This window comes from Suncus etruscus, chromosome X (assembly GCF_024139225.1).
Source record: "Suncus etruscus isolate mSunEtr1 chromosome X, mSunEtr1.pri.cur, whole genome shotgun sequence".
NCBI classification, from domain to species: domain Eukaryota; kingdom Metazoa; phylum Chordata; class Mammalia; order Eulipotyphla; family Soricidae; genus Suncus; species Suncus etruscus.
This window is the reverse complement of record NC_064868.1, coordinates 90209767-90281855: the sequence shown is the minus strand read 5'-3', so window position 1 is coordinate 90281855 and position 72089 is coordinate 90209767. Positions and strand designations below refer to the sequence as shown.

The following is a 72089-nucleotide window of genomic DNA, read 5'->3' as shown; positions in this document are numbered from 1 at the left end:
GAAGTCTTTGATAAACTCAACAGAAACAACATAAGAATCATTGGAGTTCCAGAGGCCCAGGTAGGAGATTCCCCAGGAAGAATCAACTGTCAAAGACATCATCAAAGAGATACTCCCAGAGTTAAAGACTACATGCAATCAAATCCTACATGCCCGAAGAGTACCAGATAAAAGAGACCCAAAGAAAAACACCTCAAGACACATCCTCGTTATAATGACAAATCCCACAGAGATAGAATACTGAAAGCAGCAAGATCAAAAAGGGAAATTACATTCAAAGGAGTATCCTTAAGACTTACAGAAGACGTGTCACAAGAAACTCTCAAGGCCAGAAGACAGTGGTGGGATATAGTCACAAGACTGAATGAAATGAATGCCTCACCGAGAATACTGCACCCAGCACAACTCATGTTCAGGTTTGAAGGAAGGATACATAGCTTCATGGATAAACAACAGCTCATAAATTCACAGATGAAAAACCAGCCTAAAAGGAAAAACTGAAAGGTCTACTTTAAGATAAGGGAGACCAGCAAACACAGCAAACTTATCTACAAAGATGACATTAAATCCTGACAATTATCTCCTTTAATGTCAATGGACTAAATTCACCAACTAAAAGACACAGAGTGGCAAAATGGGTCAAAAATATGAATCCAAACTTCTGCTGCCTACAAGACACACCTGAATAATCAGAACAAACATAGACTCAAAATCAAAGGCTGGAGGAAAATCATCCAAGCAAACCACACCCTTAAAAAGCTGGGATGGCCATATTAATATCTGATGACACCAACTTTATACTCAGAAAAGTGGTAAGGGACAAAGATGGACACTATGTACTAATCAAGGGATATGTGCAACAGGAAGAAATCAGACTTTTAAACATATATGCACCCAATGAGAGACCTGCAAATTATCTAATACAATTATTGACAAATCTCATGGAAGACATCAATAATAACACAATAATTGTGGGAGACCTCAACATGGCCCTATCAACACTTGATAGGTCAACCAGACTGAAACCCAACAAAAACATACTAGCCCTGAAAAGAGAAATGGAAGAAAAAGGACTAGTAGACATATATAGGGCATTGAACCCCGAAAAAACCTGGATACACATTCTTCTCCAATGTACATCGGTCACTCTCCAGGATAGACCACTTGCTGACACATAAAACATACCTTCATAAAATCAAGAGGATAGAAATCTTGCAGGCTACCTTTGCTGACTACAAGGCTCCGGAATTAGATGTGAAAAACAAAGAGACACAGAAGAAAAACTTTAACAATTGGAAATTAAACAGCCTGCTACTACTTTTCTGGAAACAAATGATAATGAAGACACAAACTGCCAGAATCTATGGGACACAGCAAAAGTGGTCCTGAGAGGAAAATTTATAGCTCTACAAGCACACATCAGGAAGGAAGAAGGAGCATACCTGAATAACTTAATGGTGCAGCTCACAAAACTAGAAAATGACCAACAAAAGGAACCAAAAATAGGGAGACAGAAGAAAATAACAAAGCTGAAAGTAGAAAGCAATGAATTGGAAACTCAAAAAACAACCCAAAAGATCAACGAAAGCAGAAGTTGATGCTTTGAAAAAATAAACAAGATTGATAGACCTTTGGCAAAATTCACAAAGAGATAGAGAGAGAAACCTGATAACCCGTATTGGAAATGAAAAGGAGGAGATCACAACAGATATTTCAGAGATCAAAAGGGTAATCTGAGACTACTTTGAGAAACTTTATGCTACTAAACATGAGAACCAAGAAGAAATGGATAAATTCTTAGACACTTATAACCTTCCACAGTTAATTAAGGAGCATGTAGCATATCTAAACACCCCCATCACTACTGAGGAAATTGAAACTGTAATCAAACATCTGCCTAAAAAGAAAAGCCAAGGCCCAGATGAATTTACTAATGAATTCTTTCAAACTTTTCAAGAGGAGCTACTACCAATCCTAGCCAGGCTCTTCCATGAAATTGAAAAAACGGGAACACTCCCAAACAGCTTTTATGAAGCCAACATCACCTTGATATCAAAACCAGACAGAGTTGCTGCCAAAAAGAAAATTACAGACCAATATCCGTGATGAACACAGATGCAAAGATCTTCAACAAAATCCTGGCATACAGGATCCATGCATCATCATGAAGATCATACAGTATTACCAAGTAGGTTTCACCCCAGGAATGCAAGGATGGTTTAACATCCATAAATGTATCAACATAATACAAAACATCAAAAGCAAGAAAAATAAAAATCACATGATCATGTCAATAGACACAGAGAAAGCATTTGATAAGGTCCAACACACATTCTTGATCAAAACTCTCAGCAAGATGGGAATAAAACCATCTACCACAAGCCAATGGCAAATATTATCCTCAATGGAGAAAAACTAAAAGCCTTTCCTCTAAATTCTGGTACAAGGCAAGGCTGTCTGCTCTCACCACTCCTCATCAACATAGTACTGGAAGTACTTGCTATAGAGATCAGGCAAGAAAAAGATATTAAGGAATCCAGATAGGAAAGAAGACAAGCTCTCACTGTTTGCAGATGACATGATACTATACTTAGAAAACCCTAAAGACTCTATCAAAAAGCTTCTAAAAACAATAGATTCATAGAGCAATGTTACAGGCTACAAAATTAACTCACAAAAATTTTATACACCAATAATGATAGGGAAGAGAAGGACGTTAAGAAGGCAATCCCATTCACATTAGTGCCACAGAAACTCAAATATCTTGGAGTCAACTTGACCACAGATGTGAAGGACCTATACAAAGAAAACTGTAAAGCCCTGCTCCAAGAAATAAGAGAGGACACATGGAAATGGAAACACATACCCTGCTCATGGATTGGCAGGACTAAAATCATTAAAATGGCAATACTCCCCAAAGCATTATACAGATTTAATGCTATCCCTCTAAAGACACCCATGACATTCTTCAAAGAAGTGGATCAAGCACTTATGAAGTTCATCTGGAACAATAAACACCCTCGAATAGCTAAAGCACTCCTAGGGAAAAGGAATATGGGAGGCATTACTTTCCCCCAACTTTAAACTGTACTGTAAAGCAATAGTTATCAAAACAGCATGGTATTGGAATAAAAACAGATCCTCAGATCAGTGGAATAGGCTTGAGTTCTCAGAGAACGTTCCCTAGATATACAATCACCTAATTTTTGACAAAGGAGCAAGAAATCCTAAATGGAGCAGGGAAAACCTCTTCAACAAGTGGTGCTAGCAGAACTGGTTAGCCACTTGCAAAAAAGCGAGCCTAGACCCCAGTTAACATCATGTACGAAGGTAAAATTCAAATGGATCAAAGACCTTGATATCAGACCTGATACCAAGGTATATAAAACAACATATAGGTAAAACACTCCATGACACTGAGACTAAAGACATCTTCAAGGAGGAACTGCACTTTCCAAACAAGTGAAAGCAGAGATAAACAGATGGGAATATATTAAGCTGAGAAGCTTCTGCATCTCAAAAGAAATAGTGCCCAGGATACAAGAGCCACCCACTGAGTGGGAAGAAACTATTCACCCAATACCCATCAGATAAGGGGCTAATCTCCAAAATGTACAGGACACTGACAGAACTTTACAAGAAAAAAATCTAATCCCATTAAAAAATGGGGAGAAGTAATGAAAAGACACTTTGACAAAGAAGAAATACAAATGGCCAAAAGGCATATGAAAAAATGTTCCTCATCACTAATCATCAGGGAGAGATGCAAATCAAAACAATGATGAGATAACATCTCCCACCACAAAGATTGGCACACATCACAAAGAACGAGAACAATCAGTGCTGGCGGGGATGTGGAGAGAAAGGAACTCTTATCTACTGCTGGTGGGAATGCCATCTAGTCCAACCTCTATGGAAAGCGAAATGGAGATTCCTCCCAAAACTGGAAATTGAGCTCCCATTCGACCCAGCTATTCCACTCCTAGGGATATACCCTAGGAACACAAGAATACAATACAAAAACCCCTTCCTCACATCTATATTTATTGCAGCACTATTCACAATAGCCAGGCTCTGGAAATAACCAAGACGCCCTTCAACAGATAAATGGCTAAAGAAACTGTGGTACATATACACAATGGAATATTATGCAGCTTTCAGGAGAGATGAAGTCATGGAATTTTCCTATACATGGATGTACATGGAATCTATCATGCTGAATGAAATAACTCAGAGGGAGAGAGAGACGCAGAATATGGGTTTTAAGAAATATGGATTTTTACTCATCTATGGGTTTTAGAAAAATAAAAGTCATTTTTGCAACAATCCTGTGACAATGAGAGGAAGGCTGGAACTTCCAGCTCACTTCATGAAGCTCACCACAAAGAGTGGTGCGTGCAGTTATAGAAATAACTACACTGAGAACTACCATAACCATGTTAATGTACGAGGGATCTGGAAAGCCTGTCTAGAGTACAGGTGGGGGGGTGGGATGGAGGGAGATTTGGGACATTGGTGGTGGGAATGTTGTACTGGTGAGGGGGTGTTCTTTACATGATGAAACCTAATCACAATCATATTTGTAATCAAGATGCTTAAATAAAGACATCATATAAAAGAGTTAGTCCTATGGGTAACAGCAAGTACAAAGACAGTGCATTGTCTCTGCCATGGAAGTCAGGAGTTGGGGTCATTTTATCAAGCCAGAAACATGCTTGCAAGAAGACGAATATAACAAGACTGGTTTCTAAGATAAACAATAATAATGTCAGCATAGATTCATAAGCACAAGTAACTTTCCTTCTTTAAACATCACAGTCATTTTTGCCTTTCACCTTATGTCTTGCTGGCTCAAAAATTCCCACAGGGACCAGAGTGATAGCATAGTGGGGAGGGTGACTGTATTGCATGCAGCCAACTTAGGTTCCATCACCGGAATCCCATGTGGTCCCTTGAGCCTGCCAGGAGTAATGTCTGAGCACAGAGCCAGAAGTAACCCGAGCGCTACCAGGTGTGGCCCAAAAACAAACAGAAAAAAATCCTTCAGTGTGCCAGAGTGATAGTACAACAGATAGGGAATTTGCCTTGCATGTGATCAAACTTAGTTCAATACCCCGCACTTCACACAGTTGCCCAGGCACCACCAAAAGTGATCTCTGAGCACAGATTTAGGAGTGAGTCCTGAGAAGCACCATAAGTATCACCAAAAGGCAAAATTTCCTACAAGTACTCATAACAAAAATTCTCTCATTGTCTATCTCAGAATTTTAACTTGACTGTAACTAGCACTAATGGGGAATTCTTTTATGAAGTGGATTCCATTCTGCAGGATGAGACTTTGTAGGCATCCTGGCCAATAGAAGGACCAGATCATCTTATTGGCTATAACTGGAAATTGGCAGGATTTAGGATAGACAAGCTTAGGGAGAATAGTACCCAGAGATCAGGCAGCCTACAAGGGTTTTGAAGATAGAATCTCAAAGGAGTATGAGAGGTAGTGACTAGCATTCGGAATGTGAAAAAATATACTGCAGGGCTGTGGCTCCACAAAGCATACAGAATATACCTTTCTAGAATCTGTTCGTAAGCAGTAGGTAGAGACCCAGGCAAGGCAGGCAGCTTCAGTGAGGGCCAGCAGTAACAGAAAAATGCTGAACTTGAAAAAAAATATGAGGTGTCTTAGAGTCTTGGACATAAGTTCTGCAGGCAGATAGGCTAACCCAGACATTTGATACTCGTCACACTAAGATTGCAAGATGTCTGAAAAGGGCAGTAGAATTATAGCCCTAGAAGGTCAAAAATATAGAACTCTAAAACCAAAGAATCTCAGGTTTTCAACAAGAAAATTTAACAGGGAATAAATTAGAGCCTGTGTAGGGAAAACCAAGGGACCAGTCACATTAAGGCAGCATTTAATCTATTTATTAGAACTGAGTCTATTTTTCAGACTGCTTCTTAGCCTTAGGAGAACCTATCGCTAGATAGCCTCAATAATCCTGGGCTCTTTAAATCTCTCTTGATCAAGCACAAGACAGGGATAACTATTCTGCTAAGTGGAATGGACAAATGAAGCTAACCTGATCCCACATAGGGAAAACAGACTGATAGATAATGAAGCCAATAATCAAGCCCTATTGTTGTGGAGTGTACTGTTCTAGCCAGAGAAAATAAACCCTTATGAATAAACTCTTGTACATTGTCACCTACCTCTCTGACTCCGAGATTCTTGGTTATAATTTCTCTTCTACTGGGTATCATAGGGTCAAAGCAGAGAGAGGTCTATTTCATTTTCTAGAATATTCTAGAATGCCAGGGAGAATGTGTGAGTAGAAAGAGTTTAACCTTCAATAGTAAAAAATATTGGGGGGCATGTGAAATCAGAGAAATAGTAAGATTAAGGTTACCTTGCAGGTGGACCACTCTGGTTCAATGCCTGGCACTGCATGTATTAGTTGAAACCAGAACCAGTACTAACTCCTGAACACCACCAAGTAAGATTCAATCCCTCCACCCCAAAATGGGAGAACTAGAGCTCCAAAGGCCCTTTAAGGACCTGTCCAAAATCTCACATGGTTTTATTATCCTGTTCCACACCTTACGTACTATGTAACATCAGGCAATTTGTTGATCCCTAAGTGAATCTCAATTTTTTTCCATCTGTAAATGTAGTTATTTTCTTTTTTCTTGATTTTTTAAAGTAAACATATTTATTTAAGCACCATGATTACAGGTACGTTTGATGGGGCTTAATTTTCCTGAGTGTAAGTCAAGGGTTCTTTCTACTTAAACCCCAAAGATGAGTATTCCAGCACACAGACATATCTGAAGATAGTTTAGTTTAATGATACCTGAATTTTCATCTATGTCTTGTATAATCAAGCTGACTTGTTTCTTTAGATTTCAAAGCACCTTTATAGATATGGATCAAGGTTATAGAGAAGCTTGATTGCTCATCACTTATATTTTAAATTAATTTTTCTTCCAAAGCCTGACTTTGTCATTTTAAAAGTAAAAAGAATCAGCACAATATGTACCCCGCCACAAAGTGTACGATATTTAGTGAATTCCAGTAGTATGTTAATTTCAAATGTTCAATGTTTCTCTGTTGCCATAGTTATAGCATCTGGTTAAATCAGAGCTCACCAGCTGTGGGTAATACGAACACTGATTCTAGCTAACTATGTGCTTTGTTTTTAGTGCAGGAGAAGGAAAATGGGAGCAAAATCATCCATTTATCTTCTACCCCCTCCCACATCCTTTATTCTATATTAGACAAAATTCTAACCCATAACTGGCCATCATATTAATAGAGGTGTGCTCCACAAGGTATTGATCTGATGATGTAGAAGGTTCCTGTTTATGACTTGTGTTCAGGATATGCTAATGTGCTAGGTCGGAACCTTGTCAGCTAGAGAATGAATGTTGATTTCTGGTGCAGCTATACGCTAGTTTATTTTACAAAGACACCATTTGATAATTACTGAACAGGAAAAAGTAGGGGGGTTCAAATGGTGCCATCTCTTTGGGAAACAAAGCTTTTCATTTAATTTTCTTTATTTTGAACTTCTTTAAGGACTTCTATTGACTTCTTTTTCAGGCCACACCTGCCTATGTCAAGGGTTTATTCCTGGATATGTGCTCAGGTATCAATCCTCAAAGGGTTCAGAGAACAAAAGATTAAACATGGATCAACAAAGTGCAAGGCATTTGTCTTATCCATTGAATTCTCTGACCCTGGGAGTTGCAGACCTTTAGGTTTTTTACTTGCTTCTTTGTTTTGTTTTGTTTTTAATTTTTGGATTTTGCTGTTGGTTGCTTTTTAAGTCCCATTTGGCAGTATGCTGTGCATACTCCCTGTTATATACTCAGATCACTTGTGACAGTGCTGGGGATCAAATGTGTGATGGCTGCAAGAATCTAATCAAAGAATCAAAGCAAGAATCATAAATCGTCCTAAATCTCCAAAGCCCTGGTTTTTCAAGAGAAATTTCTGAGTTAAACATACTGAGCACTAATAGGATCTAACTTTTCTATGTAGCCCTCTATCTCCTTCACTCTAGCAACTTGGTCTCCAAACATAATTCTGAACATTTAACAGCCATCATAAATGAACACAGCAGAGCATTTCCAAAATTGTAACAATAAGATCAATAGTATGTATATTATGGCATTAATTTGCAATGATACTTTATCTTGTAGGATTGGAATCTGGACATAATTTCTAAAAAAGGTATTCAGTGGGTTTTCTATAATCATTTCTCTCAAATGCTAATTTTCTTTCTTTTCTTTTTTTTGGTTTTTGGGTCACACCCGGCAGCGCTCAGGGATTACTCTTGGTTCTACACTCAGTAATTGCCCCTGGCAAGCATGGGGAACCATATGGGATGCCAGGATTTGAACTACCATCCTTCTGCATGGAAGACAAATGCCTTACCTCCATGCTATCTTGCTGGCCCTGCTAATCTTCTTTTCAACTTTGTTCTTTTATGGATATGTGCCTCCTAGAAACATTAACTATATCTGAATTTTAAACAGACTTTAAAAATCATTAAGACACATGTACTGAAAATGATCTATTGTTGTTGTAACATGTTAGTAATGGATCCTTTTAGAGTAATTGTGATAGCACACCCTCAAAAGAAGCAAGTTTATTTACTCTGTGATGACCAATGGCTCCAAGGAGTGATTCTTCCTTTAGACTAGAAGAATTTCATCAAGTCAGATTGCTAATGACACACATGGCTCTGATAGCCCATGACAGAACCAAGCTTGGGTCATCTTCTCATGAAGCCAGGCCATCTCCTTTGGTGCATTTTCCACCTGAGAGGGACCTAGATTCATGGGTATCCTTTTGGAAGATTTAGAGACTCTTAGAAGATTGTATAAATATGAAACTTGGAGATTGGCACATGTTTCCAAATTAAAATTACCCCGATTTCCTTCAAAATAGTTCTCATGTCCCCAGACTCTTAGCAACAACTCCTCCTTATCAAAACTTGAAAATTAATATTGCCTGTTCACATGGCAAATGAAATCCATACACTTTGAATATATATTAATATCGATATTTTAATATGATTACATGAAATCATCGTTTCATCACATAGTAATAGGCATTATCAGCCATTATTCCCATTTTCCTTCTGTAATGCCTTAATATCCCATGTTGTTAAAATGTTTACTGCACAAATGCAGAAATGGAAACTATCCTCACTGACATACACAGCAATTCAAAATTCAATATGTCATGAACTGCTCAGTCTTTGGTAACTATTAGAGGAGTGTATTTGAGAAGATCGAGAATCTCAAGAACTTTTTTGTGCATATCCATACTATCCACATTAAAATTCAACGTAAAAAGCATTTTTGGCAAGGATTAGAAAGAAAGTCGCAAATGGTTATTCTTTTTAAAGACTCTTGCTTCTATCTCATGTACTTTTTTTTTTTTTTTTTTTTTGGTTTTTGGGCCACACCCTGTGACGCTCAGGGGGTACTCCTGGCTATGCGCTCAGAAGTTGCTCCTGGCTTCTTGGGGGACCATATGGGACGCCGGGGGATCGAACCGCGGTCCGTCCTAGGCTAGCGCAGGCAAGGCAGGCACCTTACCTCCAGCGCCACCACCCGGCCCCTATCTCATGTACTTTTAAATGTATAATATGCATAAAGAGTTTAAAGCACTGGAATAAGAAAACATGGGCTAGTCTTTAGTTTGCTATTTATTTATTGGCTGGAAACATTAGACAAGTTCTTTATTTCTCCAAACCTCGGTCTTTCTCTACACTAGTCTATCTCTACAGTCCTTCCCTACCCCAGTCTATCTCTACAGTCCTTCCCTACCCCAGACTCTGTACTTTCCTAAATTTTTCTGCAAATCCTGGTGAGAGACATCTCCAGCATTTTTGGAATGTATGTAAATGGTGTCACCACCAGCCCTAACTAACTGATTCAAGGATTAGGTTTATAAGTGCTTTTTATCACTCACCTTTATTACCTCAACTTCAAACGCTGCCATATCTGAATCCTATCATAAATCTCACTGAGCACATAAAGAACAATAAAAAGCCAAGAAAAAGAGAAATGAACACATTTGACTCCATTGAAAGCCTTTTATGACCTCACAGATGATGTGTGGGTGCAAAACAATAGCATTTGATGACCAGCAGAAGGAGCTTTAAATGTTTATTGGACCAGTGAAACATTATATGGAAAGTTATATGGAGCTGCTTTCAAGATGGGAAAGCATCTACCTTAGCAAAACGTTGGACCTGGCCAGTGTGATCCAAAGAAGTTTAAATTAGGATAGGGAAGTTGAAATATTTTTGGGGTCACACCTGGCAGCGCTCAGGGGATACTCCTGGCTCTACGCTCAGAAATCACTCTTGGCAGGTTCAGGGGACCATATGGGATGCCGGGATTCAAACCACCGAGCTTCTGCATGCAAGGCAAATGCTTTACCTCCATGCTATCTCTCAGGCCCCCTGGGAAGTTGAAATATTAATTGACATATTTCATTGTGATTTAAAGAACTTTTGAATAGAATAGCCTAAAGTTGGAGCAATTTGTTTTAAAGAAAACAAGCACTCTGTCACTGAAGGTATTTTCAAAAAAGAACCTGGAATATTACTTGCAGGAATTCAACCAAAGTTACATAGCCAAGTTTTAGTGATTGTTGAAAAATCCTGGGACTTATTTTCCCCTTCACTACATATGGTCATCAGTTAAGACATGCCGTTTCCATGTACCTTTCATTTCTTTTCCCACCCCTATAAATAAAGAAAACATTCTTTCTCACAGGGCACTAACAAAACAATTAGTAATTGGGATTCCAGCCACCAAAGTATGCAGTTAACATAATCGCAAGTGTAAAAGTCAGTGACTTAACTTCCATGCTTAAAACCCTCAGTGCTCATCTACTATTTTATGGGGTTGAGGGGCAGAGAGACACAAATTTGTTAATATGAAATGTGCTTTTATAATCTTGTCTTGACACATATACGTCCCATATCTTTGGCAAAGTGAACTGCCTTAAGATGCCAGTAAACTCCAGGGCACTGTTGTAATGTTGAACTCATTTTCATCTCTACTTAGAATGTTCTTCCTCTCTTCCTCAAATCCAGTTCAGTCCTCAAAGTGTAGCTCAAATGCTTTATGTGTTTGCATCATCTTTCAGTTCCCACTGAGCTGCTCCCTTTTTGGTGTGGTGTGGCCACTTCCTGAATATTTCAGCCCATCTTCTATAATGAACTTAGTGTGTTCTATGTATGCTAGGAAACACAAATGTGGATGGACCCTAAATTAATTCCCTGTGTACTATATTCCATCTTCAATGTGGCAATATTTCGTTTGTAAATTATTTAGCTTCTTCAGTAGTACTTCCCCAATTTTGGTTTCAATTAAATTTCTAGATGCTTATGACAGAAAGGTATTATTATTATTATGACTTTAACTTGGAATTTTAAAGCATTAGTTGTCACAAAAATTAGAGGAGAAAGGTACTTTCACAGAAGTGATTTAACATTGTAGGGTAGGGCAATACAAAATAAAAATAGAAACTTAAACATGCTTTCCTTTTCCAAAATACTAAACTTTACTTCTTCCTCTTCTAGTTATGGATTCATAGCAGGGCAGGGTAGCAGGTTGAAAATAAGTGAGAAGTAGAAAATGATAAAGCCACAGGGTAACAGAGAGTGTTGTTTCCAAATAAATGAATATAAGGCAAAAGAACATGAGAATATGACCAGGACCCAACAGAAAACCTACCTCTGTGCTTCTATGTATGCAGAAACTGCAGGAATATAAAGATGGTGCCTCTCGAGGAGATACTTGGATGAGGGTGGCATTTAAGTCAGTGGATTCCATAAAGCAGATTGCTCTCCCCAATATGAGTGGGCGGTCTAGAATCTATTAAGAGCACAAAAAGAACAGAATGTCAGAAGTTGGTCGAATTCAATTTCTGCCTGACTGCTTGGGTTTGGGATATCCACCTGCTCCCCTATCTTTAGTGCTCTTGGTTCTCAGGTTTGGGAATCTGGAGCGGAATCTACATCATTGTCTTTCTGTATTTCAAGCCTTCCAAGTGCATCCTGGGCCTATCGACTTGCAAATTCCAGCTTGTGGAACTGCATTATTATATCTGTTTCTCTAGAGAAGTCTGACTAATATAGCCTGCTTTGATGAACAGTTTCTTTCTCTTTCTTTCTTTATTTCTTCTTTCTTTCTTTCTTTCTTTCTTTCTTTCTTTCTTTCTTTCTTTCTTTCTTCTTTCTTTCTTTCCTCTTTCTTTTTCTCTTTCTCTCTTTCTTTCTTTCTTTCTTTCTTTTCTTTCTTTCTCTCTTCTTTCTTTCTTTCTTTCTTTCTTTCTTCTCTTTCTTTCTTCTTTCTTTCTTTCTTTCTTTCTTATTTTATTTAAGTGACACGATCATATTTGGGTTACAGTCATAACCAGAATATCCCCCTTCACCAGTGTAACATTACCCCCTCCCCTTCCTATCCCCTGCCTGTATTGGAGACAGGCATTCTACTACAGTTATTTGTTTTTAAGTTCAGTAAGTTGTATTTTTTTCCTTAAAAGAGTAAAAAATATATATACTAAAGGTGTGATAGTGGCAATTGCCATTGCTTGCATAGGTCCAGAAAAATGGGGAAAATGGAAAAAAAATCCTTGACCTGATTACAAAAATGCCTCACCCCAGAAGTTTATTGGCATAAGACAGACTCTGGGTTCCAGGCATACCAGTCCATCCAACTCCAGTGATGAACAGTTTCTTTAGTGCACATAAAAATACGTTCTTGCAAAAGGTCTGATAATTTTTTCTAATAATATTATAATGATGGTCTTTTTAAATGGTGATGGACACTTACACCTGATATGACTCAGTTACATCTTAATAACAGATATCATTTTCTACCTCTTCCTCAATATAAAAAATAATTTTGAGTTTTAGAAAAAAATGCCCTTTGCAAATAAAAGATATTCATATCATGTTAATGCATATTAACTTGTAACTTCAAAAATCATTGCAAACATTTGCTTATTTTATACCTATCTAAAGAATTTATTCCAAAACAAAATCACTCTTTCACTTCCCTTCGATATTTACTGAGTATTTAAGCATAAAGAACCATTCTAGGAGTGATAGGTAAGCAATGAAGAAAAGCAAAATTCTCTAATGGGGCTCAGTACAGATGTTCTAAAGGTATCAAGAATATGTACATGAAATAATGTTTCTTCTGAAGTTAGAGTCTAAAGAAAATCTGTAGTTGCTAATCAAAGAAGACATTGTTTAGGAAAGTTTCTGAATCTGGTTATAATCCTATTGATTTGGAAGGGTTGTGATTCATGTTAATGTTCCAGGAATCCTTCCAAGAATTTTATGTTATTCAGTTCCATTCAATGAGTATGTGAGGTTGGATGTGACTATTGTGTAGTCAGCATAGTTATTAATACTACCAATGACAACAGGGAGCCAGTAAGATGGTCTCTGGTTTTTCTAACAAAGCTGACCAGATAAACAAAAAGAAAAAATAGAGGATATATGATTTGATGATAGTGGATTACTTCCAAAAGTGCTCATCTCATACCTGAAACATAGTACAGGGATTAGACTCTTGCCTTGTATGCAACTAACTCCATTTTGATCTTCAGTACTGCATAGGGTCTTTTGAGCATCACTAGAAGTAACCCCTAAGAATAAAGCCCAAAGCATCACTGGCCCAAGCATCATTGGATCTGGTCCACAACCACAGCAAAGTGTTGATGGCAAGACTTTGAATTACCCATTCCCTTACTCTAGAAAACCAGTAGCTTACTAGATAAGATGAAGAGGTTACACTGGAAATGTTTCTCAAGGGAGTTGATTCTGCCCTCTAGGAGACAGGAAAATGTACACAGTTAAGGTATTATTGGTTATTAGGAACACTGAGGGTTGCTACTAGAATTTAACCAATGAACTTAAAGACTACTGTACTATGAATGCTTAGTATAAGCAATACCTTACAAGAAGTACTGGTCCCACTGTGGATATTGTTTAGTTATTGTCTTTACTGCTGTGATGCTTTTTGGGATTGTTTGATTTCTTTTTTGTATTATTGTTATGTTTTTCTTCCTTTATTTCTTTATTTTCTTAAATTGATATTTATAGCCTCTAGAAAGACTCCTCCCATTTTTGCTTGTTTGATTTTTGTTCCCCCCTTTATTCTTTTTTTCTTTCCTTCAAACAGAACCACATAACTTGAACCATCTTGTTCTGCCTCACAAATTGAGGTGGAAATAGTGGAGGGTACCAAGACTAAACAGTCGTATGAACATTGAGTTGAAATTAAAAATGACCAGACTTGGGGGCCGGAGAGATAGTATGGAGGTAAGGCGTTTGCTTTTCATGTACAAGGTCCGTGGTTCGAATCCTGGCTTCCCATATGGTCCCCCGAGCCTGCCAGGAGCGATTTCTGAGCGTAGAGCCAGTAGTAACTCCTGAGCGCTGCCAAGTGTCACCCCCCAAAAAAATGATCAGACTTAAACACCAAATCTAAAGCCAACAATAACAGAATAGTTACCCAATCTACAACAGGCTAGACACAGAGGGGACCACTTATACTAGCAGCTCAGGGGTCAAAGGAGGGGGATATGTTCCCTGTTGGGAACAGGGGTGGAGGGAGGACAATATTGGTGTTGGGAATGCCCCTTATTCAATGTCACTATGTACCTAAATATTATTGTAAAAGATTTGTAATTCACTTTGGTCAAAATAAAAATTATTTTAAAAAAAAGAAATACTGGTCCCACACAAAATGCCCACAAGGCCTCCAATGAGTAACATTAACTAAATGTATGTCTGGGGCCCCTCTAGCTTGCAATCTCTTTTACTTGAAGGCTCTAATTGATTCCAGACACCAAGAGTCTTGAGCAAAACTACTAACACAATCAGATTGCCTTTTTCACAGAAGAACCCGACATTTCTTTTTTTTTTTTGCTTTTCTATTTTTTTATATTTTATTTAAACACCTTGATTACATACATGATTGTGTTTGGGTTTCAGTCATATAAAGAACACCACCCATCACCAGTGCAACATTCCCATCACCAATGTCCCAAATCTCCCTCCTCCCCACCCAACCCTTTCCTGTACTCTAGACAGGCTTTCTATTTCCCTCATACATTCTCATTATTAGAATAGTTCAAAATGTAGTTATTTCTCTAACTAAACTCATCCCTGTTTGTGGTGAGCTTCATGAGGTTGGCTGTAACTTCCAGCCCTTCTCTCTTTTGTGTCTGAAAATTATTATTGAAAGAATATCTTTCATTTTTCTTAAAACCCATAGATGAGGCCATTCTGCATTTCTCTCTCTCTGACTTATTTCACTCAGCATAATAGATTCCATGTACATCCATGTATAGGAAAATTTCATGACTTCATCTGTCCTGACAGCTGCATAATATTCCATTGTGTATATGTACCACAGTTTCTTTAGCCATTTGTCTGTTGAAGGGCATCTTAGCTGTTTCCAGAGTCTTGCTATGGTAAATAGTGCTGCAATGAATATAGGTGTAAGGAAGGGATTTTTGCATTGTATTTTTGTGTTCCTAAGGTATATTCCTAGGAGTGGTATAGCTGGATCGTATGGGAGCTCGATTTCCAGTTTTTGGAGGAATCTCCATATTGCTTTCCATAAAGGTTGAACTAGACGGCATTCCCACCAGCAGTGGATAAGAGTTCCTTTCTCTCCACATCCCCGCCAACACTGTTTGTTCTTTGTGATGTGTGCCAATCTCTGGTGTGAGGTGGTACCTCATAGTTAAAACCCAACATTTCTTTGTGGGCTACCAGCATCATAGCTTATTAAAATGCAGAATTTCAGTCCTACATTTTCTAATAGAATCTCTGTAGGCAAGGCCTAGTACTGTGAGTTTTAATGCCATTAAAATAAGTATATACAGGCCAAGTGAGATCCAGTCTAGGCTCTTATGCACTGATTAGGAAACAGCTGAATTTCAACTTTACTCTTCTGATTTTGTATGTGAACAGACTCCTAGGGGCCCAAATTATCCAGAAGTAAATATTCTATTTCCAGTCTTCATAAATGCTTTGGCTGAAGTTCTTCCTTCCTTCCTTCCTTCCTTCCTTCCTTCCTTCCTTCCTTCCTTCCTTCCTTCCTTCCTTCCTTCCTTCCTTCCTTCCTTCCTTCCTTCCTTTTTCTTTCTTTTCTTTCTTTCTTTTTCTTCCTTCCTTCCTTCCTTCCTTCCTTCCTTCCTTCCTTCCTTCCTTCCTTCCTTCCTTCCTTCCTTCCTTCCTTCTTTCTTTCTCTCTCTCTCTTTCTCTCTCCCTCCCTCCCTCCCTCCCTCCCTCCCTCCCTCCCTCCCTCCCTCCCTCCCTCCCTCCCTCCCTCCCTCCCTCCCTTCCTTCCTTCCTTCCTTCCTTCCTTCCTTCCTTCCTTCTGTGTGCCACACCTGGATGTCTACAAGGTTTACTCTTGACTCTGTGCTCAGAGATTACTCCTGAGGATCTCAGGAGAACCTATAGCAGTGGTTCTCAAATAGTGGGGCACGCGTTTGATTTCAGCAAACACTGTCATAACAAGCTAAATATCGTGTTTATGTCTCTGGAGCTGAGAGTTGCTGTGTCCTGCTTCAAACCCCGCTTCGAAAATCTATGCATTGCAAAATGTGCTCATTGTATCCATTAATCCAGACATCACCTCTGATTAAAAAATCAGCTCAAATTATTTTATATATTTTTGTTTTGCAGGTTAAAGGTTTTTTTTTTAACAAAGATGCCATTTACAGTCACGCAGGGGGTGCAAAATGTTTTCTTCTTACTAGGGGGGCATGACAGAAAATAATTGAGAAGCACTGACTTATAGAGTCATAGGGAATCAAACCTAGGTCTGCCATGTGCAAGGTAACAATGGCTTTACTTACTATACTTAAATCTCCAGCTCCGAGACTGGAGTTCTTCACCACTCCAGTTTCTTACTTCTCAATTTTCTTAGTTAACTTGTCTTCTATGCCCTGAATCAGCAATTATTAAGTGATACCTGGGCACCTGAATAGACAAAATCCCTGCTATCAAAACTCTTTGTCTGATTTATATGATTTATGATGACATACTTGAATTCCATGTAAAATGCACACAGAATAACCTAGTAACACAAATTAATGTAATATATGGGCAATAACTGCTAAATGATATAAAAATACAAATGATAAAATATTGTCAGGTTTTGTGTTTATATGTTTTATGTAACAATAATGTTACAATAGTAATGTTGACCTAACTTGTTCTTCGGTCAAAAAACCAGGAGTGAAGGTGTTTATCTGAAATAAATGGATGAAGAAACTGTGAGGGTTCAAAGGAAAATGTCTTCACAGCACTGACCAAGACAGCTATGGAACCTCTTGAAGGTTCTCTCTGAAAATGCTGTCACTACCTTGCATTTTCTTCCTATCCTGCAAATGAACAATAGTTAAAATGACAAAGCAGGATTGCTCTGCAGTGGAGTTTTTATGCTAGAAGCCATGAGGCCTGGATCATCCGAGTCAGACAACCATGTGACTAGCGTCAAAAGCTCTGATAATGGTGTGGTCAAGGTCTGTCCTTGAAGCAAATTATCCCTCCATTAAGAAAAACACCCTGAAATAAATGATGTGATAAAGGCAACACATAAATATCTGCTTTCCTTTGACTGAAAAATCATCAATAAACCATGATGGAACATGAGAAGGAACTTCATTTTCTCATCAACAACTACATGGCAGGCACCACCCTTAAAGCAACTCTACATGGTGATGATTATTAGTTCCATTTTAACAAGTAATAAGATAATATTTAGTGGCATAAAATAAAAGAGAGTCCCTTAAAAATAATTATATCAAAAAAAGATGATCATATCATGTCTAACTCCAACAGCTATTTCTTTTTGTTCTAAGAAGCTGTATATACTATTGTGTGCAGAAAAAGCCAATACCAGAAAATGAGTCTAACAGGAAGGACTCATATAGATGTTAGACAGGTCCACTAGAAGATGGTATAAAAAGCAGTGTATAGCCAGCATACAGTCTAGGTCATGTGATTACAGTCAGGGGCTTTCACAAATTTCTCCAAAGAATAGGTCATGAGTAGAATGAGATGGGTTTGTTTATTTATAGAAACAAAATAGCTAAAGTCAAAGTTAACAGGGAAGAAGAAGAAACCTTGGTATAAGAGAAATCACATCTTAATTACCTCAGATATCAGACTGAGCCAGAAATAAATAGATACAAGAACAATCTAGTTGGGGGAAAAGGGGTTGAACTGAGCTCAGATGCTGACTGTACTCCATCTATTATTTAAAGAAAGACATATGGCTGTGGAATAGCTCAGTGGTGAGTACTGCCTTATATGTTTGCAGCATTGAATTCAATAACAAAGAAGAGAGAAAGAAAAGGAAGGGAGAAAGAAGAAGAAAGGGAAGGAAGGAAGGAAGGGAAGGAAAAGGGAAGGAAGGTAGGGAAGGAAGGAAGAGAAAGAAGGGAGGGAGGGAAAGAAGGAAGGTAAAGAAGGAAGAGAAAGAAGAGAGGGAAAGAACTAAGGAAGAAAGGAAGCAGGGAAGGAAAGAGGGAAAGAGGAATGTAGAGAGGTAGGGAAGATGACTTAAGTAGGAGAATACAGCATTGTGAAGTGCTGAACTTGATTCCCAGCACTTCATAAACCCAAAAGCATTGCAACAGGTGCTCCCTATAAAACTTAATTTTTTTTGGTTTTGGGGACACACCCAGTGGTGCTCAGGGGTTACTCCTGGCTATCTGCTCAGAAATAGTTCCTGGCAGGCACGGGGGACCATATGGGATGTCGGGATTTGCACCAACCACCTTAGGTCCTGGATCAGCTGCTTGCAAGGCAAACGCTGCTATGCTATCTCTCTGGCCCCTAAAATTTAATTTTTTAAAGAAAATAAAACACATACCTCAACCTAGTAAAAGCCATAGGGAGATACTAACAACAACAACAACAACAACAACAATAATAATATTGTACTTATATAAATTTATCCACATTTTCACATAATGCACCACTCATATTCACTTATTTACTTTTTATTTAGTTTAACAAACATCTGTGGAAGTTTTATTAAACTATGGACTCCAAGATAGCTATGAGACAATGGCAAATTCTACCTGATTCAGTGTTTGGCATTTAGGGAAACATTCAATAGTTAATATAGTTTTTTTTTGTTTTTCGGGCCACACCCATTTGATGCTCAGGGGTTACTCCTGGCTAAGTGCTCAGAAATTGCCCCTGGCTTGGGGGGACCATATGGGACGCTGGGGGATCAAACCACAGTTCTTCCTTGGCTAGCGCTTGCAAGGCAGACACCTTACCTCTAGTGCCACCTCACCAGCCCCAGTTAATATAGTTTTTAATTTTTGGACTAAACCCAGTGATGCTAGAAGCTACTTCCTGTTCAGTGCCTGGGGAAGTCTCTCATACAATAGTTGGGAGAACATGTAGTGCCTGGAATTGAATATATGTCTCATAAAATCATAAAATAGCCATTGAGCTATCTACACAGTCCCATATGATTCCATATCTGCCTTAACCTAGGAATGTGTGCAAGAGCAACTGTTATCAGTCTAAATCATCGAGCATCCATAGTCCCTTCAGAGAAGAAATGGTTTCCATCTCATATTGCTATTCCAGATATGCCTATATCATTAGCAATACATCATGGGCAGGGTAACGTAGTAAGGCAAACAAAATAGTGTCACAATACAAAATGACAAGTGAAGCAGATGGAGATAAGATGGAGTGGGAGTGACTGAGGAAATACAGAGGCAGTCATTTCATTCCATTTGAGATGGAAGTGGTCAAGAAAAGTTTTCCAGAATAAAAGAGACTCCTTACATTGAATTCAAAAGAATATTTCCTAGTTAACAAAATATATGAGGAGAAACTATGCCAATAATTGGTTGAAATAGCAGCAGTGTCAATAATCTGATGAAATTAGCATAAACAATTACTAACCACCAAGCAAACTCCTAATTTCACCAATATCATGCTAAGTGGAGTAAATCAAAGAGAAGAGGAAAACATATAAAGTAATCTCTCTCATGTGTACGATTTAAATATCTGCAGTGAGATAGCAACAAAAGTCCAAAGGCAACAGACCTGAAAAGCTGGTCCACAGAGCTGAGTTTTGTGGATGTGGCAGGGAGTTGACAAGAGGGGACTTTAGGACCTTGATGGAGGGCAAGGGGTGCTGTGGTTTGGGTGTGGTGTTGGAATGATGTGCACATAAAACTATCATTACCAGTATCATCAATTACAGTACATCAATAAAGACATTTTAAAATCTAGACTTTAAACAATCATAAGGATGAAGCCAAATACATATGAATACAAACTACATCATGTGCTTTGAGCCATGTCAATGTAACAGCCAGCTTTGTTGTTTTCTAGTGTCATGCGGAATTGCCTGCAAGAGGTAGGGAATTCGTGGGAACTCTCTGGGGGAGCACAAAGGAATAAATAGTCCAGCCCCATGTTGTCTGGCATCTGAGAGGATATTCACTCGACCATTCAACAGGCTTTCTAGTCATTTCCCCCAAGGTGACATACATTTCTGGATTACTTGTTGAGTAGTCCTGCTCCTCTACTGGTATTTATTAGCCTTAAGAAGACCAGATTTCTCTGTAATGTCAAAAAAGCCTGAAAATAATAGTTAATAAATATGGAAATTTCAAAGTCTAGTTAAATTTGTTATTGGCCCTTTGTCTTCCCTACATTATGTGTTTTCAGTTTTAGATAATTAGCACAAAAATTTTCAGTGCAAAAATGACTGAATGTCACTTTCCCTACTAATCTATTTATAATTTTTCCAAGTTTGTTTTATTTATATAAACATATATAATCTGAGCACTCTGTAACAGATTCTTATCCTTGGGAATTCATTTACCATAAAAGAATTTTTGTTGAAATTTTTTTTTTTTTTTTGGTTTTTGGGTCACACCCGGTGACGCTCAGGGGTTACTCCTGGCTATGTGCTCAGAAGTCGCTCCTGGCTCGGGGGACCATATGGGACACGGGGGGATCGAACTGCGGTCCATCCAAGGTTAGCGCAGGCAAGCCAGGCACCTTACCTCTAGTGCCACTGCCTGGCCCCCTGTTGAAAATTTTTGTTGCTTCTGGTAATTTAATATAAAAAGTATAGCATGTTATTATAATTAAGCTGGACTGACAAGAGAAATAAGGGGTAAGAGGGCTTTTCTAATAACAAGAAATATGTATTTTGACCAAAAGTGGGAGACATTCCCACCTAGGGTTACTAAAATACTCACTCTTAAAGTCCTGACTTGCCAGCTAGAAATCCAATTGCTTGGAGACCATGACCACTGTATTAAAGAGGCTACTCGTTGGCATTCTGTTGGGAAACTTAGCAAAGCATAACTTCTAGTCCTCCCTAAAACATTAGATGTATAAATAAAGTTGTGGTAGACTTCGTGGATCATCTCGTTTTCCAACTGACCACTGACTGATGAGTTCTCTGATGATACCAAGGATCACCTTGCCGAACCTTGCCTACATGCCTGAATAGATAAATTGATAAATGGTTGCTGCATTTAGCCACTACATTTTTGTGGAGGTACGCCCAAGCAGTGGTCAGGGCTTCCTCCTATCTCTGTTCTCAGAAATCATTCCTGGTAGGCTTAGAGGACCATCTGGGGTGTCAAAGCTCAAATCTAGGTCTGCCATGTGCAAGACAACTGTACTATCACTATGGCCCAGGGCTACAAAGTTTTGTAGCTACTTAACTGAATTCTTCTGAGATAAGGAGGTCAGGAAGAAACTGTTGTGTTTAGTTGCATATTCTATACCTCCAGATAGCCAACAGCTTTTTTATTATCCCAAGATCACCATGTTTACTAACTCTATGATGTGGACTCAGTCCAGTTGCAATCAAGATGCCTTTCCTTCTCTTCACTGTCAGACTTGCATTTTCCTGCAAGAGAATCATTATCAAAACAAATGCACTTCCAATTTTGGCTTCAAAACCAGACCTACCTTGCAAAGTAGACACAGACTATGCCTCCCAATGGATATATATCTGGACTCCAATTCTAAATGTAACTAGGTTTTACTTCCCACACCATTAATTGCCTGAAGTTTAGACCTAAATTCAATCAGTAATCTATTGTTTTATGCTTCCTGGGAAGCCAGTTACAGCTGAAAGGAAAGCTGGGAGACAATTGGGTGGTGTTCAAAAATCTGAATCTTGGCGTGACTCTTAAGAATTTTCTTTTCCATTTTACTTACATTCAGGCTCTGATGTTATCAGTGATTTCCCGAGACAGTGAAAACCCTGACTTCCTCAAAGATTTCAACTACCTGCCTCAGCAAAACCCTAAATGTGTGTGCATGTGTGTGTGTGCAGGGCACTAACTGCCCTTTAGAAACTCTCCTCTTGTGTTTGTGTCCAAGGAAACACACACAAAGGAAACACACTGGCAGGCTTCTTTCATTTCTGCCTTCCTCTTGTTGGCTAAGAAGCAAAGTCTGTGGTGAGAAGCCCATTCAAAAGCTCGAATGTACAGGACACTCTTGCAGACCAATGAAAAGGCAGCAAATGGAGACTGCTTTTGATGAACTTAAGGGCAAAAACTAACCAGCACCACCAAAGCAGATGGATGATGTGTGCGTGTGGTAAAGCAGAATGACGACTTCATTTAAGGTTCTTAAGTCTGTAGTTCTTATTGCTCAGCTTTAGCTTACAAATGGTTATAAATCTTTTTAAAAGATTAACTGCTTGTCTTTTTTATTTTCTTCTTTTTCTTTCTTTCTCTTTCCTTTTCATTCTTTCTCTTTCCTTTCTTCTTTCTTTCATTCATTTTTTCTCTTCTCCCTTTCTTTTCTCCCTTCTCTCCTCTCTTCTCTCTTCCCTCTCTTTCTACTCCCTTGCCTCTCTCTTTCTTTTCTACCTACTGTCTTTCTCTTCTTTCACCTATTTCCTTTCTTGCTTGCTTTTCTCCTAGCAGTGACAATGGAGTAGAGACATGTAGTCCCTAGGCCTACTAATACTTTTAACCACCATGTTACCTCACACTAGCTCCTTTCCCCTGCTGGATTTAAGTTCTCTCCTATGAAAAATATGAATAGAATTTAAGAATTCTAAATGACAAATGTAGCCAAACATCCACTACCAAAGAGTGAGTTTGCACAATTACAGCTTTCTGTGAGTGGCTTTGCCTTCAAACTTATGGATAAGCCACTTTTGATTAGTACCTTCCTCACACAATAAGGCTTTGCTGTCATTTCAATGCCTAATTCACATTCAAAAATGCCCTTTGGCACACACACACACACACACACACACACACACACACACACTGGCCTGTGTTGTAAAGGAAGTCTTCGAGAGCAATGATATATATCATTCTGGGAGAACAGAAGGAGGGCCTGGATCCAGATATAAGTACAATAAAGCACAATCACTAAATAATAATTACCTCATATGAAATGCCCAGTATGTGTCAAGGCTTTCCTGGGGAATTTTGATCCTGACAAGAGCCATGAAGATACAGCTATAATAGTGGATGACAGCCACACACTGGGTTGGACACTCTAAAATGACTGTTGTCTGGCGACAAAAACCACACAGTACTTATTGCCTGCCAGGCATTATAAAGTGCTTCATACTTAGTAGTTTCTCCAGTACTTACACAGATTCTGTGAGGAAGGAGATACTATTAACCTTGAGCTGCAGATGAGGAAACCAAAGCACATAAAATAAGAAACTTGGCCAAGGCTATACAACTTTATAAATAAAAGAGTTAGAAATACTATTCAGAATTTTAGATACATATAAGGCCTATGTCATAGCAATATGTTGTACCCGAGTCATGTATTAACTGAAAGACTAACCCTAGACATTCATTACCTTACCAGTGGTTTACTTCTTACTCATGCCAATTTACACTTAGGAACCCTGAACAGAAACTCTACATAAGAAATGCTGGGGCCGGTGAGGTGGCGCTAGAGGTAAGCCTTGCAAGCGCCAGCCAAGGAAGGACTGTGGTTTGATCCCCTGGTGTCCCATATGGTCCCCCAAGCCAGGGGCAATTTCTTTTTTTTTATTTTTAATTATGAGAACAATGATGCAAAGAGGACAAGGTAAAGTTACAGTGAAAGAACAATCGCCCATAAACAGAGTTCTCAGAAGAAATCCCTTGCTGATGCCTAAATATTGAACTTACAGTCAAAAAACATTAAGAAAAATAAGGCAGAACCCATGTACAATTACTTTGTCCACAAATCCCCAGATTGTAGTACATTATAACATTTCTTAGCAGTACACAAAGCAACCTAAAGCCATGAAATTTGTGTGACTCCTTAACCATTGAAGGCATACTATTTTTATATATTCATGCACATACATATTAGTTTAAGTTAACATCAAAAGTTTAAGAGGTTTTTTTAAGGGTTAGTCAAAAGGGCACAGTAAAAACGGTGTTAGAGTGGCAAATATTGTTTGCATAGGCCCACCAAAATATGGGGGTCATAGGAAGGAATAACCTTGGTCTAAATACAAGGAGACCACTACCCCTGAAGTTTCCTGGCATAAGACCAACTCTAGGCTCCAGGCAAACTAGTTTATTCAATCCAAGTCATTGTCTGTAGTGCCAATACAGTTTTATTTTTCACGCAGTCCTATTGTTGGCATCAGGTTTCTGTATTAAAGATCCTGGAATCTGCACATCCTACATTGAAGTCAGGCTGGTGTGGAGTATCCTCTAGTTTCACCTCACAATTAAGGGGCAATACAGCAAGCCCTGTCCAGTAAGAAGGTCATTGTTCTTGTTAAGTCTTCTCAGTGTTAAGGGAAGTCTCTTTTGAGTAGATTGATGTCAGAGCAGCTGTAGGGTCTTCCGCCAGGGGCAATTTCTGAGCGCTTAGCCAGGAGTAACCCCTGAGCATCAAACGGGTGTGGCCCAAAAAAACAAAAAAAAACAAAAGAAAGAAATGCTGCTATTTGCCATAGCAGAAGACATGAAAATTGCACATTTGCCTTTCTATGCCTCATTCTAAAATGATACAGAAAATTTCCCTCATAGTTCATTGACTATACTTCATCATACAAATTCAACTGAATACAAAGGGAATTTGCATTAATAAAATTAATTATAATTAATATAATTAATGATATTATATTTTGGAGGGGTAAACAATCTAAAATTTTATTTTTTTGTTTTTTAATGGTTTTTATTTTGACCAAAGTGGATTACAAATCTTTCACACTAGTATTTTAGGTACATAGTGACATTAAATCAGGGGCATCCAATGTTGTCCTCCTTCAACCCCTGTTCCCAGCATGCATGCCATATCCACATCCTTTGCCCTCCAGGCTGCTAGTATAAGTGGTCCCCTCTGTATCTAGCTTGTTGTAGATTGGGTATCTATTCTGTTGTCTTTGGCTTTGGATTTGGTACCTAAGTCTGATCACTTTTTATTTATTTATTTATTTATTTTATTTTTTGATCACTTTTTATTTGTACTCAATGATCATATGACTGTTTTTCATCTTGGTACCCTCCATTATTTCTCTCTCAATTTGTGAGGCAGAACAAGATGGTTCGAGTTATGTGGTTCTGTTTGAAGGAAAGAAAAAAAGGGGGGGCAAAAATCAAACAAGCAAAAAATGGGAGGAGTCCTTCTAGAGGCTATAAATATGATTTAAGAGAAGAAAGGGAAAAAAGGAAGAAAAACATAATAACAATACAAAACAAAAAAATCAAACAACCCAAAAAGCACCACAGCAATAAAGAACAGCCAAACAATAACCTCGGTCCCAAAATAAGAACAAAACAGAGCACAAAAAAAAACAAAAACAAAAACAAAATCAAAAAATTCATTAACAACTAAAAATTTAATTTGTGCTTTGTTTTTTTTCATAAGCACAGTAAATTTTGGGGAGATTAGAAAGGGAATTCCCTTAGCCTAAAAGATACAGGATTGCTCTGCCCTTGAAGTATACTGTCAGGGGAATAACTACAGGCTCCATATATGCTCTTATTCTCTCCCCTAGGTCCTTTTGTGGTGTCTGGAAACTTTCTGCTCAGTCCTGCATAATAAAATCAGGCCTCTGTAACTAGAAATCTTGGTATTTGCACAGGCCATAGGATGGAGCCTTGGATGGAGTCTTTCTTTCCGATTCTAGAAGTTCTGTTCTATCACAGTTGTTTTAATCAGTCTTCTGTAGTTGGTGGTCTTGGTTTTTGCACCAATCCTAGGACAAAGCCTAGGATAGAGTCTTTCATTATATTTCCAGAAGTTCTGTTCAGTTGCAGAACAACCTATAATTTTAAATGAAAATTACCTACTTCTGTTGAATTATATAATTCTTCTTTGAGGATGATTTCATGATAATTCACATATTTGACCAAAGTTATTTCATTAGGGGAGACTTGCCTCTGGTTGACATCACTGGCCTATTCTAGAATGAGTGACAGAGCCCAATACAACCAAATGGGTCCCAATATTCTCCACACACAACCTGCACCATATTAAGGGCTCACACTATAGCTTCTGCCTGCTTGCCTCTGACTGACACCACTGGGCCTACTCTAGAATGGGAGGCAGAGCCCTTCCCTTTTAGGTGGGTCATGGTAGCCTCCATACCCAACCTGTACCATACTAAGGGCCCATACCACTTCTCCTGAAGCATAGGCAGTCACAGAGCAGATCTACTTAAAAATTATATGCTGCTCACAGTAATTATTTCTGTCATTCTGTAAGGACAAGCAAAGAATAAAGACAGTAACTTTCATCCTAATCCCTCAGCATCTTCTAGGGAATGACTAGGAGATGATGTAGATTAACAACAAAGACTTACCCCTACAATACTGCAAGAACCTAGAGAAACAACAGGGAAAACAAGTAAAAAACCATCAAGTTCAATGGTTGAAAATGTCACCAAAGACATCAACAACACCAACCAGTTCAGTAAATCCTCAGACAGTCTTTAGTGACATCATGATGAAGACAATCAATGAGCTCAAAGAAACAATAGCACAGGTAGTCAACAAAGCACAAGGAAGCATAAGAGTTTAAATTAAAATAAATTGTCATCAGAAATAAATAGCATGGTAAATTATATTTAAAAAAACTCAATAAAAGCTCTCAGTTTCAGGGTAAGAATAGTTGAGCAAAAGATCAACTGAAAGAGGAAATCTCTAGGAAGCAGCATAAAGTGGAACATAGTCTGAAAAGAAATGAAGAACATACCAGAGAACTGTGTGATAAGTTCAAGAGGAACAATGTCAGAATCATCAAAATCACTGTAGAACAGGAAGGCAAATATGAAGAAAATATAGCTAAAGAAGTCATCGATACAAATTTCCCAAAGTTGAAGATCATAGGCACTGAGATCTAAGAGGGTCAGAGTCCCATTGAAAATAGAGCCAATTAGGAAAATTCCAAGACACATTGTACTCAAAATGACAAAATCCAAAGATAGAGACAGAATATTGAAAGCAGTGGGGCCAGAGCAGTGGTGCAAGCTGTAAATCAAATGCCTTGTGTGCAGTAGCCTAGGACGGTTCACGGTTCGATCCCCTGGTATCCCATATGGTCCCTCAAGCCAGAGGCAATTTATGAGCCAGGACTAATCCCTGAGCGTCACCGGGTGTGGCCAAAAAAACTGAAAAAAAAAATACAAAAAAATATTGAAAGCAACAAGATTCCCAGAAGGAACTTAGATACAAAGGAAATCCAATAATATTTATAGTGGGTCTATCTAAAGAGACTCTGTAAGACCTGAGAATATGAAAATACATAAGTACAATAATTCAATGAAATGAACACCTCAGTAGAACACTATACCCAGCTAGATTATCATTCATATTTGAAGGAATGATGCAGAACTTCATGGAGAGGCAAGATCTTAGGGAATTCATAGTTTTGTTTTGTTTTTGTTTGTTTTGATTTTTGGTTTTTGAGCCACATCCAGTGATGCTTGGGTTACTCTGGCTATGCGCTAAGAAATCGCTCCTGGCTTGGGGGACCATATAGGATGCTGGGGGGATCAAACCACAGTCCATCATAGGTCAGCCACATGCAAGGCAAACACCCTACCGCTTCACCACTGCTCTGGCCCCCCTATTGTTTTTTTTGGGGGGGGAAATTCATAGTTTTGAAAACAGTTTTGCAAGAAGCAAAACTGAGAACCTCTTTAAAGGACAGAACACACTTAATAATATGTGGCAGGGGCTGGCGAGATGGCGCTAGAGGTAAGGTGTCTGCCTTGCAAGTGCTAGCCAAGGAAGGACCGCGGTTCGATCCCCCTGCGTCCCATATGATCCCCCCAAGCCAGGGGCGATTTCTGAGTGCTAAGCCAGGAGTAACCCCTGAGCATCAAATGGGTGTGGCCCAGAAAACCAAAAAAAAATATGTGGCAATGAGTATGACACTCAGTAATAGGTAATATGGTTTCCCTTTACTAGATTAAGAAAGATTAAAAACATATACTAATTAATCATCACAAATGGAGTTTTATTTACTTTTTTAATAATTTTTTTTGGATTCTGGGTCATGCCCAGCAGTGCTCAGGGGTTATTCCTGACTCTATGCTCAGAAATCACCCCTGCCCCTCTACCGCCTTGCTCCAGATCTCCAGGGCTTCCCAGGGCCACGTGCCTGGGCAAGCCGATGAGTTGGGCCCCTTCCCCCATTATCCATTCAGCTCCTTAGGGAGGGTCTGGGTGGGGCTCTGAACTTCTGGCCTCCCAGCTTCTTGAAGTCACTGGTAATCTCTTTCCAGTCTATATTTTCAAAATCGCGCGGGGGTGGTAGCACAAGAGACATTAATCATTGAATTATGTTTTTATGTATGCAGAATGTCCATTTTGTACTTTGCCCTTTTGCATACCCCTTCAAAAGATCATATTTCTCTTTAACTTCCTTAACTCCTATCATCTTTACTCCTCATTTACCTTTTCTAACTTAAATACTGTAGAGTCCTAAGTCACAGACCAAAGTGGTGCCCTGGAGTTAACACCCACCCAACTATTTTAAAAGGCATAAAAAGGACACATATCTTTTCAACATTTTATGGGTGTTTTCTTTGACGGCTATAACTTTTGCTGAATATTTTCTTATACACTGACGGCCCCCCCCCCCCCGTTTTTTATCTTCTCTTTGTGAACTGCTCATTTGGAATTTGGTGTGAAAGAATCCCTCAGTTTAATGCTTATGTTTGAACCAAGTCATGGGTATTGTTGGAAATGTTTTTACGCCCCCATGTACTCTGATTGCACCACGTGGCTTTATTTCTTGTTTGCTTAGGCACACTAAAATGGGAAAATACTATACATACCAATAAGTTCTTATCTAATAGAGATGGGAACACACAAATCTTGTAGTGCAATGGGACCTTACACCCTGAACATTGACATAAAGACCTGGCACAGGCCTCAGAAGAATGGGCATTCTCCATTCACCCCTGATCTAGAGAAGACATCTACAAAACATCCAAGGTTGTATATAACATCACCTGAAGGTATTCCTCTACCAGGGAAGACCCTACAGCTGCTCTGACATCGATCTACTCAAAAGAGACTTCCCTTAACACTGAGAAGACTTAAGAACAATGAGGGGCCGGGTAGGTGGCGCTGGAGGTAAGGTGTCTGCCTTGCAAGCGCTAGCCAAGGAAGGACCGTGGTTCGATCCCCCGGCGTCCCATATGGTCCCTCCCAAGCCAGGGGCGATTTCTGAGCACATAGCCAGGAGTAACCCCTGAGCGTCAACCGGGTGTGGCCCAAAAACCAAAAAAAAAAAAAAAAACAAGAACAATGACCTGCTTATTGGACAGGGCTTTCTGTATTGCCCCTTAATTGTGAGGTTTGTATATAACATCACCTGGAAGCAATCCTCTACCACGGAAGACCCTACCACTGCTCAGACATCGACCTGCTCAAAAGAGACTTCCCTTAACACTGAGAAGACTTAACAACAACGACCTGCTTACAGGACAGGGCTTCCTGCATTGCCCTTTAATGGTGAGGTGAAACGAGAAGACGCTTCACATCATGACATCAATGTAGGATATGCAGATTCCAGGATCTTTAATACAGAAACTTGATACCAACAACAGAGACTGTGTGAAAAGTGTTTTGGAACTACGGACAATGTCTTGGATTGGACGATAATTTGCCTGAAACCTAGAGTTGGTCTTATGCCAGGAAACTTCAGGGGTAGGATCTCTTTGTATTTAGGCCAAGGTTATTCCTTTCCATGCCTCTCATATTTTGGTGGGCCTATACAAACAACAATTGCCACTCTAACACCGTTTTTACTGTGCTCCTTTGACTCTAATCCTTAAAAAAAAAACCACTTAAAATTTGAGGTTAACTTAAGCTAATATGCATGTACATGGAAATGTAAAAAATACTATGCCTCTAATGTTTAAGGAGTTACGTAAGTTTTATGGCTTCAGATTGCCTTGTGTGCTGTTAAGAAATATTATAATGTGGGCCCGGAGAGATAGCACAGCAGTGTTTGCCTTGCAAGCAGCCGATCCAGGACCAAAGGTGGTTGGTTCGAATCCCGGTGTCCCATATGGTCTCCCGTGCCTGCCAGGAGCTATTTCTGAGCAGACAGCCAGGAGTAACCCCTGAGCAAAGCCGGGTGTGGCCCAAAAACCAAAAAAAAATTATAATGTGTTACAATCTGGGGAGTTGAGGGACAGTACATGGATTCTGTTTTATTTATCTTAATGTTCTTTGGCTGAAAGTTCAAAGTTAAGATATCAGCAAGGGGAATTCTGCTGAGAATTATGTTATGGGTGATTGTCCTTCCACTGTAACTTTACCTTGTTCTCTTTCTTTGCATCTTTTGTTCTCATAATTCAAAATAAAAAAATTAAATAAAAAAATACAGGAAAAAAAAGAAATCACCCCTGGCAGGCACAAGGGGCCATATAGGATGCTGGGATTCGAAACACCGACCTTCTGCATGAAAGGCAAACACTTTAACTCAATGCTATCATTCCAGCCCCCTTTTTAATAATTCTATTTGTATATCCTTAACTTTTATTGGAACAAGTAATACACTTATTATATGCCTGCCAAGGTGCAGTCTGAAGGGTTGGAGGGAACCTGTGGATATTGGTGGAGGGGAAAGGATATTAGTGGTGGGATTTGTGGTGGAAAATTTGTGTTAAGATAGCTCCATTATGAACAATGAGAAATAAATTTAAAAAATAAGCTTTGAAGGAAATTGAGGGTATTAGAGATATTTCTCTCAATAATTGAGAGTTCTTAACTGAGAGAAACTTTATCAGTTCCCAACCTCAGAAAACATGCATACAAAGAATAACCATGAACCCCTCTCACCTAAAATTTTTATTTTAATAATACTGATGATGATGGGCTGGAGTAGTAGCTCAGTGCTAGGGCATTTGCCTTGCATGTGGCTGACCCAGGATGAACACAAGTTTGATCCCTAGCATCCCATATGGTCCCCAGAGCCAGGAGTGATTTCTGAATGCAGAGCCAGGAGTAACCCCTGAGCACCGCCAAATGTGACCCCCCCAAAATACAAGAAAACAAAACAAAACCAAACCCCCCCAAAACAAAAAAAGTAATGCTGATGATGACCAGAGTCACTTGAGTCATTTTATTAACCATAATACCAAGGCCCATAATTCTATTTTTGTAAATTTATTTAAATTATTATAGGTAGCTTTTCTGTAATATTAATATACTAACTATAAGATCAGTAGGTGTCCAAAAGAATACTGAGCACCTAGTCCACATCTGGCTGTGAAAGTGATTATAAAATATACCCACACTTCCAATTAAATTTCTTTCCCCATAAAATTTGTTTCCTTTGGAGGCTGGAGAGATTTTACAGATGGTAAGGTGCTTATTTTGCACATGCTGTTTTGGTTTGATCCTAGCACCACACAGGATTTATAAAGCAGGAGTGATCCGTGAGCACAGAGCCATGAATAATCCCTGAGCACTGCTAGGTATGACCCAAAACAGAAAATATTTTTGCTTAGTCCAATGAAATGCAAACAAAATTGGCATGTGCTGCTTTAGAGCAGAAGAAATGAGAGTCATTGCTGTTTTGGTTAAAATTCTAATTTTCTTCTGCCACAAAAAATGCTGTAAAATAATGACATTCATGATCGCTGTCTGGGTCCCAGAATAAAAAAAAAAGAAATCATAATAAGAGCTAACAATGTTCCACTAAGGACAAAGGAGATGAGTAAGAAGCCCTGTAGTGTAAGCCATTTAGGTTTTAGAATCATTTATAACCTCAACATAACCCACTAAAAGTTGACTAATAAATGTATGGTCTTTCCCTAACCAACTATTAGAGCATTGCTCCAGCAAAATAACTAGAAAACTATGGGGCCGGAGTGGTGGTGCAAGTGTTAGGGCATTTGCCTTGTATGCACTAACCTAGGATGGACCGTGGTTCGATCCCCTGGTATCCCATATGGTTCCCCACACCAGGAGTGATTTCTGAGTGCATAGCCATGAGTAACCCCTGAGTGTCAACTGGTGTGACCCAAAAACCAAATCCAAAACCAAAAATAAAAACCAAAACAACTAGAAAACTAGAAAAGAAAACATGAGACCCAGAAAACTAGGGCACCAAAACGAAAAATAGGCTATAGGAAGCCACAGGTTAATCTCTAGAGTGAATGCCTATAGAGTAAGGAGACCAGACTGAAGCAAAAGATAGAAGGGAAGACACCAGGAAAAGATCAAGAGATTGATTATCTGGTACTTTTGAATATTTAAAATAAACATGATAAACTATTTGATAAATTTGATAAGTATTATAAAGAAAAAAGGAATAAGGACCCCCTCAAAAAGTAAGCAAATAAAATAAAAAAAGTAAGCAAATAAAAATTAGGTTATTATTGACTCTAGAAATAATAAAATATTATTTACAAAAGAAATGTATGCTTTGGATCAACAACAGATAGTATTTATAAAGCTATAGCAATATAAGCAATGAATGCTTTTTTAAAAAATAATTTTTATTTTGACCAGTGGATTAAAATTTTTTCACAGTAATATTTTAGGTGCATAATGATATTGAATCAGGGGCATTTCCACCATCAATGTTGTCCTCCCTCCACCCCTGTTCCCAGCATGCATCCCATATCCTCCTCCTTTGCCCCCGGGGCTGCTAGTATAAGTGTCTGGCTTGTTGTAGATTGGATATCAATTCTGTTGTCTTTGGATTTGGATTTGGTGTTTAAGTTTGATAATTTTTTTAATTTCTACTCAATGTTCATACAACTATTTGGTCTTGGTACCCTCCATTATTTCTCCCTCAATTTATGAGGTAGAACAAGATGGTTCAAGTTATGTGGTTCTGTTAGAAGGAAAGAAAAAAGAAAAAAAAGAAAAGGGGCAAAAATCAAACAAGCAAAAAATGGGAGGAGTCCTTCTAGAAACTATAAATATCAATTTAAGAGAAGGGAAAAAGAAAGAAAAACAACAATACAAAAAAATATCAAACAAAAAAAGGAAAAAAAAGAAAAGCACCACAGCAATAAGCACAACAGCAATAAAGACAATAACCAAACAATAACCACGATCCCGAAATAAAAACAAAACAAATCTCAAAAAAACAATCAACAACAACAATAACAACAAAAATTAATTTGTGTTTCTTTTTTTTGCATAGGCTCAGTAAATATTGAGGAGATTAGAAAGGGAATTGTCTTGGCCTAAGAGATACAGGGTTATTCCTCCCTTGAAGTATACTGTCATGGGAATAACTACAGGCTCCATACATGCTCTTATTCTCTCCCCTAGGTCCTTTTGTGATGCCTGGAAATTTTCTGCTCAGTCGTGGATGATAAAATCAGGCCTTTGTAACTAGAGATCTTGGTGTTTGCACAGGTCGTAGGATGGAGCCTAGGATGGAGCCAGTTCTAGAAGTTCTGTTTCATCACCTTTGTTTTAATCAGTCTTCTGTAGTTGGTGGTCTTGGTTTTTTGAGTGCTTATTTTTAAATGTGAATGTGATTAACTTCTATTATGAAATAAGGAAAGGGCAATGAAGGAAGCTGGGTGGCAACCACTAAGGCCATTTATAAATATTCAAAGGAATCTCTCAAAACAGGTGGGCAAACTGGACTTGCCAGACTCATTTTCCATCATGTAGCCATGATTTGCTTTGATGAATGCAATGCAAGTGACAACCAACATGTGTCTTATCTGGGCAGATGCTTTGAAAGGCACTGTACCATCGTCTAAACATTTCCCATGGTTGCAAAGATCATGGAATCGGATGTTGAGATGGAGAGTCCATAACCTGAATGCCTCTGCTCCCAACAGCACTAACTGCCTGCTCTACTGAAAAAGTAGCATGAGCAATCAATTAATTTTGTTGAGTACAACTTCTGGTAATTGGGACTGGTTGGTTTGCAGCATTACTAATATTAAGCTAACAGCCCAATTATTATCTATCATCACTTGAAGTAAACCAAAAATAAACTAATGATTCAAGTAATAGTATAAACATCCAGTATATACTATGAAGATTTTTAGCAACAGCTAGAAAAGCAAAATGTGACTCCCCAAGAGAAGTCACCTTCAGAGGGAGTAGTTCTGACTTGATCAGGTGTTTGGTGGGTGTTATGTTCAGTTTTAGAAAATTGGAGTCAGAGAGATAGTATAACAGATAAATTGTTTGCCTTGTATATGCCTGACCCAATTCAGAACCTGGCTTCCCATATGGTGTCCCAAGAAATGCCAGAATTATTCTAAGCACAGAATCAGGAGTAAGCCCTAAGCATCATTGGGTGTGGCCCCAAAACAAAAACAAAAAGAAAAGATGAGAATCATTTGTACTGCTACATTGATAAAAACTAATTTCAAACCACTAGACATGCACATTTCTTCATGAAAATCTAGTGTAAAGAACAGTATATTGGTAGTAGTGGTGTTATCAACAGAATTTCCTCTTCAGTGCTCAGAGTTACTAGGAAAGAGAACAGAGGTTGGCCTACTTTGACTTTAATAGAGAAACTCAATTACTACCTGACCCTCCAGATAAGTTCCTCCCAATTAAACACTAACTTTAGACATTTTATCAGGCTTTTACCTCTAGGATAATCCAAAAGAAGCAATGATAAAAATAGTAGAAATCAATGAAACAAGAGAACTGTTTAACTAAATTATCAGGGATATATACACATATATAAATATATCAATGTACTGAGTGGACTTGGAGATTATTTCTTTGGTTTTTGGAGCCACACCTGGCAATGTTCAGGATTTACTTCTGGCTCTGCACTCAGGAATTACACCTGCTGGTATCAGGGTACTATATGGAATGCCTAGGATAAAACCCAGGTCAGCCACGTGTAAGGCAAGAACATATCTGTACTATCTCTCCAGCCCCCAGAGATTGTATTTCTAAACAATCATATTACATCGAAGAAAGCACATGTTTTTTTCATAGCATAAAAGTACTCCTAAGAAGCAGCTTCATCACAGATGGACAAATGCCCTAGAAGGCCTCTCCAGAGAATTTTCTTCCTGGGTGTTTCTCTGGAAGTATTTGTGCTATGCACCTTTAATAGATCCATATATCTGACACCCCAGGAATGAATGAGCAAATGCTCCAGGAATCTCACAACAAAGAAACAGAGAAATGTAGCCAAATGAACCAGACCGAAACCCATGTCATTCCCCAGAAGATTGCTACCAAAACAACAGGAGGAGATATCTATAACTCTAAAGAAAGCCATGTGTACACATTTACTTCCATAACCATTCAACCATGCTTACTGTTATAATCATGACACTGCCATGGAAGGCAAGCTGTGCATGGGAAGATAATTCATGCTGTCGGTACCTGGAATGGTATATGCTATGACCAGTCTCTCCTAATTCTAGTAACCAATGCCTTTATAAAATCTTGACCTTTGGCTGGTCTTTCAAGCCTAGTAATTGCTTCTTAACTATTTGTAATACAGTATTATCAAAACAAACCCAATTGGTTAAATATATGTAAATTGAATGTGATGTGTCTATGCTTACTTTGAAATATGGATCCCTGAAGGTATTGGGACATGACAACATTCAAGACAATAACAAAATCACATTATAAATTTTTGGTTGTGGTCTAGGTACAAAATTGCCCAACTCTGTTATCATTCCTTGGAAATCATCTTAAATCAAATCTCCCCCTTCACTGAGCGACATATACTACAAGCATGTCAGACAGAGGCAGGGCTCTAACCACAAGTCAAACTAGATCCTGTTATCACTGATGCATTCGGTCCCTAAGATAGAATATATCATTAATAATTTGTTCTTCTACTTCCTACTCTAGAGAAGTTCTAAGAATATCAAGGGAATTGTTACCTTAGACCCAACATCTTGAGTTAGACACCACCATGGATGACACTATGTGAAACGTTCTCCAAGAATGACCTGAAGCTCATTTCCAGTTATAGCTCTAAGGAATGCTTGCTGTCAAAAACCACATCAGACTCCATAATCTATATTTCTTGGGATTCCCCAAACAAAGCACATCTTTTCATGTTCTCAATCCCTATTCATGACAATGTCCTTAGGCAAAGTTTTCTATTAATCACTTATGATTATTTGTTGTCGTGCCTTTCAAATGTGCATTCCTAGCATCAAACACTGTCCCTGGTCCATAACAGATACCAAAAATATGCTAAGTAAATATTATACCAGAGGGCAAGGGATATGGCACAAGTGGTAGAGCACATGCCCAGCAGGTAGAGATCCTGGGTTACTCACTATATGGCCTTTCTCAGCTCTGTCTGGGACTCCCTGAGCAGACTGGAGATAGACAGCACCTATATGAAAAAAGAAAATTTACTAACTGTTGTAATGTAATAATATTGGTTATGGGTCTTGAGAACTGCATGGGGATAAGGTAACTTTGTACACCAAATGATAATCAATTTTAAATAAGTCTTGGCTAAGACAGTAGGGTAGGTGAATGGGAGGGGAACCTCGATACATTGGTAAATGGGCATTGATACTGATGGAGGCTCTGGAGTTTGAACATGTTGTGCCTCAAACACTACTATCAATCAATACTATTCTATGCCATAGAGCCTAAACAAAATTAGAAAGAATAAAACATCATAGATAGATAAAAAGGATACCAGAAACCATTTGTTAATTTCTTAGAGCAACAAGGATACTGACTGAAGGGGGATAATCCACATTGGCATATCAATGGCCAATGCCAAGCCATAATCCTTTAACTATCCCATAAGTTAAAGAATATACATTAAACAATAAATCATTTAACTGAGGTGACCTCAAACCCCATGTTTGAACTAAACCAGGAAACCATGTTCCTCAAAATCCAACTTTGGGGCAGTATCTACAGTCCTCTGGGACAATTGACCCAAGGTCCTTCTGGAAGCCATTGAATGCCAAACAATGTAGGTACAATGTAGGTTTCAGTGCACTCCTTGGGTTATGACCTTGTAGAAATGAGTCTTTTCTAGATCAAATCCTGTTTGTCATCTGAGTGATAGAAATTTAGAGATGTGGCAGGGGAATATAACTGACTATACTTAACTAATGGATCTCTTCCAGGAGTCTAGATGGGTCATAACAATTAACAAACACCAAATTTACTGCACCCACACAGGAAGAAATGCTGCAATAACTTCCATTTATTTGAACACTTAAGTATACTAGATGACACTAACACTTTTTAAATCAATCTGGGGCTGAATAGAGTTAGGATTAAGGCATATACCTTATATGCAGTTGATCCAACTTTGGTCCTCCCCCTACACCATCACATGATTCCCTGTGGTGTAACCTTTACACCACAGGGAATTTGGAGATTACAAACAGCCCCTGGCAGAGCTGGTTAGCCAAGAACTACCAGTAGGTGTTCCCAAGTCTCTAAAGAACCCTTTGGAGTCCCCTCAAGTGACTATTCTATATAGAATCTATTGATGATGAAGGGCTGGTTACTATGTAAATGCCACTCTAGTTTTGCTTTGAAACATCATCTTTACCCCAAAGCCAGGTTTTCTAGAAGAAAAATAATACATCAACCCTTTATGGAGAGCAATGGGTGTGAGGTGGGATAGGGAAAGAAATGTTGAAGGGACAGTGAATTGACAGCATAAAAATGATTTGTATAATCTGGTTTTCTCCATGACTCTGAAGTGAGCTCAGCTGAACTCAAATCCAAGTTAACTTGCAAAAGGGCAAGGACAAATTCAGTTGATAAAGAATCATTACTTTAGGGTTCAAAAAAGGGAACTTTGGCAAAGTAACTCTTAGAAACAAATTAGGGGCTGGAGTGTTAGTACAAGCAGATAAGGCATTTATGTTGCATGCATCCTACTTGGGTTCAATCCCAGGCATCTCATATGGTTCCCAAAACCCCACCAGGAGCACTTCCTGAGTGCAGAGCCACGAGTATTGGACCACTGGGTGTGGCCCAAAAATTTTTTAAAAAGTGGCCCAAATAAAAAATTTGTAAGGGCCAGAGTGATAGTACAGTGGATACGGTGTCTGCTTTGCACATAGTCAATCCTGGTTTGATCTCCAGCATCCCAGATGGTCACCCGAGTACTGCCAGGAGCAATTCCTGAATTCAGAATTCCTGAATTATCCTGGGATAATTCCTGATCATTGCTGGGTGTAACCCCAGACAAAATAAAACCCCTATTTTAAAAGATAGTTTTGAAAACAATATTTCAGAAATACATAGTTTTAGTGTCTCTTTCATAAGATTATAAGACCCTTTTAAAGGTAAAGGCTATCTGAAAAGTCCAAAAGTACATTCACTAACAACTTACAAGGAAAATGGCAACAATCCTTTTTATGGTCCTACCTCATCCATGAAAATTCACTCTGGAGAATCTATTTGACCCTGGACTACAAAGGAAAGAAAAAATTGTCAAAACAAAAAAAAATGGAGCCACCAGATTTGACTAATAAATCTGGACAATTAGCTATTGGGGACTGTATAGCGTTTTATTTCACAGAAAGCTGGCTCATTTTCTGTAGCCTCTTTGTTTAATACTTCCTGGAGAAAAAGAGCACTGTAAATGGCTCCAGTTCCCCAGTGAACTGTGAGATATCCCCTCTCCCCCCATGGACTCTAGGACAAGGGAGATGGCTTCCCACAGTGCTCCATGAAACTTTTCTAGTAATGGAAACTCAAAGAATTCAATGCCTGGATAGCAGGGAAAACGGAAGGAGTGCGATCCAGTGGCAGCTGAACTTGGGAGGACCATAGAGTTGTCCCCTGAGGGGGGCAACTGATCATCCATCTTCCAAAGATCCAAAACCTGCTGCAGCAAACTCAAGCTGTTGGGGTAGTAATCTGGATTGGAAAGACCTGAGAATTTGGGCACTACTATCAATCAAGCAGGGGCAGCAGGTGTTAACACAAGGTTTGGGCGGTACCCTAGAGGGGAGCCAGAGCCCAGCACCCCAGGAAAAGAGAAAGCAATGGCTGAGCTGTGTATTAAATTCCCAAACAAACAGGAAAGTCTTCAGGGGGTCCCAGAGCACATCTGAGACCTTCATGTTCCTGTTACTTGAAGCTATCCCCAACGCAGTGGGGCAGCAGTTCCCAGGGGCACTCAAACTTGCGCTATCAATCAGACTATTTCCCGCTGCTGCCACCTACTGGTGAGGGTCTATTAGATGTTTGCTCCTTTCTCCAGGCCCCAGACATTAGGAATGGTGGAGGCTTCAGACTGCTGACCTATCTACTGAGCGGCACTGGGGAGAGCACAGTCTAACAATCAGGTGGCAGGACTGGAATTTGAGGTCGAGCTTACCATCGTGCTCTGCCAAGAAGACCATCAATCCGCAGGGCAGGGAATCTAGTGCCATGTAAGGAAATGGAATGCAGCCTTTGATTCAGCGACCTAGAGCATGATCTCACATTATATCAATATCTCTGCGATACCAGTAGATAAAAATCTAGCACGGACATTTCAATGCCAGTGGCCTCTGAGTACTTCACAGGCACCAGATGGATCCACTCTGTTCAACTGAGTTCCCTTCTCGCGGCAAACCCCAGCAACACCAAAGGAATAATTACTGCTCTGTGGAAGATTGTGGAGCCCCAGCCAAAAATTAAAGTCACATCAATTTTAAGCAGCAAATATGAATTTTTGGAAAGGAAAATAATTCTCTTTCCAGAGGCAATTATTTGTCTCTTCAAAAATGTTTGCCAATATAAAAATCACTCTCCCCACCACCCCACTCCACCCCCACCTGTGGAATTCAGAAAAATGAGAAACACAACAAAGTGTCTACATGAGGGGGCTAGAAATCATTGGGGGAGAGGGGCAGAAAGATTCTGCGGAGAACTCAGTGCATGGCAAAGGGGTAGGATGCCCAGCATGGAAGACTCACAGACAGCTGAAGGCACACTCATAGGAGAAAGCAGCAAATGGTAGGGGAAAACTGCTTCTTGCTGAGCATCCCAGTTTACAGACCACACAGTGCTTGAACACTGCTTCAGTACAGGATAGGCAGGGATACGGATGTTGGAGCCTTTGGACAGATGAAGAAGATATGATAGTACTGCTGAAATCATACTTGAGGATTTCATTGCAGACCCACTTCTGCCCACATCCATGGCATCATCCAAGTAGCAATGGGCACCAAATGCAGCACTTCACCCCTCCACTGGCCACACCAGTAACTGCTCTGAATTCATTGAGGAAATCTGCATGGACCTTAGGTTTTGGATAACGCTGCAAAACCCTTCATACCCACATCTAATTGTTTTCTGCAGGAAGCTGACAGATGGTCTAGTGGAATTGTCCTTAGTCACCCAAGGGGCCACCTTTATTGCTCATCTTCCAATGTGTCTCTCTGGCTGTTGAAATTTGCTGAGAAAGGTTCATATTGATTCCTTCTGAAAGTACCAATGCTCCAACCCCCACTGCTTTCCTATACTCTAAAGAGCCACCAAGTTACTGATAACCATCCAGGAACATAAGGAGCCATGACCCACCCCAAGGAGCTTCCCCACCCCCAGTTACATGACCATTTAGAACACTTATAGTCTTACTCTTAGACATAGGCATCCAGGACTATGCTTTACACCTCACACTATCTCAGGCCCTCCTCGGACCCTGTGACAGCGAACTGCCTCTTTTAGATTAAGGAATCTAGGAGGCCACTGGAATTTCCCACCTATGTTTCATGCTTCTTTGCTACTCTCATAATGCCCAAGACCTTGAAGTTTGCTTTTCAAGTAACTCATCTATATTTCAGGCCTGTGAACTTCTCTTTCCTTATTATGCGACCTTGAAGGTAGATCCAACCATAAGAGCATCAAATTCTAGGTCTGAGGAGCAAATGAATGACTACAACTGAGAAAGGTTCATATTGATTCCCTCTGAAAGTATTAATGTCCCACCCCACCCCCCACTGCTTTCCTACACTCTAAAGAGTGTAGGAGAATTGTAGGTCTTCCAGCCATAGAGGATGGAGCTCAGGCATGTGAACTACAATAGTACTTTTCAAATTTTAATGTGCTGATTAATCACCTGGTACCTTATTCAAATCGAGACTCTGTTTAAGTAGGTCAGTAATTGACTCTGAGAGTTTATCAGTTCTAACACACTTTCGGATTATGCTGATGGACTAAATAGGGGCCACAATTTGAAAACCAAAGGCAGTATCTACAAGGTATGTGTCAAAGGTCTAACAGGGTGAAAGGCAGAGTTAAAAGATTTGGAAGAGCTGAAGTGATAGTACATTGAGTCAGGTGTTTGGCTTGCATATGTCCACCCTAAGTCCTATCCGTAGTACATATGGTCAACTGAGTGCTGCCAGAAGAAATTCTTGAGTACAGAGCTAGGAGTGAACCTGAGCATTACTAGGTGTGACTCAAACATTTAAAAAAATTGAAAAAACTGGGTCTGGAGTGATAGCACAGCAGTAAGGCATTTGCTTTCCACATGGACGATCCACGACGAACCTTGTTCAATCCCCAGCATCCCATATGGTCCCCCAAGCCAGGAGCGATTTCTGAGTGCATAGCCAGGAATAACCCCTGAATGTGTGTCCCCCCGCAAAAAAAAAACAAAAATGAGAAAAGTGTGATTTGGCATTGAACCCACATTTTGTTCCCAGATCTACTGAAGCCAAGGGTGGCAAAACCATTCACCATGTTAAGAATTATCAAGAGTATGTCCACCATGTCTGGGTCTCAAATGAAAAGTCAAGTGGGCATTTCATTGTCTGTCAAAGACCCTATATTCATGGGGCCTGGTATTTGGCAAGTGAAAGCTTTGCATGCATGATACTGTAGGTTCAATAACCTGTATCAGAAAATATAGTCATACAAAGCTACAAAAAGCTTCCTACCATTCACCTCCCATGCCAGAAAGTGGGGGTTACTCCCAGGTGCACACCACAGAGAGGTATGTCATCACTTTTCAACTTCCATTCCCTCTAGTAATGGACACTCATTCTGTACTTTTCTACCCTAATACTATGTCTTCTCTCAGAAACCACACATTTTACTTAGCTTACAACCTGGTCAGCATTTTTATGTCCTGGAGGTACATAATTAAAATTAAAATTGAAGAAAAGACACTAGATTTGTGTGACATAACCCTTATACTAAACAAACCCATTCACCCTTGACTCAGAGAAATAACCAATCCATACCAGCACATGGTCAAGAATCTGCAGACATTGGTTTACTAATGAGCTGCACATGGTCTACAATGGAAATCAACACACTCAATAGAGCAAGTGTAGAGTTTCATCTGTATTTATCATTGTAAATAGAAAACTATAAATTAAAATTAAAAACTCACAAAACCCACTGGTATATTGTGGGATTAATTGGATGAGGATTAATTTTATACAGTGTATTCTTTAACTGGAAGGGTGAACAAGAAAAACTAATCAGCAAATGCATGTGTTTTCAAAAAGATCTTCAAGACTCAAAATGAAGTCACTTAAATCCAATGGCAGCATAATTCCATATATAACAGATGAAAGTAAACATTCAAATGGTATATAAAATGGGAATAAAAGTACTGAGTATGACACAACCATAAGGAAAACAAAATTATCAAATTTGCTTATACATGGATGGACACAGAGTATCAAGCTTAGTTAAATGAGTCAGAAGGAGGACAGACATAGAATGATTATACTCATCTGTAGGAAATAAAAATAATATGAGAATAATATCCAAAGTCAATAGAAACCAGGAGGACTGGTCCATGATAGGAAGCTTGTCACAAAGTGGTAGAGCATGGGGAGTGCAGTTAGGATAGAGATAGGGCTACTCTGACAATGATAGTTAGAAATTATCACTCTAGATAAAAATTGGATGATAGAAGGCAAAGTGATGTGCATTATATCTTTAAGTTTCAGTATTGCAAACCATAGTTTCTAAAAGAAAATAAAGAGGGGAGAGAAGAAAAGTATCTTCCATAAAGGCAGGCTGGAGGGAGAAGAAAAACGAGGTGTACAAGAAAAACATTGGTGTACACTGGTGAAGGTAACAGGTGCTGGAACATTGTATGTATGACTGAGAGTCAGCCACGAACAACTTTTTATTTTTTTTTTTTTTTTGGGTTTTTGGGCCACACCCAGTAATGCTCAGGGGTTACTCCTGGCTATGTGCTCAGAAGTTGCTCCTGGCTTGGGGGACCATATGGGACACCGGGGGATCGAACCGCGGTCCGTCCAAGGCTAGCGCAGGCAAGGCAGGCACCTTACCTTCAGCGCCACCGCCCGGCCCAAACAACTTTTTATTTGTGAATCTCATGGTGGTTCAATAAAAAAGTGCCTTCTTCTGCGTTTCAGACATAGGATTCAGGTAGTCTTCACCCAGCTTCTGCTTTGGGATTTTGTGATATTTTAGGATTCCATATTTAAGTAAAGCTTCATGGTATATTATTCATCACAGATACATGCAAGAGGAAAATATGCAAGGAAACCTTCATGTTCTTCTTCTGGCACAGTTCTATGCTTTCATTCAGAAGCCCAAAACATTTTTAATAGTTTCTTCCATTGGCTCCATAGCAGAAACACAAAAAAAAAATCATCTTGAAGAAATCATAGGCCTGCAATCTTTGAATGTCTTTTCCTCAGTAAGGTTCCAACTACTTCTTGCACATTGGCAGTCTTTATAGACTTCTGGAGAGAGAAGAAAATAATGTTTGGCTTTTCAGCAGGAGGCAGGTAGACTTTAGAGACCAAGACAGAGCCAGAGGCACCCGCAGGACTCACTTGCAACAGTCTACAGAAGAGATGATAAACTCGAATAAGTGGTAGTTGGAAGCACAGATCTGAGTCATAGTGTTGGAAGCGCACACTGAGGGGACTAAGCAGAGTTTAGGAGGTGGGAACCCTGAAAGCCAAGTGATGCCATGACCTAAATGAATCCCATCTCTTAATGGTAATATTTAGATTATGACATTAAAGAGCAAATATCAATTTTGGGAGCAAGATGATAAAGTAAAGGTGGGAAAGTTGAATAAAAAGATGACTGCATCATCAAGTGGAAATGCCCAGAAAGAATGTGGTTATACCAGCATAAAGTCTCACTGGGTAAGGTAACACCAAGTATAACCGTGAGATTACTTTAGAAGTCCACAGAAAATAGCAGTCCTGACTTCTTATGATTCTTGCCAAATGACTACTTTATCCTTTAAAATATTTACAGCCCCCAAATGTTTAGAGTCCCCATTCACTTTATTATGCAAGAGGTACATGGTGATATGTACAAATGTCCTTTTATCACTTTTAATCTAGTAGGGAGAAAGTATTTTATTTTATTTTTTGGTTTTTGGATCACACCCAGCAGTGCTCAGGGGTTACTCCTGGCTCTATGCTCAGAAATTGCTCCTGGCAAGCTCAGGGAGCCATATGGGATGCCGGGATTTGAACCACCGTCCATCTGCATGTAAGGTAAATGCTCTACCTCCATGCTATCTCTCCAGCCCCAAGAAACTATTTTAAATAATTTTTCAAATGCAAGTATCATTTTGAAATGTGATAAATAGTATCTAAGAAACTAATAAATGTAGTTACCAAGAATACCAGATGGAGGATAGGGGCCCTCTTGAAAATAACTTGAAACCAAGAATTTAAGGGCACTTAAGTCTTGTATGGCCACTGTTACAAAATATGTGACAATCTAATAACAGTGGTAATATAGCCACTGAGTTGAAATACCCACTCCTGTTGGTTCTGCAGAATGCCTAGGATATTTGCTGCTGCTGTGACTGAATTTAAATGAAAGTAATAAAGCAGTACAATAATGCATGATCATACAATTATACTAAAGCCAAAGCACTTGATGCCTATGAAATGGTGTTTAACAATTTTATGTTGTCACTGATGGGGCCAGATACAGATGGTTACATTAGTCAGATGTAATATTAACTTGAACAAAACTTTAAATAAGATTGCTACCAAGCTCTGTCTTCCATTACTAATAGCTCTGATTGCTTCCAATCAAGCCAACATATTGAAGTCTCACTCTGGGCAATGTCACCATTTTGTAAGGTTTCAGAAAAATGCTGTTTATTGAGTAGGCAATATTTAAAATAACATTTTTAACGATTAAATAGAGGGTTGGTACACAATAGAGAACAGGGAAAAAGTTATTTGTAGCCATTGGGGAAAGGGTAAGAAGGCTGTGTTTTGCAATTCCTTCCTGGTGGGTTTTACAATTATTCCATTTAGCATGACAGCTAAAATGCTCAAGAAATCAGTTACCTGAGTCTCAGTAATAATTAGTTCCCTAGCCTTCTTACAACACCATGCACACCATTGACCTCGCCATATGACAAATCTGGGTTTACCGACTTTCAGCTCTAGGGTATAGTCCTTATAGGCAAACCAAAGTACTGGTATACTGGGAGTTGACCAATTCTAGGGTAGCCATATATATTTCAACTAGAATATTTAAAATAAATTTCTTGAACAATTAATAAATACATCAGAGCTATTTGGGGGAAAGAAATGAAAACAAGCTTTATATTTTTATCAATATAGGTATAGATATATTAAGTTGTTCTGCTTTTAAGTTGAGGCTACATGCCCAGAAAGGCAGAAGGCAGAAATATTCCTCTTTGTATTGCAATTAACAAGGTAATTAACAAATCAGGTTACTTTGTATTGCATGTAATTTGGCTGAAAATTGCAATGTTGCAGTACCACAATTTGGACAGCATGTGAAGAAACAACTCAGTAACTCTGCAGAAGTCACCATCCTTGTGGAATAATTCTGAAAGGTCTGGCCTGCATGTAGTGAGCTTCTTTCTGTCATTAAGAGCTCCCTCTTTTTTTAAATTACTATCTTAAGGCTCAATAGCAAACATTATGCTCTTGCTCTCCAACTAGCAGGGATATCAAAGTGGCCCCTTTAGCAGAAGTACTTCATCTTAACACAACCCTTAGCAATGAGCCATGTGTAATTTTGGCAAAGAGGGCAAAGTCTCTGGCTGGCTCGTGTGCGTATGGTATCTGGCTGGCTTGTGTGTTTATGTGTAGGAGAATTCATGCCCAGCATATGCAAGGCCCTGAACATAATCCATGGCTCACGATGGTTCACTGAACACCACGTCAAAGGACTGTTGGGCCCAAATATTCAACCATCAAACCCACAGAACTGAACTTAGCATCATTAGGAGGGTCCAATGCTCCACTCCACACTGTAGCACCATTGCATGTAGCTCCTATTAAAAATAGAGACTTGAGGGGCACAAAGGAGATGATATACAGCATTTAACTCTCTTGTGCTTAGACTATGTCTGTTATGCCTCATATTTGTACCCTTACTTGGACCTGTCTTTCTCTGACTTGGCTCATCTGTTAACACTTTTTGACGCTCCTCTTTGGCTTATTCATAGATTTTTGCTCCTACTCACTCCATCCCAATTCCACTCCATAAGACTCCCTTGACTTCATCCAGTTAGTCCTACCTCAACTTGTCATTTCAGGACTTGAAGTCAAGGCTGTACAGGTAGAGAAAACCCTCACTCTTCACCCACAGTTCCTATGTATGAGGACAAAGAGCAAAGCAGAGAGAGGGGAGGCAAAACTATTTAAATATTTTCTATTTCTATTTCTCAAAATATCAACTAGATTTTCTCAAATTACCCCCTTGGCATAGCACCAGTACAATAAACAAATGTCATTGAAAGTAGACCCAAGGATTTGCAGCAATTGTGTATTAAATTAAAAGGGAAAATTCGAACTACAATGTACATCTAGCAGTTCCATTCCTTGGCATATAATCCACAGCAAACAAACACTGCAAGTTGAAAAGATGACTGTAATCCCATGTTCATTGAAGCATTATGGAAACAACACAAATGCCAATTGATGGACAAAGATGTAAAGTATATGTGCAGACATGTATATTTGTGTATATATACATGTATATAGATATATACAGAGATAGTATATTAGTCACTCTTAGCACTAGGCTAAGTAAAATAGCTCATAAAAATAAATACTACAAGACTGCAGTTATGTGTGGATTTGTTAAAGAATAAAATGTATAGAAAATCAGACTTGTGGTTACCAGAGAAGTAGAAAGGAGAGAAGGATATTGAAAGAAGGTGTTGAAGGGTACAGACACCCAATTATAAGACAGATAAGCCCTATGGAATATTGCTATGTAATATATAGCAAAATTGCTTTAAAAGGGATGAATTCTATGGGAGGGTGCACAGGAGTTGGGGGCTGCACTACAGAACTCAACCAGCTTTGTATCCTTTGGCCCTAGTACCAAACTGTCCAGTCTATTGAATCAAGTATATCAGGGAGTGAGGCACATGCCCTCTGGGCACTGCTTAAGAGCCCTCCCCCAAATACTAATTCCTAAGAGCTCTTATCACGAGGAGAATAATTGTTTCCTCTTTTAATTTTTCCTGTTTTATTGAATCACTGTGAATTACAATGTTTCAAGAGTAATCACGATTTAGTTTCAGGCATACAATGTTCCAATGACTTCACCTGTGTCATTTCCCTTCAACAATGTCCCCAGTTTCCCTCTAGGTGCCCAACCTGCCTCTACGGCAGGCACTTTATCCCTCCACAATTGCCCTAATGTTCCCTTCCCTAACCTATCCCCCAACCACATACCCATAAACTTCCTACTGAAGATCAGTTCTCCAGCTCTTCATTTATATTGTCATTGGGTTTTAAAATGCCCTTTTAAGAAATATTTGCATATATCTGTGCACAGATGAAAGTTAGCTGAATCTATTGTGGCAATCATCAAACCATACACCTGAAATGTATACATTTATTTATCAGCTATTTTATTTCTTAATGCAATTTCAAAATACATGAACATATAATTTGATTCAGGCTATTGCTAAAATCATGATAATTTGATCATTGGAATATTTTACCTTTTCCTACCTCTTAAAAACTAACAACAGGCATCTGAGTAAATTAAGTGTATAAATATGAGCTCTTAGGGGATATGTTTAACCCAGTTCAGAGAGCAACCTGTTTGCTTAGCTCTCTGACAACATTCATTTGCATATAAACATAATTAGTGTGCTGATTTCAAATGATCTTTACTGACTCATTGGCATGGACTTCAATAGTAGCATACCTCTATTTGGTGATATTTTTGTTAGCTGTTGAGAGTATCTCTGCTTACCAATAATAAGTCAAGCATTTTAAAGTAACCCATACTTTGAAATCATCACACATCCAACTCCCTATCCCTTTTCCCCATGAGAGAGGCCTACTCCCAGGCACATTTTAATATCCACAATTTCCTAAATTCTATGTAGATTATGTCTAAAGGGGCAACAAGACCTGAAGCAATTGCCTGGTTATTAGTCCTACATTGGTTTCCCATACATACACAAACACACACATACACACATGCATATACTAGTAATGTAAAGAATTTCCAGGTAAGACATTTCCTAGTATCACAAATGCTGAGTCATGAAAGGGTGTTCTGATCATGCATAGAAACCCCATTACTGGCAACAAAACCCTCGACAGAAGCCCAGCAACTCAACTTATGCTGAAAGACCATCAGAACATCCACTCACTCAGAGCTCTTCCCATCATCCAAGCATTTGAAGCATTCACTTTTCTGAAACACCAGGCCCAAATCAGACTTGTTTAAATTCAGATCTACTGATCCAAGTTTCTAGGGATTAAGCTTTCTTTCTTTTTTCCTTCCTTCCTTCCTTCCTTCCTTCCTTCCTTCCTTCCTTCCTTCCTTCCTTCCTTCCTTCCTTCCCTTCCCTCCCCTCCCCTCCCTTCCTCTTCCCTTCCCCTTCCTTTCCCCTTTCCTTCCCCTTCCTCTTCCCTTCCCTTCCCCTTCCTTTCCCCATCCCTTCCCCTTCCTCTTTCCCCTTCCTTTCCCCTTCGCTTCCCCTTCCCTTCCCCTTCCTCTTCCCTTCCCTTCCCCTTCCTCTTCCCTTCCCTTCCCCTTCCTCTTCCCTTCCCTTCCCCTTCCTCTTCCTCTTCCCTTTCCTCTCCTTCCTTTCTTTGGTTTAGAGCCACAGCCAGCAGAGTTCAGGGGGTACTCCTGGCTCTGCACTCAGAAATCACTCCTGGCAGGCTCGGGGGACAATATAGGATGCTGGGAATCAAATCTGGGTCTATTCCAGGTCGGTTGCATGCAAGGCAAATCACCTGTTGTGCTATCACTCAGGCTGTGTTAAGCATTATTTTTCATGCTTTTTTGCAAGGCATTTTCACATATATCTTTTCTACTAACCTCGTGAGATAGATATTCATGATGTCCTTTTTGAACAGAGACCTGGTGCTGAAAGCCTCAAATATTGGTCAAGTTTGCAGAACAGTAAGGGGGCAGAGACAGGTTCTCAACCTGGGTTCCCTCACCCCACTTTCAATGCCATTTCAATATGCACCCTTACCCCTCTCCTTAGAGGAGGAGCCCAGGTTTGAATATCCAACCAAGTATATATCCTGAGTTAAAGAACATCTGGTTGACCTTCATAGTCTCAAACTCAGATTATTTCAAGCTGGATTAATTTGATTGTTTCCCATTGTTCTTCTACCTCCCTTTCAAGTCTTGTGAGAAATGCCATCCTATGCCTTAAATAGCCATTCTAGAAATATACAATGTCATCGTAGATACCCATCACCCAAATGTACAAAATTTCTCTACTGCATGTACCCACTCTAAACCATATATGTATTCCACTACTTGTTTTTTCTTTTGACAACTGTCTTTTCCCTTTATTTTTATCCTTTTTTAAAATTATTAGGTGTGCTAACTATACACAATAGTATACTATGAAGCTCTCAGAAAAAGAAAAATCAAGCTTTTTTATAGCAACATGGATGGAACTAGAGTATTCCACTACTTTGAGCTCTGATTTATTTGTTTATTTGTTTATCTTAAGTCTCTTTTCCTCTGCTTTGTATCTCTAGTCCCCACCATCTTGGCCTTATACCACTCTCCATGTACTATCGCTTAGAAAATGCAATAAATTCCTCATGATATCTGTGCCTCCAATAATTTACTTCTCAAATATATGTGTCTCCATGTTGAGCACTAATCAGAGGTCCCCAACTTAATCATCTCTCCTCTGCTACCGAGTTTTCAATGGCTTCCTGATGCTTCCGGAAATGATTGTCAAACCAAGTTAACCAAAAAAAATCAATGGGTCTTGGAGAAGGCTAGCTTTCTTACTTTAAAGTTTCCCAGATAATTTAAATAGTAAACAATGTTTGATAACTAATAGTACATAGTGCAAAATATTCACCTTCAATATCTAATTGATCCTGATGAGATGCCTACCTCTCCTTCCTGACATATTCCCCTTGTAATCAAACATAGCAACAAATTTAGGAATATCATGCCACTTACACCTTTGTGTCCCCACTGTTTAGATTGACCTCTCAATCTAAAAAGGCTTTTCTAAGCTTGGTTAGCAGAACCTTCAAAACTTAACAAGAGTCTTATGGACTGTGGTGGAGGGGTATTGGGCATTTTAGTGCTACACTATGCTAATAGTCTAATCCTAAAACACTTAAATATTTATGCTTTTGAAAACTCTTCTCCATCAATAATAAATAATATTATAATATTTATAATAATTTATAATAATAAATAAATACTTAACTAAGGTGACATTTCTTCAAGATGTCTTTAATGGCCTCTTCACAGAGGTTCCTCCCCATGGCCCTCAGACAACATTGCATGGAGTTTTCTATCATAGCACTTCACTGATGAGTATCTCCCAAAAAAAAGATTCTTAGCAAATGTTGACCTAAAAAGGGCTTTATTTGAAACTAAGCTCTACCATCACAAATGATACATTTAGATGTTAGGAAATGCAATTTGCTGCTTGGCCCTCAGATCCCACATCTATAAAAGGAGTATAATAAATCCCTATGTTCCACCATGTGAATATCTCTTAAGTGCCAAGTTCTGGGTTATTACAAAGATTGAAGTGGTCAATTAATATGCAAAGATTTATTCTGTAAACTGTTACAAGTCTGTTACAAAGTCTTTCCTCAATTTAACTTTAGCTTATCCCTCTGAACTCCTGAAATCACAATTCCATAAAAAACAAAGACTAGGGCCATAGAGGTACTACAGAGGTCAAGAGGCTCACTTTTTCAGGCGACTGCAGCTGGAATAATAATTCAAACTCCACCACATGTGATCCCCTTCACACTTCCATGCCCCTGGTCATAGAGCTAGGAGTAGTCCCTAAGCATAGAGTCAGGCATGCAAAGAAAAAAAAGTCTACCAAGTTTTGGGTTTTATTAGGTTCCCCCAGAGAAATGTGGTAATAAAATCAGTTAGTCCAGAGGTAAATGTCCTATACTAATTGGGGGATACAACACCTTGAGTGGTGACGGTACTAGGAGCCATGAGAATTGTCCAAGGATACTGGCCTCATAAATAATCATCATATCTTATCCACCCTCCTCTCCAGTGGCTTCTGCCTGCCCTATGCTCAGTTTACATGGCCAATGGTATAGAGCCCAATGGGGCAGACTAGCCTAATATACTAAGATCTATTCATGTCTTTCTGAAGCCAATCAGATTAGTACTGGGCTATCTGAGATTTTTCTGGGGAATTTGACTTAAGGTCCATTCCCAGAGACTAGAGCAATCAATCCATTTTGCTAGTCTTGAGAACTTTCAGTCTACAGTAACCAGGGATATTTTATACCAAGCTGCATTGCTTCTTTTGAAGGTTGCATTTAACCCAAAGGCGCAGAGAGAACCATAACCCCACCACCACCACCACCACCAGAGACCCAGAGACCTTGGACTCCAGGATCTTAGCTGTGATCTAAGCAGCCACTCCCTCTCAAGTTCTTCATCATCTATAATGTTGTTTCCCAAAGTGATACAGTCCAGCACTAGAGTGGACCAGAGGGGTTGAGTTAGCCTTGAATATTATTGGGAAATTCTTGCTTTCTGTTTATTCACTTATAAGATGTAGGTTTCCATCAAAGTATGGAGAAGTTATTTTCAAGAAAAAGGGAGCAGTGTGGCAAAACAGTTTTAATACTCTACTCTGAAGGGGCAATTTCCAGTCTAAATTGATTCTTTGAACCTAGAGCTCTGCAGGTATCTAGTAAGGCCATCCTGTCATGAATTCCCAAACTCTTAAAGTAATCTTATATCTCATTGTTCTATAATTTAACTTCAAGTTTGGGGAAACCATCATAAATGATGTCAAGAATCAAAGAGGCAGTGAATGCATTTATTTTATGTGCCAAAACCTCAGGTTACTATCAATTATACTGGATATTCTAGAAACTGGCCAGTTAGATATTCTTACCTCTGTGAAATTCCAAGGTTTGAACTCTTGAATTTAGAGAAAAAATATGAAAGCTGTGATCTGTACTATCATGCATGTATTATCTGTATTGTTACACTCATACTCAACACTACATAGAGTTCAAGGAATATAAGTAAACTCATGAATAATTTTATTCATTTGATAAATATTTACTATGTAGCTGAAAAACCAGCCATAATCTGACCTTGGAAAACTCATAGCCTAATAATGAAGAAAGGCATAAACAAAAGATTGCAATGTGACTCTACATTAAGTATAAACGAACTTAGCACTAAGCAAAGTTCGTGATGATGGAAGACGCAAAAGACATTCTAAAGGAAGGGACACCCAGCCAGAGTTCTGATTTATAAACGCAAGAAGAAGAAGCCAAGTGGAGGGAACATGTTGAACATCTCAAAAAACTATTGTGAGAACTGAGATAAGATGATTATGGTGGGGAAGTAATGAGAAATAAAGCTGTTAGGAGTATAACAATACACCAGCCTAAGGAGTTTGACCTATACCCCTTAAAAATCACAGTGACACCAAAGAGACTCTAAAAATATTCCTTGTTTTCTTTTGTTGTTATTATTGACCTTGGGGTTTGTTTTTATTGTTTTCCTTTCCAACACACTGGCATATCTAAACTGCTAGTTTGAAAACACACATGTAGGTAGATGGTGTGGAGAGAACTGTGAGGGCCTAGTGAGAAACTAGAGAGAGGAAGGCAAAACTGAAGATAATGTAAAATATCAAATTGAGAAGTAATAAAAATTTGAATAAAGAAGTAGAATGGGAATAAAAACAGTAGGTTCATTGTGGGAAAGTTTGGTCTCAACCAGCAGTGCTCAGGGATTACTCTTGGCTCTGTACTTGCAAATGATTCCTGGTAGACTCAGTGGACCTATAGGATTCCAGGTCAGCTGCATTCAAGGCAATTACCCTACCCACTGTGCTATCTCTGGCCCCTGATATCAGATAGTCTTGATAAATATTTTTGGTTTGGAAGGAGAAGGAGAAATGCATAATGACCAGATTTCTGTCCTAAGCACCATGCCTAAATAGTACTGACATCCTTTGAGAGTAGTAGAGGCAGAGCAAGGTTCAGGGTAACTAGAACAGGAAAAATTAGGTTTCACCATTCTGAGTTTCAGGATTTTGGAAAATAGGAATATCTTGCAGATAGTGGGACTATATCTGAAGTAATTTTCAAGATATTCCAGGATTAGAAATACATATTTTGAAATTATAAGTGTATATAAGAATAATAACTTGGGATGACATGAGAAAAGAACCGAGACAGTGACTTGAGTGATAGTACAGCAGGTAGGGTGCTTGCCTTGCACACAGCAAATCTGGTTTCAATTCCTGGCACCTTAAAGGGTTCCACCAAGGCCCATTGGTCAGAAGAAGTCCATGTGACTCAAAAATGAACAAAAAACGTACCAAGATATATGAAATATTGGTCACAGAGGATACACAAGAAAAGGGCAGCTGTTTATGGATCAAGTGAAAATAATCTGACAGGGCAGGGTGTAGCTCGGGAGTAGGTTTCACATGTTTGAGGCCTTGGATCCAATACCTGATACAATATAATAGCAACACAATAAGAAAGTAATCTGAGAAAAATGATCAAAAATAAGAAAAAGAGGGAAGGGCTTGACAAAAAAGAGCATAGATAAGTGATACATTTATAACGTTTTAAATCACAGTTCTTTAATTAAATTTAAAAATTTTAAATAATACATATTTAAAAAGAGAATATAACTCAACATGAATAAGAATAAAATGCACAAAATATTATGAAAATAGCAGAACTGTGCAAAGGAAACAAATGTAAAAATAATCAAAAAAATTTTCAAAGTAAACGTCTATTATGAATAAAATAAGGCTAAAATAAAAATTGCCTGCCAAATAGGAGAAAATATTCATGCCTCATAAATCTAACAAATGGTTAATATGTAAGATATATAAACACTCACAAAATACAAGAACAGAAAACAATGAACCCCAGCCAAAATGGGCAAAAAAGCAGAATAGCTACATCCTCAAAGATACACAGATGGTCAACAGTCATAAGCAAGTGTTTGTCATTACTGATTATTTCACTGCCAGTGTGGTCCATAGCCCTCCCAGAAAACAGAATTCATTAGTGGTTATTACTGATTATTATGAAATGCAAATCAAAGTAACAATAAGATATAATTTTGTGCCTATATTAAAAATTCTGGAATTAAATCAATGGTGAAGAAAATGTGGTTAAAAAGGTCCTATCATTCATTGTTGATTGGACTGTTAACTGGTTCAGTCTCTATGAAAGACAGCATAGAGTCTTAAAGATATTAAACATAGAAATCATATTATCTAATGACTAAATTTCTGGTCATCTAATCCAGGATATCTACTTAAATATATAGGCACAGATACATTAATTGTATAACTATTTACAATAGCTAAGATCAGTAAACAACACAAATGGCAACAGATGAGTGGACAAAGAAATTATGGTATGTATAAACATACCATAACATACCATACATATGTTAAATACTAGTCAATTTATAATAATAAAATTTTAACTCTTCTCTTTTGCTACAATGTCAAGAATTAAGTCTGTAATGATAAGTGAAATATGTCAGAGGGACAAGGACAATTGCCAGATATTACTTATATGTGGTTTATAATAAACCAAAATATGAGAATGGACAGTAGCCAGAAAAAAATACTGGACTCAAACAACAGAACCGAGTACAAAGCAGGCATGGGGATTAAAAAGCAAAAAACATGTGCATAAAGATCCTAAGCATTATTTATAATGGCCAAAAAGAAAGCAACCAAAGTGTTCATAGGTTGTCGAGTATATAAATAAAAGAAGATATATGTATACAGTTGCATATTATTTAACGTAAGAAAAATGACTTGATTATAAGTTTGTAAAATGTTTTGTGAATAGCATTTTTATGAAAATGAAAAGAGAAGCCTCAAACTTTAGAACTACTTTCAATACTCATCTGAAAAAGGTCACCGTAAAATATAAAAAGAACTCTTAAAACACATATGAGAACTGGGAGTTAAGTTTAACTAATGTATAAAACTGTTTGTATATTTGGTGATTTTGTCATTGAAGTTAATTATTTATTTCCTTTTTTTATGGGCCACACCCAGCAGCGCTCAGGAGTACCTGTTAGCTCAGAAATCACTCCTGGCAGGCTCATGGAAGGGACCATACGGGGGCCAGGATCAAACCTGGGTCCATCTCAGGAAAGCCACATACAAGACAAACACCCTGCCCACTGTGCTATCATTCCGGTTAATTAATCCGTATTTTCACTGATACTAGTAATCATTCAGTATATATTTAATGCTACAGTTTCCTTTATAATTGAGGGGGCTGGAGTGATTTATTCTAAACTTATAAAGTGCTTGCCTTGGTATGTGTAAGGCATTGAGTTTGGTCCTTGGCATTGCAAAAACAACAACAACAATATAATAATAATAAAGGATTTGAGGACTGGAGTAACAGTAGTGTGTAAGGTGCTTGCCTTGCACACAGTCAAACCTGGGCTTGATCTCTGGCATCCCATAGAGTCCCCCAAGCAAAGCCAGGAGTGATTCCTGAGTGTGAAGCCAGTAGTAACTTCTGAGCATCACCAGGTGTGGCCCAAAATCCAAAAATGAGGATGTGAAACATTCAGCTTTATGTGATCATGATATTCATGTGAAGTGAACTTATTTTGTCAAATTAGGTTTTCACTGACAAATCTTAAGGATATATGGTGTTAGAAGATTTTTAATGTCCATGATATTTGTATAGGCAAAAGATTTGAACAGAAACTTCACTAAAGATTCATCTGGTAAATAAACATATAAAAGAACAATCTATGTTATTTGTCAGTAGGAAAATGTAAATTACAAGAATGAAAAACTACTATTAGAATCCAAACAACTGAAAACATCAAATGCTATTTAAGATAGAGGAATATGTCATTCACTTAGTGTGGAAAAGGAGCATGGCATGATAAGTTTGGGGGAACTTGAGTGATTTAATAAAAAACCGTGCAAATGATCCAGCAATCAAGCTTCTTGGGAGATTTTTTTGCTCCTAAATAGCTGGAAAATACAAAAAAAACCTGGACATAAATATTTATACAAGATTTATTCTTTTTAAAACTTTTATAACTGAATTCTTCGATTGAATCACCATGAGATACAGTTACAAAGTTGTTTGTGATTGAGTTTTTGTCATACAATGTCCTTCACCAGTGAACATTTTCCACAACCAGTATTCCTAGTTTCCCTCCCATTCTCCCCCCACCTGCAAACATTTGTATGTACTCTGTCTCTCTCTTTTCCTTTTAGACATTGTGGTTTGCAATACTCTTCCTGAAAGAGTCCTATGCATATCACTCCCTCCTTGCAGCACTCAGTTCTTGCCCAGAGTGATCATTTCCAACTATCACTGTTACAGTGATCCTTCTCTGCCCTAACTGCATTCCTACAGATGTGGGGAGAAAGGGACTCTCATTGACTATTGGTGGGAATGTTGACTGGATCAGTCTTTTTGGAAAACAATATTAATATTCCTCAAAAAGTAACTAGAAATTGAGCTTCCAATTTGATTTGATTTTAGATCATTCCAAGGAATGATAACAGAGTTGGGAAATTTTGTACCTAGACCACAACCAAAAATTTATAATGTGATTTTGTTATTGTCTTGAATTTTGTCATGTTCCAATACCAACAATGCCACTCCTAGGAATATACCCTAGGAGTCTCATAACACAATGGGGGAAAATTCCTCTGTATTCCTGTGTTCTTGTGATACTATTCACAATAGCTAGAATCTGAAAACAATCCAAGCGCCCGTGAATAGATGTGTGGATAAAGAATCTGAAACTGTGGTATATCTACACAATGGACTACTATGCAGCTGTTAGGAAAAATGAAGTCACCAACTGTCATTGTCAGAACTTGGACATGACCAAGACATTTTTCAGTAGGTGAACAGATAGATCAATTGTAATATATCATAAAAAGTAATAGTGTTTAGATGAAAAAAAGAAAAATTATGAAATAATATAGAAGATGTCAGAGTCTTAAATACATAGTAGTAAATGGGGAGGAGACCAATCTGAAAAGACTGAATACTATGTAATCTCAGCTCTGTGGCCTACAGTGGAAAAGTCAAAAGCATAGAAACAGTAAAAAAAAATCAGTGGTCATTAGAAGGTGAGGGCAAGACTTCCCCAAAGGTTTCTGTGTTCTAACTATTCAGTGTAATACTGAAGATACTTAAAATTATGGATTTGTCAAAATGTATACAATTGTACAACACAAACTGTGGTTACAACAATAAACTATGAGTTAGCTAATATACCAGAATGCATTCTTCAATTATAAATGTACTACACCAATGAAAAATGTGAATGGGAGAGAAGATTCTAGAAAAATCCCCTACATTCTGTGCTAAAATATAGATGTACCTTGTAACTAGTGAGAGAAGCTCTTCTCAATAGGTTGTATAGTGCATTATTTTATTTATACCCATTGTCCAGAGATCACAAGTCTGTGAAGACAGAAAGTAGATTAATAATTTTCTATGGCTTGGAGAAATTAAGGGAGATGGAGAGTGATTTCTAAAGGGTAAATGGGGTTTCTTTAAGGGGGGTTAAAGTGTTCTAAAATGTATTATGGTAATTGCAGTGATAGTTTTATATAGCCCTGTGAATTTATTAGAAACTACTTTAAATGGATAAATTGATACATACATTATATCTCAATAAATCTGGGAAATGCTAATGAATTTGAAAAATCAGGATAAAAATTGATGATTTCCAAGGAAATTTAGCAAATTGGAATCACATAGAAGTAGAAAACATGAGAGGAAGCCTACATTGTTTTTAAAAAATCCATTTGCTCCAATGTTTATTATAGAGCATGGCTAGTTTTATGAGCAAATTCTTTCTAATTTACAAGGAACAGACCATTTCCATGCACTGAAAGTGGTTCCAGAACAAAAGAGAAATAATTTTCATTGCTTTTATAAAACTGAAGTTATCCTGTTCATAAAATATGAACACATACACAAACATATAGAGAAAGAAAACTGAAGATTACTATTGCTAGAGAAAATTTGCAAATGGCATTATAAATATAGAAGCAAAAAACTTAATTGCCAGCAAACCAAATCCAACAATACAAAAACACTACACCAGTGATCAAAGAGGAATTCTTTGGAGAGAGTAATTTAACATTAGACATGCAGTTCATCACAACAATTATTCAAAGGAGAAAATTGGCACAAACCACAAAGAATAAAATAACTTTATTTTATTTTAAAAGGTTCCTGAAACAGTAAATACCTAGTATATCAGAACAGAAATTTGGGCAAAGGATCAAAGACACAAGGTTAAGTTTCACTATTAATTAAGTGAATGCCATTTTTAAGTACAATCAAAGTTCTACGTAAATTGGCAAGAAAAATACCCTGAATGATATAAATAATTCAGACAAAAGAGACATCCTCATGGTCTGTCTGTGAGGTGATATTATGTCTATGAAAAGTCTTTACAATGTTTACATATGTAGGAGCAACATATGACTCCGCAATGTTTATAGTAGAAAATAAGAATAACCTGAATATCCAATAGACAAAGAAAATGTGACATTTTTATACATTTATACAATGAAATTCTATGCTATCACTCAAGGCACAGAGGAGTAATAAAAATCGAAGATTGTTCATAATATATGATGTCAAAATCATAAAGAAAAGTATGACAAAAGATTGAGTGATTATTATAAAATTTGACTAGTGATGAAGTGAAGTATATGGGTAACTTTGGGACTCTGTATGGACCTGAGCTTTTCACAAGATTTGTAGTAAGCATGCATTATTTTACTAAAGAAGACAACGAAAATGAAAAAATGCCTTTTACTACTCTACTTTTCAACTTTAAAGTTCTACTTCTAGAAATTGATAATCAAGCATTCACATAAAGATTTATGCACAAAACCATACACTATATATATTGACCTTGTATCCTATCATTTTGCTGTCATTTATTTCAAGTAGTTTCTTAGGAACCTTTAAGTTTTTCTCTGTATATTACCATGTGATCCACAACTAGAACTAGTTTTACTTCTTTTTTATTTGCTTGTTTTGTGATCACACCCAGTGGGGCTCAAGGTTTAGTCCTGGGGCACAGGAGATCCATGTGTCATATGCAAAGCAAACACATTAGTCCTTGTATTATCTCTAGGCCCCCAGTTTTTGTTTCAGTTCTTTATTTTTTTCAATTTGGATTTCTTCCCTACATTTGGTTTAGGATTTCCAAAGTTATACTGAATAGCAGTGGTGAGAGTGGACATTATTGTCTAGTTCCTGATCTTAGAAGACAGTTTTTTTTTCTTTTTACCACTATGTATGACATTAGCTGTGGCTTTTTCATAAATTGCCATTATGTTATTGTAATAGGTTTCTTCTATTCCCAATTTATTGAGAGTTCCTAGGGTATATAATATTAGTAAAAAAAAAAAAAAAGACCGGGGCCGGGAAGATGGCGCTAGAGGTAAGGTGTCTACCTTGCAAGCGCTAGCGTAGGACGGACCACGGTTCGATCCCCCGGCGTCCCATATGGTCCCCCCAAGCCAGGGGCAATTTCTGAGCGCATAGCCAGGAGTAACCCCTGAGCGTCAAATGGGTGTGGCCCAAAAACAAACAAACAAACAAAAGACCAACTAAATGTCTAGAAATTATACAGCTATTGGATGAATTATGGCAACTATTCAAATATATGAAGTAAAAGAATTTAAAAAATAAATAGAACATTCAGTGCAACTGGTGAGTTGTAAGATATTAAATAGAAAGCAAACCTAATTTCTCTAAAAATTATGTCCTCTGGGAGTGGTAAGCCCACAAGTCATTTTTTTATTTTCATCTTTCTGCATGTTATACTTGGTCTAAAATACAACTTTATATTTCATGACGAAACAAAACTTGCATTTACCAGAGGAAAGTAGAAAAATGGAATTCTGTCTGCTGCCATTACTTGAAACACTTATGACAGAGCATGCTGATGCCTCATCCCTAAATTAACAGTTAATCCCAAATCAAGGAGAACACAGATGAAAACAAATGAGCCAGAGGGAAAAACACAGGTATGTGCTCTGTGTAATTTGTAAAAGTATAACCATTTAAAACTTTGGAAATGGCCGGAGAGATAGCATGGAGGTAAGGCATTTGCCTTTCATGCAGAAGAAAGGTAGTTCGAATTCCGGCATCCCATATGGTCCCCTGTGCCTGCCAGGGGCCATTTCTGAGCATAGAGCCAGGAGTAACCCCTGAGCATTGACCCAAAAATCAAACAAGCAAAAAGAAAAACAAACAAAAATAAAACTTTGGAAACCAAAGTAGATCAAGATATTCAAATGACTATGTAATTCTTATTAGGATTATGGGCAATGGTTACTGCTGTAACTTTTTGTTTTATCTTTTAAGGTTACAAAAAACCCGTACAATTGGGTCAGAAAGATAGTATGGAGGGGAGGGGAAGAGTATGAACCTGAGCCTATTTAGATGCTCCAAGCTTACTTTGTTGCCCCAGATGATTACTCTTGTCATTGACCATCCTGGTGGCCCCAACAGCACTTTCAAAGGCTGTCCAGAATTAAGTAGCAAATCAGTGCCTGTCTTGGAGTACAGGGATAAGGAAGCCTGGTTCTTTATGGCTGGCAAACCCAGAAAGAAGCATGTAATCCTCTTTGCCAAGTACTGTCCAGCCCACTACTTTGCTGGCTTCCTCCTGTAGTGTGCAGGGCTGTAGTCTCATGGGTAACAGTACCACCTAGTGGAGTACAGTAGAAGCTGACAGTGCTGAAAGGTCAAACTGAAAATGAAATGGTTGTAATCAGTGTTTCCCCAGTGGTCGATACTATCCCCGTGAGAGGTGCTGAAGAGATTTGAGGGTTGTCAATAGTACAGAAGTAGTTTACAGGAAAATTTTAGGTCCTTTCTACTTGTTCTATTAAGCAGGTAGATTTCCAGAGGGACATGGATATTTATTTTTTTTGAAAAGCAAATAAATTTGGGAACCTCCGTAGTAGATCTCTGAAATACAATATATGCACAAAAGTGTAACCCTGAAATCCAGATGAACTTTCAGTGGAAAATCATACCCATAACATAATCACGATAATATCAATATACAAATTTAGCTGGGATGAGAGAGGTTTCCTTGTCTCTATATATTGACCATATGGTGGTACTGACTTGACCTTCCTGAGGATGTACAAGATACCATTCCCATAATTTAAAAATTATTATATTATTTTCATTATTATTTCTATATCTTAGGGAATTTTAAGGGAGCTGCTATCATAAGATGGATGGAATGGGGAAATTTCACAAAAAGTTCATCTAAAGAAGGTCTAGAAATACAGGTGTTTTTTTTTTCATTGAATGAGTTAACTCATTTGCAGTATTTTCTGGGCATCCCAACTCACTGAGTGGTATTATTGGTGAAAATGTCTTAGAAACAAAAGTTCCAGGTAAAATTGCACTTAAGAACTTTGCATTTCCTTATATTTTTTGTATAAACTAGAAAGGTTATCAAATTGAGGACAGGGAAATAACTAAATAAATGAGGTATCACTGAACACAAGAGAATAAGTAACAAGTCTGAAAGCATAAAAGAGTTAAATATTCCATATCAGTCTGTGTAAAGGTATGTCTTTGTCTTCCCTTGTGCAATAAATTGGAGATGAACTTTCTGGACCTGGACCATCACGCAACCAAATCAACTTCATGATGCCAGAGTGATATGCACAGCTTTTGAACTCCATTATAAATGAACATGGGAAAGCCAACACAAAGGATATATATTTTTAATTGAGCCAAAAGAAAACCTAGCCAGCCTACCTTACCCACAATTGGAGACTACTGTAGTAGCAGAACTCATACAAAGTCACACCAACCTCCATGACATCTTTCATCCTGACTATTGAAAGTTTCAGACTGAATCTTCTCTGCACTCATCCCAACATGGCCAATCCATACATTATTGTTAAAACCATACTCAGAGTCCAAATCTTGTCCCTTCCTGCTTCTCCTTGAGACCCTGTGAGAAGGTTTCTGGACTGTGTGTGTTTGTGTGTATTTGTATGAGTAGGAAGTCTAGCACATACTACACACACCTGTTGGATACAATTCTTGCATAGCAGGGAATTCACAAGCCCCAGTTGTTATCTGAGTTTAGGTCAACTATCTGGAAGTCTGAGGTTCCTACTCCATAATTAATTAGCTAAATGAAGTATTTTGCTACAAGGGCTTACAGAACCGAGGAAACCAATTTACTCATTAGCTCACTGATTAATTCGCAAGAACAGTAAATGATGTGAAGTAACAGCCAAATTAAGAGATAGATAAGCCAAGAGCCTGAGTGCAGGAGTATCTGTCATCGCGGAACTTTGTGACTCAGAAGAGTGGCACAAGAAAATCTTCTGGTACTCCTGCCTGAAGCTGTACAAGCTGTATAGGCATGACCAAGTCACTGGTAATTGGTGACTGATTTGGTCCTAGCCCCAGGAGCCTCCCCGAAATTGGATACTAGAACAGAAAGTACAGCATTATATTGATTTCATTTTTGGTGTGGGGCTTACACCAGGCTTTGCTCAGAGACTACTCCTGGATATGTGCTGCAGGGGATCATTCCCAACACTGTTAGGGGGACATAGGTTGTGCTAAAGCTAGAACCTGGGTCCCTTGCATGCAAAGCCTGTGCTCCAGGCCCTGGCAACCATCCCCCACCTTAAAGTCCCTTTAAAATTAATATAAAAGCTATAATGGCAGAAAGGGACTGGTTATGAATACTAAGATACCCATTTCACCTTAAGATCTCTGAAGCAATTTCAGGAACTGAGAATAATAGACCCAAATATTAAAATTAAGGTGCTTTCTTTGTTCTTATATTAAAAGGTGCTTCCATCACTCTTATTGCTCATGACCCAGGAACTATAAATGAAGACCAAATGTGTGTGTGTGTGTGTGTGTGTGTATAATATTCCACCCTGTTCAAAAACCATCAGTGCCTCTAAACGTTTTGTTTGTATTTTGGGGGCCACATTCGGCGATGCTCAGAGATCACTCCTAGCTCTGCATTCAGGAATTATTACAGGCAGGCTTGGGAACCATATGAGATGCTGGAAATTGAACCCAGGTCATTCATATGCAAGACAAATTTAGACCCTCCTCCAAAGCTGCAATGCATCAGTCAAGCCTTTAAGCCCCTAAAATGTGGGTCCAACATCTTTCCAAACATATCTGACCCTACTTCTCCATTATAAGCAAATACCAAATAAAATTTCTTCACTGTGAAGTATATTATTATTTATATATTTTTATCTCTCTAGCTATGAAAAAATTAGGTCACTCTAAAAGGGCAGTCAGATCATTCCCAACTGCTGCAAAAATTATGCTCAGAAGAAACTATTATGCTCATAACACAGACTATTATTACAAGACACCCTGCTTACTTGGGAAGTACAGAATCATGAAGCATGCATCAGTAAAGAGCTTACACCTCTCAGCACATGACTGTGTCATTTTAGTTCTGCCTAGTTCACCACTGCCCATGAATCTTTAGAATTTTTATATGCCATTGATCTCCTTTGAGAGCATTAATTTATAGTGCCACACCACCCCTAAAATGTTCTAGGCTAAAAAAATTAAGTAAATCAAAATGAATCTAGGTTGGATGATTTAGGGCAATTGGGGCACAGTTTGAGAACATTCTAAACACCCTAAAATATTCCCCCAGAGGAGTTAATAATCATTCTGTCAGACATTTGCTTGCTGTGTTTTGCTGTTTTCACTTACAACAAAAGAACTAATGATGTTCCTAGTATCGCCCAAGTCTCAGCCTAGATATTAGGAGGGCACATGCTTGCTGTACATGAGAATTTTCTTGGGTTGAGTTGTGTACATAGGAGACCCAGGTTCAGTCCCAAGTGCTGCATGTGAATCCCAAGAGAGATTCCTGAGCACTAAGGAAAAACAAATAGGCCCCCAAAACTGCTGTGTGTGACCCCAAAACATAAAAACAAAGGAATTTTCCCCTGGAATAAAGGACTCATGCACAGCCTAACTAATATAATTAGCTAATTTCCAAACCTCATTTTCATAGTAAATATGCTGTCATCAACAATATGGGATACTATTAAATTATTTGACAATACAAAGCATAAAGTGCTTTTAGGTGGCAGAAAGACATGTAAGTTATGAAACTTACATTTGAAGACTACAGTGCAAACATTCCAAACACCCGAACAGAAATTCCCTTGAAAGGGTACCTATTTTTTAGTTGGCTTTAGCTTCTGTCAACAGTGGAGTTCCTTCTGAAGTAGATATAAAAATTCTGGATTTAGAAAAACTCTATTCTCAACGTCTACTTGGTTCTTGTTGAAATGTTTCCTTCTGCAGAGATATTAAATGAAATATTGAAGAAGAAGCTGGAAAACAAACATAATATTTTCTTGTCAGGACTATAATTTTGTTCTCACAAAGCTGTTTTCTTTGTAATCACAATTCAGCAAAGTCTTTTTGATACCAATTATTTTTCTTGCAATTGTCTATAAGAAATCAAACTTTGTTCTCCCTGGGTCCCCTTAACCAAGAGCTGTCTAACTCTTGAAACTAGGACATACCCCTATGGACTCATAATACTACCCCTGGCTTCTTTTGTCATCTAGGACCAGCAAGGGGTCTAACACTATTTCTGCATGCCCCATTGCCCCTGTGCACGCATGATCTCTCCCATGGTCCCCTGGGCCAAGGAAGATCCTGTAACCTGACTCTTGAACGCAAACCTGAATAATAATTTCACCCCTCCAAACCCAATAACTTTAAGGATTGTTGGTTTTGATTGTTGGTCCTGTCTCCATAAAACCCTCTATGCAAATGGAATTATTAGATTTTAATCTACAAAACCACTGAAATATCATCTTAGTGGTGTAACAAGTGTTAGATAAATTATAAGGAGTAACAGTTTGCTGAAAAATAATAAAACAGATCAGGTCTTCAGATAACTGAAGCTCAAATTACAAAACTTTAAGAACAATAGGGAAACAAAGGAATTCACCTGATCTGGAGACAGGGACCACTAGTCCTAGCAAATCATCAAGCTCAAGTAACACCTCAAGCCTCATTGACGAGGAACTTGAATCAATGATCCATGAAATGGCCATGGAAATAAGTAATCAATGGAAGAAAAATACAACCGCCTAAAGTTGAACTGATCCAGGGTACCAAATATTCCATAAAAAACAGAATTGTAGGGGTTAAAAATATAATAGCAAGCCATAGAAACAGAATTCAACCTACAGAATATGTATCAGTGATACTGAAGATAAAATACTAGCTGTTGCCAGAAAGAAAGTAACAAAAGCAAAGAGAAGTAAATAAATGGAAGAAAATGTAAGATTCATTATAGATGATAGCAAGAAAAATTATCTCCATAACTAGGAATATCAGAAGGTGAGGAAAAAGTAAAAGAGGAAGAAATAACATTTCTCTGATCCATGGAGATAGGCACCTGCACAGACAGATTCAAGAAGCCAAAGAGTACTAATCAAAACAGATCTCACCAATATAATAACAATACATGTAATAATCAAATGATAAAATCAAAAGACAAAGAGATTATGTAAAACATCAAGAGAGGAGGCAATCCTCAAAGGAAAACAACACAGAAATTGCAACAGAACTTCTGTATAATATCTTACAAACCAGGAATGGTGGAAAGGTAAATTCAAAGTACTGAATAAAAAAGACTTCCAGCTTAGAATGCACTTCCCTGCAAAGCTATCATTCAGACTTGAGGGAGGAACAAGAACCCATTCAGATAAACAAGAGGTGGCAGCATTTGTGGCAACTAAATCAATCCATCAAGAATTATTAAAAGGTCACATAAAAATGACATTTGCAAAAACAACTTGATTCTACAGATATACAAAAGTGGCAAGACAGTCTTATATATCATTAGTACCTCTCAATGCCAATGGGTTAAGCTCCTTTATAGAAAGGCATAGAATAGATGGATGATCAAGAAAGAAAATCTATCCATCTACTGCCTACAAAAAACATACTTAAACTCACAGGATAAGTACAGATTCAGAGTAAAAGGATAAAAAATAATCATACAAGCCATGGGGAAAGAAAACAAAGTTGGGACAGCCATATTTATATCAGACTGAATAGCATTAAATATAAAGAAAGTAATTAGAGACAGTGATGGACACTAGTTATGTTAATGGTTAAGTTAACAATAGATCAATCAAGAAAAACCATCATGATTTATGCAAAAAAAGTGAGGTTCAGCAAAGCTCATAAAGCTTCTAAAAACAAGTAAAGGCATATGCTGGTGGAAATACAACAGTAGTGAAAGACTTCAACACTATACTTTCACCACTAAACAGACAACTAGAGTAAATATCAGCAAAGAAACAAAATCCATAAATGAGCTAAAAGAACTGGAATTGTTGGACATATACAGGGATCTTCATTCCCTGAAAAGAAGAATAAACATTATTCTCTAGTGAACATGGAACTTTCTCCAGGACAGATCACATATGAAGGCATACCTCAAACATAAAAATTTACAAATACAGAAATTGTACAAAGTACTTTCTCAACCATAATACCATGAAAGGATAAATTAACTAAAGAAAGATGGAGAAAACTTCCAACACTTAGAAGCCAAAGAAAACACTGCTAAGCAATAAATGGATCAAAGAGGAAATCAAGGAAGAAATAAAAAGATTCCTTGAAACCAAATGACAATGAAGATACAAACTCTTAGAATCTATGCAATGCAACAAAGATATCATACAGAAAATATCATAGCATATTTCCATATAAATTATGTACACAATATTTAGATAATTTTTTTTGTTTTGGGGCCACACCCGGCAGTACTCAGGGGTTACTCCTGGCTGTCTGCTCAGAAATAGCTCCTGGCAGGCACGGGGGACCATATGGGACACCGGGATTTGAACCACCTTTGGCCCTGGATCGGCTGCTTGCAAGGCAAACACCGCTGTGCTATCTCTCCGGGCCCAATAACAAGTAATTTCTAAATATCTACTCTTGCTTCATAAATATTTCTTCTTCCCATTTTGCTTGAGTAACTGCTAGGTGCCTCCAGCTCTTACCAAGTCATAGGAGATTTTGGTCTTTCAATGGATGAACTACCCAAAAGTCCAAATATACCCTTCAAAGATGGATTAACACTTGAGATTCCTTAGGAACTTCCATGTTCCTAAGGAAAGGGAATCTAGCTTGAAATTAACCCATTCAGCTGAATAGTCATACCAATAAAAGAGTGCAAGTTTTCAGGATCAGAAGCTAGGTGAAACTAAAAACAAAAAGTAGCTCTGGGCTTCTGAATTCTGCATTGCTTTTCCTTCCTCATTTATAGGAGACTAGAAGTTGTATATATCCCAGGACTCAATAGACGTGCTATAGGCAAGTACAATGGAAAGCTATACTCATTACTTAAAGAGTTTTCCTAGCTGAAGCAAAGAGATCATTACAGTTGATATTCACAAGAAATTTGTCAAGACTTTATTGCTAAGATGATTTTAGAGTTGAGAGAATTAATGCAGAGAGTTGAATGGCCCAGTATCAAGCAACCAATGAGTAGTAGATCTAAAATCTAAACACTCCTTTGAAGAGAGTCTGAAGATCATGAAGAGTTTTCAGTTTTTCTGTGGCCTTATCACTATTTTTATTCATAGATTCCTTGAGGAAGACCTTGCAGAAATGTGGTGTACCCCAAGACCCACCCATATCTGGGAGGAGTTTTGGGAACCGGATAATAGGTGTAACTACCTGCAAGACCTCCCATTTCTGGGAGGGGTCTGGAAAAGGATAGATAAACCTCTGAGCCAGGGGATTCGGCCCTTTGGCCGTTTCTCTCTTGGCCCGGCTTGGCTTCCTGGCTTTTGGATCTTTGGGCCGCATGGAGCCCAAAGGGAAGATGGCTAACAGAAAATAAGATGCAGGGCGAATGCTTAAAAGGTTGACATAGGCCACACACCTGTGGTGGCAAGGGCATGAATAAAGATGATTCTTCCTGATGGCTGCGTGTGAGTGAGTAATTTCACCTGGGCCTGGAACTCGCCGGCTGCATGGAGGTTGCAGAGCCATGTGGGCTGGATGGCATCCTCCACCATCCAGCCCCATCGTTAATTATTTAATGCAACACAGAAAACACATCAAATCTGTAGAAGCTTTCTGTACAGCTTTAGGATATACAAAGATGTCTAAGACACTGTAGCAGAATGCATCATAATTAGCAAAGTAATTCTATTCCTTGGAGAGTCCTTAGCTGGTAGAGTCCCCAGCAAGGTACAGCTTATTTCCAAAGAAAGGCATCACTCTTAGGATATGTTGTGAGTAAAAATATTTGAGTTCTTGAAATGTAGGTAGAAGTGTATTTGCTATAATAGAAAATTAACAAATTAAATATCTTAAGAAGCGGTACTACTGGAGTACCAGTACAAAATTCTAGAAGGTAGCGACTCTAAGAAAAACTACAATCTAATTCAATTAGTCTGGACTAACTTAAATAATTTCCTACTCTTCTATCACAAAACAGAATTCAGGAACATCAAGTAGATTGACCACCTTTGTCGTCTTATGACAATATTTTTCACCTTCAAAAATATTTATGAATTTATGTGGTGAATTTACTTGGAAAGAAAATCTCCTAAAAGCTGTATGTTTAGCAATTTCCACAGTTCTACGATTTCTGTACGAAGATATTTCATTTGTAACTTTGGCATGTAAGCGCAGAAAACTATAGAAACTTAGATGTCATTCTGAGTTGGAACATAAAGGATGAACGTATATCTAACTATTACTCACATAAAGAGTAATTATAAAAAGGAGAGAAACATTTTAACCTCCTTTCAAAAGCTCGTTAGCAATAATGATCTCATTAACTCAGTACTGGAAGAAGAGTTGGTCATCATCTACAGCCCTTGTTTTCCACAGTAATTTTTTGATTGCTGCAAATGAGTGGAGATATGAATCAAAGTTCAAAATGGGAATATTTGCAAGAGGAAGCTGAGATTTTCATGTATCTTAGAGAAAGAAAGATGAGGTTAAAGGGTAGACTAGAGAGGATTGTGAAGAGAAGGTAGAGCATTTAGTGTATCTTTCCCTGAAGACAGGGGCTGAAATCTTCATATTAAACAAAAACTTATGCAAATGGTTGTGAAAATAGAACTTTAAGCCTAGAAACACATCTTTCCCAAAAAGGGAAGGCAAACTTTCAGGAGAAAGTTTGATCAGTGACTGGAGTTTTGGGATAACTCTAGGCCAGCCATTAAAAATAGGGCATAGTTTAATAGTAGAGTGTCTTGTTTCCTGAGCATGAGGCCATAAATTCTATCCCAGCACCATCCTAATCCTAGTGTTATGCAGGTCTCACTGACATTTGGGATTCCTGGTATTGCAGTGGTATGTGGAATCTTCAGAACACCATAAATAAGAGTACTCAAGCATCACAACTAAAGTTTGTTTATTGCTAAAGCACCACTCATCAAACACAATGACCAAGTGTGCAGGTACCACAATGGAGCATGCTACCCCTATTGAGCAGTGCAACTAGAAGCAGGTGAGCACAACAACTAGAGTGCATGACACCCAACGAGCAATGAAAATAAAAAATATGTGAGCAGGACGACCAAGTATGCTACCTCTGTTCACCAAAACAACACAAAAGAAGATAAAGAGGGAGAGTTTTAAATAATAAACTATAACAGAATGTAAAGTATATACAGTGCCGGAATTATGAGACCAAAAACTATAAACAGCATCTATAACAATGCTAGGTGACTCTGAAATTCAGAATATAACCAGGTGAAGACAATCCATTTACTAACAATTAAACTAGAGTACTGGAATTCATTAAGAAAAAGCAGGAGTAAGTGAGGACATCAGAAATATACCAGGGACCAGAGCAATAGTACAGTATGTACGGCACTTGCCTTCATGCAACCAACTAAAATTTGATCCCCAGAATTCCATATAGTCACTGGAGCCTGCCAAGAGTGTTTCTTCAACATAGAGCCAGGAATAGCCTCAGAGCAAAATTATGTGTGGCCCAGAAACCAAATACCTATATTAGGATTTAAATATATAAAAGTTAAAATACATGTCTGGCCCTGCTTTGAGATTGGTGACTGGGAGAGACTGAGGGGACCTGTCGGCTTTGTGTGTTTCTCTTCTCTTCTCTCTCCTGAAGCTCTCCTCAGAGGACCAGGAAGGGCCCAGCAAAAACTGTTTCCTGTAGCCACTCAGGTCGAAAGGCCAAGAAAAACTGAATGAGTGAAAACTGGCTACCAGAGGCACCAGGTAGAAAGGTGACTCTTTTGTCTGTGAAGGCAGGCAGGAGGGGTCTGGCCTTGCTGTGAGATTGACGACTGGAAGAGGCTGAGGGGACCTGTCAGATTTGCATGTTTCTCTTCTCTCCCGAAGCTCTCCTGAGAGGGTCAGGAAGGGCCCAGCAAAAACTATCTCCTAGAGGCTTCGCTTTGCGGCCACACGCTCTCTAACTAATGAAACCCACCATAACTCGCAGAAAAAAAATCACACTACAAGTGTGACAATGGGGAAACCTCACAGGCAAACACCATGCACAGAGAATGAAGATGATAGCTGTGATGACCCAAAAAATACCAACCATCTGATAAATCTCTCAGATAAGGAGTTTAGGATAGAAATATGGAGGATCCTCATGGAAATCAAAGAAAACATAGCTCTAGCTGAACAGAACACAAAGACAAAGATGAAATGCAGAACAATTCCATAAATAAGAAAAGACTGGAAATGAACCTTAAGGCAAAAGATCAGACAATGGAACAATTACTCAAGGAATGTGAACAGATGAAAATAGAAGTCTTTGATACATTCAACACAAACAACATAAGAATCATTGGAGTCCCAGAGGCCCAGGAAGGAGATCCCCAGGAAGAAGCAACAAAGACATCATCACTGAGAAACTCCAAGAGCTAAAGACAGCAAGCAATCAAATCCTGCATGACCAAAGAGTACCAGCTAAAAGAGACCTAAAGAAAAACACCCCAAGACACATCCTAGTCACAATGACGAATCCCACAGATAGAGATAGAATACTGAAAGCATCAAAATCAAAAAGGGAAATTACATTCAAAGGAGCATCGATAAGATTTACAGCAGACATGTCACAAGAAACTCTCAAGGCCAGAAGACAGTAGTGGGAG

At 38.4% G+C, this 72089-nt stretch overlaps 1 long non-coding RNA gene across 1 annotated transcript; it reads right to left on the bottom strand.

Annotated features, from left to right (window-relative positions):
* Positions 1–11766: 11766 nt before the first annotated feature.
* On the bottom strand, positions 11767–40514 carry LOC125999489 (uncharacterized). Its single transcript, XR_007492105.1, has 5 exons — positions 40393–40514; positions 39810–39854; positions 38817–38890; positions 36775–36833; positions 11767–11901 (listed from the first exon to the last, which is right to left on the bottom strand). It is a non-coding gene; the product is annotated as an uncharacterized LOC125999489 (long non-coding RNA).
* Positions 40515–72089: the final 31575 nt, after the last annotated feature.